Source organism: Cupressus sempervirens, chromosome 10, assembly GCF_028749045.1.
Source record: "Cupressus sempervirens isolate cs-2001-9-10 chromosome 10, ASM2874904v1, whole genome shotgun sequence".
Lineage (NCBI taxonomy): Eukaryota > Viridiplantae > Streptophyta > Pinopsida > Cupressales > Cupressaceae > Cupressus > Cupressus sempervirens.
In genome coordinates, this window is record NC_143127.1 from 67,323,560 (window position 1) to 67,395,648 (window position 72,089).

The following is a 72,089-nucleotide window of genomic DNA, read 5'->3' on the forward strand; positions in this document are numbered from 1 at the left end:
AGCATTTTAGCTTTCTTTTCATGTTATTTAGTATCATTTTAACACATGTTTAGATCATTACATACTCATTTAATAGCATTCTAGAGTTGTTACACCATTTAATCAGCATTTAGTCATAGATCTTGCATACATTTTTGTAAATCTACATTTTAAGCATACTCCCATTCTAGAACTATCACTGAGATATTGGTTTGAGAGCTTTCTTAGCGGTTATAGTTAGGGAAACATATGACGTTTATAGAGTTTACACTTTGACAATGATTTCTTGGGTTTAGTTTAATTCGTTGTCATTTTATCTGCACTCTGCATTAAAGTCTCGTGAATACATGAATTAATTGTGTACACTTACAATAGAGACCTTACATCAATTCAATGAAAGATCGTTACCTTTCATAAAATAATACACATGTGCACAATACTGTAAGGAAACTCAAGTTCGGAAACAATTTCCTACACTAATCCCTTAAGGAAGGTATTGTGCAAATTCCTATTAAATCCTTACAATTTCAAATTCGATATTATGTAAACAATAATATTGCAGTCCACCATGAATACAGAAAGTAGATAGAGAAAGAAAATACATAAACACAAAGATATGCCAGTGGGGAAAAACCTTTTGGGAAAAAAACCCCACCCCTCCAAAACCTACACAAGGTATTATCTTCAACATAGAAGGTTACAATACACTTGCAATGCAAGTTCTTTTAGGACACAAAAGACCAATCCAGTAGCAACATACCAACAATACACTTTCTCTCTCTCCTATTTGCATCCCTAAAAATTCTTATATCATACACTTTCCCTAAAAATGCTTATATCATGTGTGTGAGATGGAGACTCGAAGGTACAATACTCAATGGTCAATTGTCACATTTCTTCATGTCTTCACCCATCATCAAATCTTCCAGAGATAGCTCTTACACATCATAGCAATCTGTCATAACCATTTCAACCATGATCTCCTTACACACAATTCAAGATGTCAACATATACAAGTGAAGTGACACATCAGCATGCCAACTAGACATGTACACTCACACTTAATTACATTATTTGAAAAATATACATTTACAAAACAAATAATTAAGAATAGAAATTATCCAAAGTTGAGACACCTTATTCCTAACAAATAGTAACTCTTAACAACAACAAAAGATGTGTGTGTGTGTGTGTTTAAACTGAGACGTAATCTCAGGAGTTAAACTTACATCTTAGTCGTACCAAGTTTACCTATGAAATATTCCAATTTTAATTTTGCACGAGGTTTCGTAAATATGTCGGCAGTTTGCTCTTCAGTGCTGATATATACCAACTTGATAACATTTTTGTCCACCACATCTCTGATGTAATGATAGGGAATTTATATTTTCTTGGACTTGTTACGAAAGACTAGATTTACAGAAAGTTTAATGAAGCTTTTATTATCACAATGTATAACTGTGGGATTCGGGGGCTTCCAAAATAGTCCAACTAATATCTTCCATAACCACACTGCTTCTAGAGGTCTCATCGATGTCTCTATGTATTATGCTTTAGTAGAACTCTAAGAAGCTAGATTGCTTCCTACTAAACCAAGATGCTATAGCAGACCCAAGACTAAAACAACATCCTATGTTGCCTTTTCGATCAATAGAACTGTCGGCCCCGTCAAAATTTGAATACCCTTGAAGTTGTAACTCAACACAGTCATATTTTAGACCAAGTCCAATAGTACCTCGTAAGTATCTCAAAATGTGTTTGGCTTTCATGAGATGAATCTTCTTAGGTTCACACATAAATTGACTTAATGTGTTTGTAGCACAACAAATATCAAGGTGAGTATTCACCAAGCACATTAGAGATCCAATTATCTATCTATAATATGTAGGAGTTGTGGCTTCAAATTCATATGCTTCACTTTTGAGCTTATGAAGAGTTGTCTTAAGAGATGTGGACAGTGTTTTACAGTCCATCATGCCAAAAAAAATTAATATGTTACTAATATACTTACCTTGGTTCAAGAAGATATAGTCTTCCTTGCACCATACTTCTAAGCCCAAAAGATAGTGTAAGAGACCTAAATATTTCATCTCAAATTCAAATGTAAGATCTTATTTACACTTTGCAATAAGGTGATCTTCCCATGTTATTAGAAGATCATCAACATAGATAACAAGTATTAGCATATCACCCTCTGATTCTTTGAAGTATATATTAGGATCAATTTCGTTTCTTGAGTACCCCAGTTTGATAAGGTAATTGTCTATTCTCTCATACCCTACCAGTTGAGTTTGTTTAATGTCATAAAGAGATTTCGTTAGTTTACATACATGTGTGTTCTCGTCATAGATAAAAAAAACCCTTCTAGTTGTTCTAGGTATACTTCATCAATGATACCATTTAGGAGTCTTGTCATTACATCCATCTGATGTATCTTCCACCCTTTGGATGCAATAATTGCAATGATGGTTCTTGCAGATGTATATCGAGCAACATAAGAAAAAATTTCTTCATAATCAATTATATCCTTCAAGGAGAATCATCTGGCAACAAATCTGGCTTTATGTTTTTCAATACTACCATCAGGTGCTTATTTAATTTTCAATAGCCACTTTGAGGAGACAACGGATTTTTCTTTGGGTCTTCATACAATGTCCAAAACATCATTCTTTAATATGGATTGATATTCCTCAATCACGGGATCATTTTAAACTTGAGATTTTAAGCATTTGAGGGTTTTGATTGTGTGGGCTCATTTATATGAGTGACATAACATGAGTGACTTCTTATTTTCTTATTTTCTCTAAAGATTTCATAAAGAGCCACATTATTTTCTTCAATCATTTTCCTTTCCCATAATGGTGTTTTCTTGTTGGGTGGATTTGAGTCATACTTATGGTTAGGTGTTGTGGGTTGATTATCTTCTGTACAACTCTCCCTCTCAATCATAGGACTATCATCTAACTCTAGGATGGGATCATCATTTGGTTCTTCTATACTTTTAGATTTTTTATATGCAACATCTTCACACTTAACATCTCTATTGATTTCAATTATCCTTGACCTTGGTACGTATACTCTGTAAGCTTTGGAAGACTTACTATAACCAAAAAATATGCATTTCTTTCATGAGGGCTCTAGTTTAGTCATTTTCTCTTTGGGTATATGAATATATGCAGCGAACCCAAATATTCCTAGGTGACTTGGATCCAGTTTGACTCCTAAGAAGACTCTTTCAAGTGTTACATTTTCTAGAAATGAATAAGAGCATTTATTTTGAATTTACACTGTGGTATTGGAGGCTTCAACCCAGAATGTTATGTGAAGATTTTGATCATGCAACATGGCCTTAGCTGCTTCAATAATCATTTTGTTCTTCCTTTCGAATACTCTATTATGTTGAAGATTATATGGTACTCTATACTCCCTCTTAATCCTAACGTATATGCAAAACTCTTCAAATTTTTCATAAGTGTATTCTCCTCCATTGTTAGATCTTACAATTTTGATTTTCTTCTCGGTTTGACTTTTGACTAAGGCTTTAAACTCTTTTAATTTAGATAGAACTTCATTTGACTCTTTCAGTTTCAAAAAATAGATCTAGGTTTTCCTAGAATAATCATTGAAAAAGATGATATAATACAAGTATCCTCCTAGGGAAGGTAGTGGCATTGGTCCACATAAGTCAATATGAATTAGTTCAAGTAAAATCTTTGATTTATGTTCGTTGTGAGGGAAAGATGTTTTGGAGTTCTTTCCTAATGCACAACCTTAACATGTTCAATCATGTTCAAGATTTTAGGTTAGGTATACTTTTCATAATCTTCTCTATGGAGAGTAGAGCACAAAAATGCAAGTGACCTACTCTTATGTGCCATAACTCATTGTTTTTTATAACTTCCTGATTTAAGGCTAGGTTTTGAGAGTTGCACATTTTATATAGACTTTCGTCTCTAAATCCAATAGAGATTGCATGTTTAATATTTGAATTTTTAGGCCAAGATAGGACCTTATCTTCTTGGAAGGTCATGTTATACCCTTGATCTGCTAGGCCCAAAGTAGAGACTAGGTTTCTCTCAATACTTGGTACAAATCTAGAACATATTTTAGTTGTAGAGTAACTCCAACTTTTAGTGGAATTGAACAGGTCCCAATTCCTTTCATAAGGTAAGTAGAGTTATCTCAAATTGTGACTTCTTTAGTTGAGTGTCCTTCAAAGGTTTCAAACTAATCTTTAAATCCAATTATGTGTCTAGACGCTCCATTATCAATTATCCAGGCATTCTTATTAGAATTTAACTCACTTGCTAAGGTAAGGAACAATAGCAAGTTTTCAGGTTCCTTGACTTCAGATACGTTGACTAGAAATTTCTTTCTTTCTAGACAATACATGTGAGTATGTCTAGATTTGTCACATTTGTAACATTGAACTTTTGACAAATATCTTTTCTTATAATTTTGATTTTTCTTTCCTCTTTTCTTAAAATGTCTCTTCCTTTTATTGTTTGAGTTCGCATGTAAAGCTTGAATTTTTGATGTAGGAGCATCTTGGGCTAACAAGCAATCTTACATCAACCCAAAAAAAATTTGTTTTATGTACCATTCTATTGTTCACGAAGTAGCCATTTTTTCTCTTAGTTTTAGGTTGTCTTCTCATCATGTCGAGGACCTATCCTTGATCCTTGTCCTAAGTATGTGCATTCTGATGTTTCATACTCTTTGAGTTCTATGTCATTATCTATGGTCTCTATTTCATTCAAGTTTTATCCAGCGAGGCATGTCGTTTTTGTTCGTGCATTTTTCAGTGATGATGTGGTGTCTTGTGTAGTAGGGAGCCAACTTGTAATTCTCGTATGGATCTATCCTTAAGTGTGAGTGTTCTTATGTTGTCCTTTTCTTGGGCTTTTGGTTTACTCGTCCAAGATTGTACCTGTAATGTATTTAAATGCTTGACTAGCCGAGTTGTGGCTTAGCTAGCTATATAAAGAGATTGGTTAGATGTAGGAAGATGGATTCAGAGAAAGGATTTTTGATCTAGAAAGGCCTCATAGGCAAGCATTCTTGCTGATTTTATATGCAAAAATAAATGATTACACCTATTGAATCACTACATATGGCATCATGTTCCTTGTTGTATATTTGATATAGCTTTCGTGTGCAACTCTAAGCAAGGGTATCTTGGGTTTTTCTCATTTGAGATACCTCACCCTTGCATCAGGTGGTATCATAGCAGAGTTCTTTCTCGAGGCTTGAATCGTGGAGAACCTTGTTGAATTTGGTTGTAGGGTGGTAGATCCGATATGACCTATAACTTGCAGAAGGTTGCGATCTTGCAGGAACCATTATTTAGATGGTTTGTGGTAGAGGAAATGTTGATAATTCTCTAATGGACATATAGAGGTAGATTACAGTGAGACTCAAAGTTGTTGAGACAACACAGAGAATATATTTACATCTTGAAGATGTTAGTGATGATGAAGAGGCAATGCCTAACCCTAATCATGAACCTAGGGTTGAACAATTGAAGAAAGGCTTTTGAGAATTTTGTCTAGGGTGAGTGCTAGACCTATTGTTGAAGTTGATTTCTATGATGGAAGACTTGAGACCAATGTTGTAGTGGATTGGATCTCTAAAATCGATAAGTGCTTTAAGTATGAAGGTACTCCTTATAACAAGAAGGTTAACATAGCAGTCACAAAGTTGAAGGGCCATGCTTCTCTTTAGTGGGATCATTTGCAAACTGAAAGATAGATGAGGAAAAGAAAAGATCAAGACATGGGCAAAAATGACTGGAAAGATGAAGAAGTTTCCCCTTGCATATCAACAAGTTAACTAGTTGAGGAAAATGTGGAATTTCAGACAAAAGGACAAGAGTGTGAATGAATATACTGAGGAATTCTACAAGTTCAATATGAGATCTAGATGTGTGGATGATGAATTTGAGAAAGTGGCTAGATACCTAAATGGTTTGCGGATGCCAATTCAAGATGAGATCAGTTATGTTGAGATACATTGTGGAAGAAGGATATCAGTATGCTTTGAAAGCTGAAGAAAGATTGGCGAAGAAACGTGATCAAAGACAGAGAACAAGAAGTGAAAGATTTCAAAGAAATAGAGGCAAAAACTATGGAGGAAAAAGAAGATCTAAAGTGTAAGAGAAAGGAAAATGTGATTGGAAAGATGACAATGCTGGAAAGAGAGGTAATTACACTAGAGGTAGCTATATTGGTTACTCTAGGAATAATAATAATGGTAAGAGGGATGAAAGATCTTGGTTTAAAGGTACTTGTTATAAATGTGGTGAAGAAAGACAGAGATTTTTTTAGTGTACTAATTCCAGTAAAAAGGTTGGAGGAAGTGGCAAAAATATTGTCTTGTGAAGAAGTTGATGAAACACCTAATGAATGTGAGAATGGTGAGAATCTAATGATAAGGGTCTTGTGGAACAAGAAATCAAATGAAGGACCTCTTTTGAGGAGAAGACTATTCAAAACCAGATGGAAAATATTGCAAATTGATCATTGACAGTGGTAGTGTAGATATTTGGCTTTTGAGGAACTAGTAAACAAGTTGAAGTTGTAGAGGTTGAGACATCTGAACCTTTATCATGTTTCTTGGAATCAGGGTGAACATAAATTGTTGATAAGTGAACAGTGCCTTGTGAAACATAAAATTGGGAATTACAATGAGAAGGTTAAATGTGATATTATGCCTATGGATTGTTGTCACATTCTGTTGGGTAGACCTCGACAATGTGATAGACAAGCATTGCATGACAGTAGATTGAATCGGTATACTATTGGGCAAATGGGAAGAAGCAGATTTTGCTACCTTTGATTGAGAAACTTGAAAAGAGATGGTGTACTACAATAAGAGTTTGTTTGGTGGATGGAAATTAATTTTTTTAAGATATGAAGGAACACAACATATGCCTTGCCTTGATTCCTAGCTGGAAGACTTAAAAATAAGATGAACTTGAGCACACACCTGAGATAAAAGCTTTGTTAGATTAATTTCAAGATGTTATTTCTAAGGATGTACTTGATGGATTGTCTCATGTGAGAAGTATTAGTCACTATATGGAATTGATACCTGGAGCTAGCTTGCCGAATAAAGCACCACATAAACTAACCTCTGGAGAGAATGTTGAACTAAATAGAAAAGTGCAAGAGTTGCTTGAGAGAGGTTTGATAAGAGAAAGTATTGAGTCCTTGTTCATTACTTGTTGTTTTGGCACCTAAGAAGAATGGAGAATAGATAATGTGCACTGATTCTAGAGCTACAAACAATATCACAATAAAGTATAGGTTTCCTTTATCTAGGATTGATGACATCATGGATTGTTTAAGTGGAGCTAGATGCTTTACCGAAATTGATTTGAAAAGTGGATATCATCATATTAGAATCAAAGAAGGAGATGAATGGAAAACTACTTTTAATACTAATGAAGGTTTGTATGAGTTGTTGGTTATGCCTTTTGGTTTAACTAATGCGCTAAGTACTTTCATTAGATTGATGAATAAAGTTTCGAAGAGATTTTTGGGATAATTTTTTATTGTATACCTTGATGACATATTGATTTCAGTAAGACTAAAGAGGAACATCTTGAGCATATCAGACAAGTGTTACAAAGATTGAAAGAGGACAAGTTATTAATTAACTTCAAGAAATGTTATTTTATGAAAGAGGAGCTAGTATATCTTGTTTTTGTGATTTCAAATGAAAGTTTGAAGATGAATCATGAGAAGGTAAAACCTATATTGGAATGGCCTACACCTGAGACTGTTGGAGAAATTAGATCATTTCATGGGTTGGCAAGTTTTCGCATAAAGTTTATCAAAAATTTCAATTCAGTATGTAATGCTATGACAGAGACTATGAGAGGAGATAAAAGGGATTTCAAGTGGACATAAGGAGCAAATAGCAATTTTGAAACATTAAAACAAAAGGTTGTAGAATTACCTACATTGCTTTACCTCATTTCACTAAGGTTTTTCAAGTAGACTTTAATGCTAATGGAATGTAATTGGAGTTTTCTTTAGTCAAGAAGGAAGACATGTAGGTTCTTTAGTGAGAAATTGAATGATGCTAGAAGGAAATATTCAGTTTACAACCAGGAATTCCATGTTACTGTTTAAGCTTTGAATAAGTGGAGACATTATTTGATTCCTAAAGAATTGGCCTTGTATGCAGATCATAAGCCCTTGCAGTACATTGGAAGTCAAAACAAACTAAATAAGAGACATATTAAGTAGGTAGAATATTTCCAAAGTTTCACCTTTATTGAAACATAGAAGTGGACAACCAAATAAATTTGTTGATGCTTTGAGTAGAAGGAGTTTTCTAATAGAAATGAAGGCTGAAGTGCTTGGTTTTGACAATTTGAAGACTTTTTTATGAAACTGACCTTGATTTTGCATAACCTTGGAAAGCTTGCAAGTATCATCTGATATCTGAACAAGATAAGTGGATTGACTATTTCATTCAGAATGACATATTTTTCAAAGGACTTCAACTTTTCATACCTAGAGGATCTATGAGAAGTAATATTATTAAAGAAAAGTGTAGTGGTGGACTTGCTAGACATTTTGGAATTGATAAGACACTGAAGTTGATTGTTGAAAGATATTACTTGTCAAGGACGTTTAGAAATTTTTTAGAAGTTGTGGACTTTGTCAAGTAGCAAAATGGACTAGTCAGAATTTGGGATTTTATTCACCTTTGCCTATTCCTAGCAGACCTTGGGAAGACATAAGTACGGTTTTTGTACTTGGATTGCCTAGAACTCATAGAGGTCTTGATTCTATCTTTGTTGTAGTAGACAAATTTTGTAAAATGACACATTTCATACCTTCCAAGAAAATATCTAATGCAATACATTTAGTAGAACTATTATTCAAAGAGATAGTGAGGTTGCATGGATTGTCAAAGACAATTGTTTTAGATAGAGATGCTAAGTTCACGATATTTTGAAACACTTTGGAAGAAGTTGTGTGCTGAGCTCAAGTTTTGTTCTACATTTCAAACTAATGGACAAATTGAAGTTATGAATAGAAGTTTGGGTAATTTTTCGAGATGTTTGCTTGGAAGTAATCCTACAAATTGGGACATGACCTTGATACAAGTTGAATTTTCATATAACAACTTTGTGAACATAAGTACTAAGAAGACACCTTTTGGGATCATAAATATCGGATTGCATGCTAGAGGAACTACAGAGCTAAAAAAACTTGAGAAAGACAAAAAAGTCTAGTCTAGATGTTGAAGATTTTGTGAGTTTCGTAAAGGATTTGCATGATGATGTAAGAGATACCTTGTAGAACAATACTCAGAAATATAAACATCGAGTTGATCATAGGAGAAGACATAAATATTTCAATAAAGGTGTTCAATTAATGGTTCATTTGAAGAAAAGAAGATTTCTAGTTGGAAAATACAGCAAATTGAAGATAAAGAAGTTTGGACCTTGTAAAATTCTGAGAAAGTTTGACTAGTGGAAATGCTTTTGAAGTGGAGTTGCCTAAAGATATAGATTTTTTCCCATACTCAACATTTCTGATATCTCTAAGTACCATGAGCCTAAAAATGAGTTGATTGATAATCCAAATTATCCAAAGAATAAAGAGGAAGGCGTTGAACAGGTCTTCAATACCAGAATAAGAAGAAGCACCAAATGAAAGGATTACATGGAATACCTTGTTTAGTGGAAACAAAAATTAGTTGAAGATCGTTCATGGATATTACAAGCTCAATCGAATCTTTATGATTTAGGTCAAACCACTCTTGAGTCCTAATGTGGACATCAGTTCTCTTCTTACCCCAGGTGTCTGATGCAAGAGCATCTTGGGTTAACAAGCAATATTGCATCAACCAAAAATATTTATTATTTTTTGTATCAATCTATTGTTCGCAAAATAGTCGTTGTTGCTCTTGGTTTCAAGTTGTGCGCAATTCTCATCATGTCAAGGACATATCCTTGATCGTTGTCCTAAATGTGCATATTCTAATATTTCATATTCTTTGAGTTCTGTGTCGTTCTTTGCAGTCTCCTTTTCCTACAATTTTCATCTAGTGAGGCATGTTGTTTATGTTTGTGCAATATCTAATGATGATGTGTCGTCTTGCACAGTTGGGAGATGACTCCTAACTCCCATGTGGATCTATCCTTAACTATGTGTGGTCTTATGTTTTTATTTGCTTGGATTGTTGCTTTACTCTTCTAAGACTGGACCTATAATATAATTAAATGCTTGACTAACCAACTTATGGCTTAGCTAGCTATATAAGGAGCCTGGTTAGATGTAGGAAATTAGATTCAGATAGAGGATTTTAGATCTAGAAGATAGAAGATACAAGCTAAGACTCTGAGTTGTAATTCATCTTTTGTATAAGGCCGCAACTCGAAAGGCCTCACAGTTGAGTGTGTTGTTGAATTTATATGCAAAGTTAAATAATTACTCCTATTGAATTGTTGCATATGGAATCATGTTTCTTGTTGTATATTTTATTTAGCTTCTGTGTATAGCTCTTAGAAAAAATAGGTTGGGGTTTTCTCCTTTGAGATACCTCAGCCTTGGGTCAATTTCCTCCTCTTTATTAGGAATGATTCTTCTTGTAATCAATCATGATTCTTCCTAAGTACAATCATTCTTGAGTTGGTCAAATTTTGTTAAAGTAGGTCATGCACTAATCCCTTGAATAAAGGATCCTCATGTAGTTGGCAACCCTATAAGGACTATCAATGATAATTCTTGATCATCTACGGTATTTTCGAGAGTGGAAAGTTGATCTCTTAATTCTGATATTCTCATGAATAATGATGTTACAATTTCTCCTTTATTCATCTTAATATGAAGGGTTTTTTTTTAGGGTAAGCAATATGCTTGCATTATTGATTTCATAAGAATTTTGAATAATCATGAACATCTCATATGCAAATGTGGATTTTTCTATGAATAGAAGAATGAAGAAGTCAATTATGAATTTCATAGCTTTATTGTTGTGCCTTTTCCATATAGTTGTATCTGGCTCATTTTCAAACATAGTTTTGTTTACTTCTACATATTGTTCTAATTTGAGTTTTCTAAGAGTGATCATCATTTGAATTCTCTAACGTACGAAGTTTGATTCTCCATCAAGTCTATCTACTAACTTGACTATGATCACCATGTTTGCACTTTGATTAGTTTGAATAATTAGGAGATATTGGAAGATGATTTCACAACTTTGACACTATGTTCAAGAATATATGATCTGAGATATGAATTTTATTTATTTATAATTCGGTTATCATAGATTCACTATAATGGAGTACTAATTGAATCCTTCATATGTGTAAACATATGATTGCAAGAATATATATGCAATGTTTATATTTATGATAAATACTTTGTGATAATAGTAACAATCTTCAATTGATATAGTAATATTTCCTTGTAATCAATATATTCTATATTGCATTTTAATCACTATATATACAAGGTTGAATAGTCATGTCACCGTAGAGACATGTCTCTAAGGAACATGACATGATTCATAAGATCATAATTAACACACCATTTGTTAACGCCCGAACCTAGACTTGGTGATATTAAATGCAGGCCTGATAATGTTAACTTGGGCACTCATATTAAATACAAGATCGATAATACCTTGGACGATCATAGTAACACAATTGTTGTTTGATCTGAGCAATACAAGGAAGTCATTCGATGACAGTATTGTCATGAATCAATGCTCTATTGATCTGATTTCTAGGATCTAGGACTATTACAGATAATGTTAACCAATTACATAAAGTTAATTTTAAAGCTTTAATAAAGCAAAATTAACATAATTGCAAATAAGAAAACACAGAATGAGATGATAGAAAGAGAGATAGAGACACAACACATTTGATTTCGGAGTTCGTCCGGGAAGGACTACGTCTTCGGGTCCAGCTCCAATAGGGGGACCGATCCAATTAACTCCAATAAATCAATACAAATGATTTGTGACAATTCCCTTCAAGCACACGCAGCAAAATTCCTCTATGTGCAGGAAAAATCACTAAGTCTCCAAATACATAAAATCTCACTCACCATTTGCATAATTTCTCCCTTAATTTTCATGCCTTCAAAAGGCCCCTAAACCCTCTTTTTATACAAAATATTTGCCTAATAATAGGGCAAAACAAGATTTTACATATTTAGACCCTTACAATAGTCTATCTTCGAAATAAGACTCATTCCTATTTTTGAAATTTGTCCTTATTTAATAATTGCCTTTATTTAGGCAAGAGGGAATCGGGCTTGATATACTTTAAATAAAATCTGCGCTAAAAATATCACAAGCCACTCACGTGGCGCAATGGTAGTGAGCATTTTGAGGACGTGCATGCAAGAGGGAGGTTGGTGGTCCCAACCACCACATCGGCCTTTGGCTTTTAGCCCAATTTAGCGACGTTCAAAACAATAAAACAAACATCGGTGGCATATGTTTCAAACGGTCGTCGGTGGTGTAACGGCCACTGGCCAAATTTTAGGGGCCGATGGTCATGGGTTCAAAACCCGGCGCCGCTACCAAATATTTATTATTATTTTTTTTTTGTTTTTTTGTTTTTTATTATTATTATTTTTTTTTTCCACCTCAAACTTCAATCGAACATATCTTTCGCATGCAAACTCCATTTTTGACGAAATGAACATTGCTGGAAAGCTCTTGACAAGATCTTCAATTTGAAACCCATTGTTGACCACTTTCGAGATGATTATTTTTTTCACCTTTTGACGACCTCTGTACCTGGTTTGACCAAACTTTGACTGGCTATAACTTTTGCGTACAATCTCCTTTTTCATCCATTCGAATTGTGTTTGATCCAGAATTCTGAGAACTTTAAACTAATGTTGATTGTTGGAGTTTTGGAGATACTTCAATTTTTGGTGAAAATATCCCTCGAATCATCGATGTATGAGAAAATAATCACAACATATATGTCTATATGCAACTCGATCTGGGCATAATCACAAAGTATTAAATAGCTTGTGATATTAGTATGTGGAAGAAATCAAACACATGCATATATGTATGTATATGTATATACATATACATGCGTATATGTATGTCTAAACTTGTTCCATATATTGATATCAACTTTATCAAATCCAACTAAACCTATACTTTAACACTCGCAGAGGTAAAGTATAAAGACTTACGAATTCATCCATCCTAGCACTACTCTAGCTCAATTATGCTTAACCAAGAAGTTTCCTCCAAGGTTAAGCCCAATTCACTTGCAAACCCATTTGCTAAGCCTTTAACAAGTGTTATGCCTTATGAACCATTCATTATAAAGCCTCTTAAACCCATCGATTGATAAGCAAGTCATGTTTACCATATCAAGTCAAAGTGTGGTATTTCTATTAAGTTTTAACCTTGTAGTTTTTTGGCCAAATTAATGGAGTCATGTTTCATGAGAAGTGGTTAACAAAAACCCATCACTCGAGAGAATAAATGAAATACCCAGCACTCATTACATCTAGGTTATGTCATAGAGGTGAAGCACTAGGACTTTTTAAGAGATCACTTATCATATATTACTCAAACTCAAGTGTGCTTAACCACAGAGTTTCCTCCAAGGTTAAGCCCACTATTATTGCAATCACATTTGCAAACCCTTCAGTAAGTGTTGTTCCTTATGAACCATTCTTTATAAAGCTCTTTAAGCTCATCAATTAATAAATAGAAGATATTTTGCACAATAAGTCAAATTGTGCCCAATGAGTTTGACTCAAAAACTACAAAGTTGATTCCTCATAGCAATATCACAATTTGACTTCTTGTAGAGAATCTCTCTAACTTATCAATTGATGGGTTTAAAGGGATTTATAATGAATGGTTCATAAGTCACAACACTTATTGAAGGTTTTGCAAGTGGGGTTGTGAAGTGGGCTTAACCTTGGAGGAAACTTTGTAACTAAGTGCATTTGGAATGTAGTAGTATCGGGATAGGTACCTCTCGGAAGTCTCGGTTGTTCAATATAAGTATAACATCATATGTAATGACTATAAGTACTCCATTTATTCTCATAAGAGATGGGTTCTTGTGAACCACTTTTAATGAAACATGGGTCGATGAGTTTGACTAAAATAACTAACGGTTAGATCTTAGTAGCAATATCACAATTTGACAAGTGAAAATGTGTCCTACTTATTGATTGATGAACTTAAGGGGCTATAAAATGAATTAGGTACAATACTCGGTGAAGGTTATGATCTTGCAAGAATAGTAGAATTCAACTTGGAAAAAAACTCCATGGTTAAGTATGCTTGAGTTGGAGTAATATTGGGATGGTGACCTATCAGGAAGTCGAGGTACTTCACCTTTGTGAGCATCACCTAAATGCAATGAGTATTAAGTGTTCCATCATTCACATGAGAGATGGGCTCTTGTGAAGCACTACTCATGGAACATGTGACACAATCATGGAAGGAGTTTGGAGATGGTCATAACCATGTAGCTAGAGTCAACATAGCAGAAAAAATAATCTCAAACACACGAAAACATATTAAACCTACTAAACTGGTCTTTCCATTATCTCAAGTTCATAAGATTTACATCAAGTTGATCTACAACATGCAATTTACATTATCACAGCATACATGCCTGATTACAACAAAATCCATATCCAAACCGAAGATCAAGCTTTTCTTCCCCTAACTATCTACAAAGGAACGACCACAAATATATACAAGATCACAAGCCATGAGCCAATAGATCGATTGCATCCTCCAAGAAAGAACAAAATGTAATACAATCATTAAGGTTGGGACCTAGATCCATAAGAACTCCTCCAAATAAGGAAGAAATGTCGTGTGATTAGACAAGTCCACCACAAATTAGGAATATCAAACAATGTGTCATTAAGTTTCATCAATCGTGGATCATCTTCGCAAGACTGGAAAACTCCAATTTGGTTGTTAGAATAGGAAAAACAAATAGGACTAGACCCAAACTTAAGAAACCCCCATCAAGGCAAAATGGACCAAAGTATTCCTAGAAAAAATACCCAGCTACGCAATTCAAAGCAAGAAGAACTGAAGGATCACTCTCACAAACTTCTAGACTGAACAAATAGGAAACTAAGAACAAACACATATTATTATGGTAGATGCAAGGTTTCCAGCGACCCAAGGATGCTCCTACATCAACATGGGTCAATGAATATGATTCAAAAACAACAAAATTGAGTCCTAATAGCAATAAGACAATTTGACTTGTGAGAAATATCTCCTACTTATCAATTGATGAGCTCAAGGGGCTTTATAATGAATGTTTCATAATGTACAACAATTTCTCTTTTTCTTGCAAATAGATTTGCACGCAAAGTTGACTTGCTATGGAAAATATCATGTAGTTATCAAGAGGGAAGATCTCACCAAGCTTCAAGTAGCTAGATATCTTCACGTAAATAAATCTACAATTGCAAATTAAAAACATGGTTGTTTGGGAGTTTATTTTCAAATAAAATGTTTTCCTTCATACTCCTACTTCATAGAAACTAATAGATAGATTGAAGAACTCGTGTTGTGTATCTAGGAAAAAAATAATGATTGGGGGTTATAAAAAACTAAAATAAAAGAAAGGGATGTGAAAATATCAAGTTTCTTACAAGTGCAAGAAGGAAGCTATAACAAATATAAAATGAAGAAAGAAAACCAAAAATAATATTACTTGTAAGGGTTGTGAAGAATCCAAATAGAATAAGAGTGCATAAGTAAAGTGTTAGTGAAGGCTAATATGCTCACATGGAAGAACCAAAGTGTAACACTATTGTACTCACATGAAGAAATCAAAGCCAAACAAGAGTTGCAGATGTTATGAAATGCCAAGATTGCAAGAAATGATCGATTCAAAAATGAGAGAGAAGGCAAGAAAATGAGGTTGACAAGTTATTTGCATTCATCTTGAGCCATTTTTAGTAGCTTGGGCAAGCGATAACTAAAACAACACTTAAAAATAATTAGCACACAAAAAGATGTTAGTGTGCCATATAGACATACTACGCTTTGGTCACAACAATTTTGGCTCTAAATGTCAAGAAACTAGAAAAACACAAGACTAACACAAAGGTGACATAAACATTAATAACAAAACAACCAAGGTAATAAGGGCTAAGAACCTTGAGAAGGAGAAAGGCTAATACAAGGGTTAAAATGAGCCTAGAGAAATACAAAATGGGACCCAAAATGTAGCATGAAATTACAATGGTATACATTTTTAAGTTTTAAGCTAAATTCATGTCAATATTTCAAAATCAAAAGTAAAGGAAAATACTAAGAAAATAAGTGTGAGGTCACTACATGTATCTAAACCTCATGGACTAAGTTAATATACAAAAACAAATAAATTCACTAAATCTAAAAGAAAGAAATAACCAAAGAGATGACTTGTGGAATAAATAAGATACACAAATAATGCAAATTTAAGAAGAAATACAAAACATGTGATTCAACATGAACTCTAAAACAATATGACAGAACATTTGTATGCAGATCAATCTAGTCATCTTGAGATTAAATAACTCATTGTGTTTATTACAACGTAATTAGAAAGACTCCTCCTAAGATGACTGCTACAGCTAGGGTTCCACCTACACTGACTGTTGCAGCTAGGGTTGGTCTTGTTCTTGGTGTTCCTGTTGTGAAGGGTTCTCCTAATCGATCAGCTCTCTCTTATGCAGATGTGGCTACATATGAGGCAGGTATTTCTAATCCTGTGAGGAAGGGGTTCCGTTCAGTTGTTCCTTCTGTCAGTCGTTTGATTGTGCCTGTCTCGGTTAGTAATCCCCTTGTGCTTTATTTTGAACAAGATGTTGTTGATGAGATCAACTCATATATGGTGGATTACTCCAATACTGTTGCTATTTTTCGTTTTAGGGGTTTTTGGCCCTCTCTTTCTGATTTGCATGCTTGGATTTCCAAATTTTGGGAACCAATCATTTTGGATGAAGTGTAGATTTACCCAGTGGCAAAGGGCTTTTTTATTGTGAAATTTGCTAATGTTGATAACAAAAATGCCATCCTAGGTCATGTTTTCTCTTGGGAGGAAAGGTTTCCCCTGATGGCCAAACCTTGGTATCCCGCATTTAATCCGACTACTGAAACTTTTAATAAGATTCCTCTTTGGGTGAGGTTACCTAATCTTCCCCTTCATTTCTGGCAAGATTCAGTCCTAGATACTATTGGGGATGCTCTTGGCGATTTCATATTGGTTGATTCAATTTCTTCCAGTGTCTTTAGGACTGCATATGCTCACATCCTAGTGGAGATGGATACCTCCAAGGGGCTTCCAGAAATGTTGAAGTTGGCTTCTCCTAATGGTTCTTGGATTCAACTGCTTGATTATGAGGATATTCCTTTCAGATGCAGGAAATGCCATAAGACCAGCCATCTTGTTGCGAGTTGCTCCTTTGACAAGGTTAGATCGAAGAAATCACCTTCTTGGTGGTTGGGGGTTTCGGATGATCACTATATAGTTCATAAGGTTTCTACGGAGGTGGATGGTTTGGATAGCTCTTCGCATTTTGATCTCTCTTTGGCCGAAGATTTTGTTGTTTTTGATGATTCAAAGGTTGTCCCTTCAACGATTTTGAATCTGAATGTTGTTTTTGACTCGTCGCCTGCTATTATTTCTGTTGATTCCACTGTTGTTCCTTTGACGGCGTTAGATCAGAATGTTGTTGATGTCCCTTTTTCTGTTGTTGACTCTGTCCAGAACACTGCTGATGAGGGGTTTTTGGGGGTCAAAAGGGATTGGTAGAAGGGTGCTGGGAAGGTAGAGGATGGTTGAACATCTGTCAAAGGAAAAAAAGGCAAATCCTTCGTTCCTTCTTTTGATGTCTTTACGTTCTCAAAAGACTGGACCAAAATGTAAATCTTGATGGTCTGTAACTTCTTGAGTTGTTTGCACTCTTGATGGGCACTTTGGTGTGTCCCTCTATTTTGCCAGGTGGCTTTCCACAGTTGTATTTTGATCCTCTTTGTTATATCTTTCTTGCCTTTTGTAAAAAAGTTTCGGGTCCTTTCAAAACATGTTTTTACTTAATCAAAACATAATTAGAAAATGTAATATGCAAACATTAAGTGTGTCACATGCCTATTGAGTAGACAAGAGATCCATCCTTTGAGCAAGTGGATCAAGCTCTCACCTAGATCAAGCTCTCGCCTAGTTTCATGATTTTGCAAAGCATTGAGAAACTATTACGTATTGTACAAACTCATGTCAATGTTGTTTTAGATTAAGGTAAAAACAAGTTTTGAAGGGGCCCCAAAACCCTTTACTCATGTCAATGTTGTTATACCATCTAGAGGATCAAGATTTAGATTGAAAGCTCTAACACATATAAGTTTGGAGGAAGAATAATTGCGGTTATTAGTAAAAGCCCAATCATGATCATAGATGTGATATCTTTAAGAGCATGCTAAGTTCACTAGTGAAGAGATTTCTTCACAAAAATCACACCATAATACACATCCCTTTTTATCCTAGGATATCCATCAAATGAATAGCTAACTCAAGAATAAGTTGTAAAATGACCAATCATAAGAGAGTGATTTCCAACTACTCTTCTACATATTAAGTATAATGGTTTGTAATCATAGATAAATTAACACTCAAATCTTGAAGTAGTGATGTCCCAATAAACAATGCAAGTTTCAAAGAAGTATATTGAGATGAGACATGTAGTGTACAAGCTTGACAATTCATGACCATTTTTAAAAATTGGTTGAGATTGTGAGTTAACTTCGCAAAGATAGATCATGTGCATTCCCTTCAGCACCACAAATTGGATTGCACTACTTTGGCTTGATAAATGCTATTAAAACTAATAGCACGAGTAGAGTGCTTCCTTTCATTAATCCTTGAAATGAAGTATAAATATTGCATCGCCAGAAAGCGCCATTGAAAAGCCTTTCCAAAGAATTAAGTGCATAAGCCAATATTGTCTCTAACTGAAGGATTTCCTTTTGTTATTTCACTAAGTGGAGTCTATCAAGATTGAATACTAGGAAAGCATCATTGAGAAGCATTTCCAACACACAAAGCACAAGCTACTCTTGGCTCTAGAGCTCATTCACAACTATTTTTATGGACTCACGCAAGAGGCCTCAACTTTAAGAGCTAGATATTTTGTCGACGACTACATCTAATGTCTATAAATCTATTGCAATAAAAGTAAGGATGTGGTGTGTTCCATAGACCCCAAAGTTCTTGTGGAAAACTAACTCATAGGGGGATCAAATGAGAGTAAGAGACTTTGAGAGGATCAAATTGAGATAGCTTGTATTAATAAGACCATACCAAATTTACTTGCCCTTGAAGAGTCTTAACAAATTTTAACCCTATCCAAGCTCTTGCTTGCAAAAGGAAAGATGATGCCCTTATCACTCACTTGGTTCTTTTTCACCTTCTACCCTAGATTTTGAAAAAAATGTCTTCAATATTGAATATAATCTTCTTGAGAAAGGTATATTCTAATTTAGTTTCTATAAGTGCTCAACTAGTAGAGGAGACACTAGTCCAAAAAGTTCCAAAAGATCAACCTTAGTCTATTGCTGCTATGAAACATCTACTTGTGTCATTATGCTACAATGAAGGATGCTACTCACAAGTTACAAGATGTAGAGTTGAACAAGGACTCAATTATGATTCCATTGAACTCCTACAACCTACAAACTCAAAGGCCACCTTCACTGGGAAGATACAGTACAATCAAAGTGTGATGCCCTCATAGAGAATAAGATTGTTCAGCCTAATCATGAAAATTGTGGAACACAAATAGTACAAAACAAAATATAATGTTGAGGCTTATCAAAATGATATGAAGAGTGTTTATTCATGTTTATATATAGGAAAAAATCCATAAGAAGTGGCCTTAGAGTTTTTAATGAGTTAGTTGCACTCCCTTATTTGTAAATTATAGAAATCTCTATTCAACCTCAAGCAAACCCTTAGGGAATAGTATCAACAAACCATACAATTTCCAATATGAGGGGATTATGATCTCTTTGTTATATACTAATTACACAAACTCTACCAAGCACTTATTTTCTCTCAATTACAAAATGAACGTCAAACTTCAAGAATTTTTGGAAATGGCAAATATGCATTGTTTCTAAGGAATCAAAATCTCTAAAAGTGCAACAGATATTACACTCTTCCAACACCATTATGCCTTGGATCTTCAAAAGTTTGGTCTTTAATACTATAAAAGAACTCTTATAGCTCTCTCTCAATGCACATAACTTCAAGCCAGAGTGACACATAAGGTGGTGGTTGTGCATCCTACTCTCTACAAGCCTTTTTGGGTAATCGTATCTACCTTACTCCACATTGATTTTTCATGTGTCCTTATTGTGGTCTCTAGATTCATTCAAATGCTTCATGTGTGCTATCTCCAAGTTTACAAACACATCATGTGGTATATCTGGAACAAAGTTCAACATGGCATTCACTACAAAGTAGGGAGTATCCCTACTTTGATTGGTTATTGATGTTGACTATTTGATGAGTACATCATCATTAATCTTATTATTAGGTAATATTTCAGCATGCTTGAGTTAGCGCAATATTAGGACAAGAGACCTCCCAAGAAGACTCGATGATTCACCCCTATTAGCATCACCCATATGCAATAAGTGTTTAAGTGTTTGATTTGTTCTCATAAGAGAAGGGTTATTATGAACCACTACTCATGAAATATAGGTCAAGGAATTTAACTCAAAAACTACATGGTTCAATCCTACTAGCAATATCACAATTTGACTTGCTATAAAAAATAAAGTTCCACTTATTAATTAATGAGCTAAAGGAGCTCTACAAAAATAGTTAATAAGCACAACACTTGTTAAAGGTTTTGGAAACGAAGCAGCAAACTTAAGCACACTTGAGTTGGAGCAATATTAGGATGGGTGACCTCCCAGGAAGCCTTGATGCTTCACTCCTGTGAGCATCACCTAGATGCAATGAGTGCTAAGTGTCCCATTTATTCTCGTGAGAGATACTTCTTGTGAACCCCTACTTATAAATATGGGTCAATAAATTTTGACTTGAAAACTACACAATTGAATCCTAATAACAATATCACAATTTGATTTGATGTGCAAAATATCTCGTACTTATCAATTAATAGGATAAAGAGGTTGTGTAGCAAATGATTTGCAAGGCACAACACTCGTTGAAATGGGGTAGCAAGCTAAATTGTCCTAACCTTGGATCAAACTTCATGGTTAAGTGTGCTTGAGTTGGAGCAATACTAGAATGTGTGACCTCCAAAGCAAACCTAATGCTTTCACCTAGCTGCAACAAGTGCGAAGTGTTCCCTTCATTCTCTTGAGAGATGGGTTCTTTGAAACCACTACTCATGAAATATGGGTAAATGAGTTTGACTCAAAAACTACATAGTTGAATCATGATAGCAATACCACAATCAACCTTATTTCTTGATGCAAAGCCTAACCATTGGAATAGTAAGAAGCAATGTTCAGTTTCTGTATTCAAGGTTGCATTACAAAAAAATGTAATGCTAATGAAGCTTCGGCTCATGTTGCAGACTCTTCATTTTCAATTCAAATTTTATCCAAATGTCATCCTACCATTCACATTGATAGCTTGGATGCCATTTGAATGATTCAAAATATCATAGGTGCATACACCATAAAAGACTGACATGCACTATGTCAAATATTCATTTTCGGAAGGAAAGATAATTTTCCAATGTTCCATGATAGACTCATACTAGTATCTCACTGAAACACTTGTTGAGGACTTGTTTTGGGATCCTGAGCTTCTCTACATTGTCAAACTTATTTGTTTCCATGAAAGCTTTGCCACTTCTTTGCAAACTAGTGTGGATGCCACAAATCATATTCATCCACCATGAAACTTGATTACATAAGATGTTCTTAGCAGATATAAGGAAAGCACCCCCTATGCTTGAATATTAGGACACACACAAAAATTTACTTGAGTAAACACAAGAGGAAAGTATAAAGAACAAAGAGAGAGCCAACACCTGCAATATAACCTGGAGAAACTCTAATCAAGCCACTATCTGGGAAACTATTGCAATGATTTATTTTGTAAACCAGCCTTATTAGGACTTCTTGCTTAACACAATTCTTAAATGTTCTTTAACATTCCTCAAAGCTCTGCTGCACTCTCCAAGACTCAATACACCAGCAACAGGTCTTTACCCCCAACTTTCTTACACATTATTAATGAAAATCCCAAGGTAACATGAGGCGCTTGCAGGTTTTGTAATAAGAAATATCACAAATGAATCAAAGGAGGAAGTTCAAGTTCAAGTGTCATTGGACAGAGATATTTTGTCAACAAAGCTCTCGGTCCCTATCTCTGCCATTTATGTGGTGTTTGACTACAGTCTAACATCCTCTACCTGTCTGGATTATAAGAAAAATTGTTTCAACCACAGGCAAACCCATCATTTCTGCACTACCCTTTTCAGATCTGGTTCCCCTGCATAATCAGATCCTTTAATCATATCGTCCTCTCTATTTTCTAATAAACAACTACTGCAACCAAAGCGTTATCTGCATATGACTCAGACTTCAAGGTGTGTTAGGCATAAAGTTTCACTCTATGTTCCATGGCTTTTCAAGGATGGGGACGATGGGCCGGCAGGTGATGAGCTTCCAGGACACATCCTAGAGGGCCATTTTTAGGGGACAGAAGGGGACAACAGCATATATGTATATGGAGCGAGAGAGGGGGGCGGGGGGGGGGGGGGGCGCGCGGGGGAGTGTATCAATGATAACAACAATATCAATATGCAAATAAATTGACAGCAGTAGTATAACAGCATAACACATTTCAATAAAGCATTATATCAGCAGTCTGAAACATTAGAAAACCATGGTCAATCAGTATCAAAACAGTCTCAAACATCAAAATACAAAAGTCTATGAACTAAGCCTGATTCGGACTATCAATATCCGAAGACTCAAAAGCATCTGAGTTACTATCACCCTGTCGCAGAAGTGAACCATCAAATGGTAGCCACGATGGCCAGTGCCAAATAGTACGCATTTTCAGAACAAATAAAGTACAATCATACAAAGATATAGAATAGTGCATTTTTAAAAAATATTATTTATTCTCAAAACTCATGAATGAAACTTTTCAAGCATAATATTGAGACTCGGAGTTGGCATGCCTTGGGAAATTAAACTACTGTAGCTAATGTGTATTTCATTGAATTGTTATGATTCTTATACACTTGAGATTTGAATGAATTGTTTTGATTCTCATACATTTTTTATTCTCAGGAAGCAAACAAAATTTAAAAAGAAACCTCTTTTGTTTTCTAATGCCTGGGCTCCCAGCTGCAGGGCACAGCTAACTGTCTCCAAGATATCCCCTCGAGGTCCCAGGGACGGCCAACCGTCCCCCAATGGCAAGGAACATTTCCTGCCATTTATCAGGGATGGGAGAGGGATGCCCCCTCGGCATCCCATGGTCCCAGAAATGCGTACGGTACAGGAATGGGGGATTTGGAGGCAGGGGACTCGTCCCTGTGTACCCCTAGATTCGCTTCATTGAGAACGTAAGTCAATAAATAAGCCCACTTAGGTAACTGAGCTGATCCAATTCAGATCAATCACTTCCTACGGCAATTTCCACAAGTGCTTCAAAAATCTTTCTAAAAATCAAGTACATATCTAACTGTAGATATACTAAATATTAAATGATAAAGATTTTGACCAATATCTGAGGACTAAAAACATTCAAAGAAAACTCACAGTAAAGAAGAAACAAGTTTAACAAACAATTTATGTTCAGTACTCCCCATGAAATTAAATCTTTTGCTCCATATGAAAGGATTTTATTTTATTTAGTTATCAATTTTCAGTTTTTGTGATTTCAGCATCTAGCTTTAAATCGAATCCAAAACTCTTATTGATGTGAATTAAATCTAGACATCCATCATGCACATTGCTGTCACCTGACTATACCTTTTTGTATAAACTTCATCTTCTTGTAAAGGGGATGATGAACATAGCTGTCAATTACCTCAACATTCACCTATTTGCAGCCATCTCTTATAATCAATTCTAAAGTCCATATAAAACCCACTGATCTATTACTGAAATGTTTTTGTTAACGTCACCTAATAGCTAGCTTTGCCTCTTCTAGAGACTGGGTCTTCTGATACACAGGATGAAGGACATGACCTTCAATTGGTTCAACATGGACCCATTTGCGACCACTCAGCTTATTTCTTTGAAATTTTACATGCCCTTTCTTAAGAGCAAAAAGTGTATGGTCTTTCCCCATACCAACATAACTACCAGGATGAAACCTAGTGCCTCGCTGACGAACAATGATGTTTCCAGGAAAGACTTTCTGAATTCAAAAGACAAAGGGTCATCAACAGCAAGAACAAAAAGAAATAACCATTTGCAGTGTCTACAAGCTGGTGTGATTTTAAAATGAACCAACCATACAACCAATATTAAGAGGTTAAAAAGGTTACAAAAATTTAAAATTCAACAACCTCGCCTCCAAATTTCTTTACTCCAAGAAACTTTGGCTTAGAGTCACGACCATTCTGCGTGGAACCTGCTGCCTTTTTTGTAGCCCATCTCCTGAAAAGAAGACTCAATGGTCCAGCATTGCTCCCAGGAACATCTGCATAAACAATCAAACTATCATCCAATTGACATTCAGCTCTTTAGCCATTAACCAAGTCAAATATATAAATGCCTGGAAGTTGAACACTATATCATACAAACTCGAGTAAATTGTAATAATTGGTTGTGTCAGCTTGCTTGTGACCACCTACTTATATATAAATTTGTGACGCTGTCATGGAAAGAGAATCCCCAAAGGAGATGTCTAACCTTGCAGCTAGATTATGCCACGACAGAGAAGCCCAACCCAACTAACAAGAAATGAACATCAAAGAACAAATATCATTAGCTTATCCTTAAGTTGGCCTATAAACGCAGTTATTACATCACTATTGTCAATATCCAACTACAAACAAGACAGATACTATCACTGCCTTCGGCAATCTATTCGCAGCTGATCATCTCTCAAACTTCTGTTATTTCAAACAGACCCTACTTATCTCAGTTGCTTCTACCGATTCTCTTCATCCTTCTCTCTTTCAACTGCTTAGCACTACCCAAACAAGGAGTACTACCCTACTTATATACAAGATCGCCAGCCACAACCCAACTTATCTGACCATTAAGTTCCATGACAAAGGAAATGTATTACAAACAGATTGATCAGGACTCGGATCCTTAAGAACAACCCCAAATAGATACATCATGCCATGTGAACGAACAAAAGGGTCGATCGGATGTATTACAACATAGAACAATGTACCACTAAGCATCACATGTCATGAATCTTCAACCTGACAGTCAGAACAGGATAGCCAGTATAGGACCAGACCAATCATAAGATAGCTTCATATGGAAACCTCTAAGCAAGATGTGAAGCTAGACATAGGATCTTCATGATGTCTAGACCATGCCATAAGGATCACATAAGAAAATGAGCCAATTGGATCAATCGCAACCTAAAATAATAGGAAAACTCTCCAAATCATAGTTGCAAATATCGATGTTTTATAGCCAATACTGCGATATTTTGTGGACCATAACTGGTGCCGAAATAAATGCAGCAGATATTGATTCCGTGTTTTACCAAATATCACTGCATTATTTTGTCCTTTATATCGCGTGAAATGGATTTTCTCGCCTATTAAAATCGTTGACAAGTCAACAATAAAAGGCAAAGGCATTTTTAATTGTTTCCTGTTTTTAAGTTTTTGTACACACATTTGAGAAAAATGACACTGCTAACGAAAATGACGATGCAGGGTGCGATTGGCGAGAAAAATCTGCAGTTGTGATTCGCAAGTGTGATTTTCCAATTGTCTGTTTGCTAACGAGTCTCTGCTAATGGTTAACCATTATATATTGCAAATGGTTTATATATTGCTACAACTTATCGTTTCTGCTAATATTTCCAAATTAATCAGTATATTTACTTCTGACCTTGTGCTTGCTTAAATTCAAACGATTTAGACAATAATTTACTGGAAGTATTAGACAGTATGTAGTTATTATTAAACAGAGAATTTATATGTTACAATAATACAAAGATAATATTGATTATTATTCTTTATTATTTAATATTCATACTTATTATTCTGTAATATTCCAGTATATTAGATACAGAATATTATTTAATATTACAGAATAAAAAGTATGAAATTATTAAATATTCTGATAAGCAATATATAATACAAAGATAAAGATGAAATATTCAATAATACAATATATAATTAGTATTAAACATAGAAATTTGGAACAGATTGAATAAAGTTTTCCTTTCTATTTGCATGTGGTTACAAATCAGAAAATCCAACGTTCTTTAAGAAGGCATAGAAGGAAATCAGAAAAGTTGCATGTGGTCAAAAATCTGGTAAATTTTATCTCAATTGCATCAGCTTAAGAATATTTTAAGAAATTGTATACTTCCAAATGTTCAATAAAGGTGCTGAGTTTTTGCCAATTCCGAGATTTTCAAAAAATTTGGGCCAGCTGAGATATTCCCGAAACCAAATTTTTCAACTATGGTCCAAATGAATAGTAAACAGGTAAACCGAAAGGAAATATTTTTGGGGGATGCAAGATTGCCAACAACCCAAGGATGCTCCTGCATCAATTTGTTTCTCTCTTTTGATTTCCATAACTTTTAGTTATATATTTTATTATTTAGATATCTAATATGCAATTTCTTGCAAATTTCATGATATAGTATATTACTATATAGTATATACTATGTACCTACCTGGTATGCTACATCAAGGTCATTTTAAGCACGTTCAAGGGAATGCTGGTAATAGGAGAAAATCTTTGTTCTGCCTGTAAATGAATAGGATCTCTGATTGAGTGACTGAGATAGAATTTATTTGTTTCTTTTGACTGCATTTCTGCAATTCAATATAATTGTATATGCACTTGAAACTTGTTATTCAACTTATCCATTTATCCTTAAGAAATACAGTTATACACTAGGGTGTATATATAATCTTGAATATATATATTCTATGTTGACTGCAGAGATGTCTGTATGAATCGTTGAAGATACTAAGCATTGGTGTGGTAATCGTGTTATTCTCAGCAGCAGTCTTCATACAATATATATAAGGAATGAGAAGTCATGTCCACATAGGGACATGAACCTACGTGGTACTTTTACCGCGTAGGGCCATGTCCCTATGCGGACTTTAGAATAGTCAACTAAAATTGCTGACCATGGATTAGTTATTACCATTCGAAACTAATTGATTCATAATAAAGCTCGATGGTGGTTTAGAGATTATAATAGGAGGAGCCCAATAATACATGGCAGAGATATACAATACATCAATATATATATATATATATATATATATATATATATATATATATATGACTGTAAATATAAGTATTGTTCAGATTGCCAAATTGCTTCAATTTGATTGAAGCTTCAATTTAACACTCCCTCTTAGCGGGAGGATTGAACCACCAATTTTTTCTCACCATAGTAATATTCACTTGATATGTTCACTGACATCAGATTATGATGTCTATCAAGAGAATAAGTTATTTGATATCTAACACTCCGGGACAACAACTTAATGTAGTCTATCAAATAACAATAAATCACAATGTCATGATCTCTATCATGACAAGTATCATGATCTCCGGCACTCCGGGACAACAACCTAATGAAGTTTGATCATGACACGTTTGTTGTCATGACTTCCGACACTCCGGGACAACAATTTAAAGTTTGTCATGACAACAGGTCAAACTATTGATAAGATCTTCACCTTACAATAGGTACCTTCTAATTAGATATGTCATTGAAAGATCGTCACCTTTCATGACATATTACACAAACATGAAATAGTAACTCTTTAAACATTAAAAAATGAATGTTCATAATATTCAACAATTTAAACTAAGATTCATTCTCAGGAGTTGCAATAACATTTGAATCATCCCAAGTTTACCTCTGAAGTGCTCCAATTTAGGCTTAGAGAGAGGTTTAGTAATTACATCGACAGATTGCTCATTAGTGCTGACATATTCTAGCTTGAGAACGTCTCTATCTACCATATCTCTGACACAATGATAAGGAATTTCAATATGCTTAGATCAGTTGTGGAAAATTGGATTCACTGACAGCTTAATACAACTCTGATTGTCACAATGCATAACTGTAGGTTTTAAGGGTGTCCGATATAGTCCAACTAGCAACTTCCTTAACCATACTGCTTCTCTAGCACCCATGGAGGCAGCTATTTATTCTACTTCTGTAGAACTCAGGACGACAGATGACTATTTTATGCTAAACCAAGAAATCATAGCTGAACCAAGACTGAAACAACATCTTGTAATGGTTTTACGATCAAAGGAGTTATCGGTCCAATCAGAATCTGAGTACCCATGAAGTTGAATCTCAACTTGATCATATCTAAGACCAAATCCAATTGTACCACGTAAGTATCATAAGATGTGTTTTGCTGCCATGAGGTGGATTTTCTTAGGTTTGCACATGAACTAACTTAATGTATTGGTTGCATAACAAATATCAAGACGAGTATTCGCAATGTACTTTAGTGATCCGATTATCTGCCTATAGTAAGTAGGATCAATAGGTTTAGATTCGACTCCATCATTTTCAAGCTTGTGAAGATTTGTTTCCATTGGTGTAGTCAAAGGCTTATAGTCCTCATTCCAAATTTGGTCAAGATGTCAACCATGTATTTTCCTTGGTTTAAGAAAATGTAATTTTCCTTTTGCCATACTTCTAGACCTAAGAAGTAATATAGAAGTCCAAGATCTTTCATGTCAAATTCAGTTGCTAGATCTGTTTGCATTTTTCTATAAGATGGTCTTCACCTGTTATTAGTAAGTCATCAACATATAATACAAAAATAACCATATCACCATTAGATACTTTGAACTATATATTAGGATCAGCTTCATTTTTGGAGTATCCTAATTTAGAAAGATAACTGTCAATCCTTTCATACCATGCCCTCGGAGCTTGTTTAAGATCATAGAGTGCCTTCTTTAATTTGCAGACATAGTTATTTTTGTCGTGAGTGACAAATCCTTTGGGTTGTTCTATATGTTGAAATTTAGTCTCAGTCGGACCTGATCACTAAACATCAGTATAAATTACATATATATATATATATATATATATATATATATATATATATATATATATATATATATATATATATATACATACATTAATATAATTACTGATGTGTTCAATCAGAACAAAGATCTGCATAATGTGCGTTGCCCAGATCAGGTTGTTATTTTTTGTGGTTATTTTCATCAACTAACAGTTGATACAAGGCAATCCAATGCTATCATTTGCCATCACCATACGACTGTGAGCATACAAGGGTGATCGGACTTGCCTCACGGTAGTGCAAATAATGATATTGTTAACTTGTGTTTTCCCTGAGATTATCAGGCGCTTAGTATGGATTAATGTTTATTGTCGACAGTCATATCCAAGTAGGGACATGACCCTACGTGGCATAGTCATGTCTCTATGTTGGGATGTCTATTGGTTTCATTCTTATATCCATCGATTGCTACGGAGAAAGTATCAAAAACAGTTATTATCCTTTAGCAACCTGTGATCTGCAATACATTCATTATTCTATACATTCTGCGACTTCTAGCACTGCATTCAGTCTTTGAAGCATTATATATATTTTCCGTTGTTACTGTTATCATCCATAGGTTACATTGTTATCATTGTGAAGATCAACAATAACCTGCTAGGCTCATTACACCCCATCAAACCTACTATTGGTCTTTTTTCCCTAAAGAAAGGTTAAAAAATTTATTGAACATATAACAATGTATCACAAAGATAGGCATTCACCAAGAGACATTTGATCCATCATTTGTCTACTGCAGCCAACGACAAAGAAAAGAACTAAGTATAAAAGTAAATTATGTTACTGTGGCTTTCTATCATGACTAAAATTGGCACAATTAGAACAGATCCATTGGATATTATAACTAGTGGCATAGGTTTCCTTCATTCTAGTGAGCTTCACTGATATTAAAGTCATCCGATGCTCAAGATGCAATAAAATAAACTTTGAAACAGCAAGATCATAAACATAATTGAATAGCCAGATCACACCCAGAGTTCAAGTATGAATCAGAAACCTGCAAATGCAGAGCATTACTATGCATTGAATGAGAAACACTTAATTTGAAGGGAGAAGGTTGAAATATGAATCAGAAACCTGAATAAGAAACACTTAGTTTGAAGGAAGGAGTGACCTTATTCATATGTTTTATGCTGTGGCTAAGTAGAAACACCGTGATGGAGGAGCTGATACATTGGTCTTTCAAAGTGACCCCTCGCTGAAGCAGAGGAGCTTTCAGATTTGGTAGCTTCATGTTGGGGGCACGGTAACTAAGGAGTACTGATCATTGAAGATATCTTGAGTTTATAATATATTTATTTAGATTTGGTAACGAGCTGAAGATGGGACCATCTACAAAAAGATGGTTATTCACAGCCACCATAACCTGATATTTTAGATATCATTTTTCAAACATGAAAAAAGGTTACTTTCCTCATTAATTATTTTAAATGGCCATGTTGGATCAACATCAGAGTGGTTGGAAAAAAGAAATACCCTCCAAGCTGGTACTTTGATACTAGCAGCAGTAAAACTTTCAGCCTGTTGCTGGATCAAATCAGTAGTTTGTCTCTTTGCATTCTCAGATAATAATAGATTGTTAATATTTCTTACAGCTTGCACTCATGCTGATCATAACCAAACTCATGTCTCAATAAAATTGTCATAGAGCCAATGTTTTCATGTTTCTTCTGAACAGCATGGAGGAGTCGAGTAAGACAAAACCTTCAATATAATAATTATGAATTATGTAATCCTTTTCCCAAAAATCTTTCTTAATGTCTTGAGGAGTGAAGCAAATTTCAGAGATTCAGATGACTGAAACAGGATTTCCATGCTTTGATCTCTGGTAGAATAATTAGAATATTTCACGTTTCTCTTACCTGGGAATAGCATTCCAAGGAGAGAATTGAGGTGTTATGAGGGAGCAATAGGGAAAGCCCAAGAATTGCAAAGGCACTATAACAGCTAGTACAAGTATTCAGCTAACAATGAGAAATACCAACCCTTTAAAAGATCTTGCTCTCACATTCATCTGATATATTCCAGAAAAGGCTAAGTTACCAGTTCGGGTTCGGATATGAGAACCTGATGCGTGGGTATGTGAAAAAAATTTAGGGGTCTGGGCATGTATTGGTGTGTGCGTGCGTGCGCAAGCATACGCACACGCATGTGAAAAACATTTAGGGGTCTGGGCACATATTGGTACGTGCGTATGTGTGTGTACATTATATATGCAAATATTAGAAAAATACAGAATTGTAAAACTAAACCATTTCATAATATGATGCTTGATCATTGATCAATGCCAAATGTCAAAGATATACATTAAAAACATAAATACTTCATAATTGATCTATGTTCACAATTCCAATGTGAAAATCATTACATTGAACTACTCAATTACAAAATGAAAATGTAGTTCATGAAACATGATTAAATGTTCAATGTCCATCAATCATCATAGAGATCATCAAAAAACCATCTACAGGATTTTCAGTGGAAAAGTCTGTTTGTAGGCCACCTCATATTAGGGTGTTTAACGGTTAGGAATAAAATATAATTTAAAAAAAAAAAAAATTACTCGAGTTTGTGCTCACTTTTAAAACTTTGGGCCAAGGTTTCTCAAGGGTTCACCTCGGTTCTTAGTGAGTTCACTCGAGTAATCAGTGGGTGTGTCCGGAATCGTGTTAGGTGCACATAGGGTGCACACAGCACTGTAGGTGTGCATGAGCTCGTGGGTATGTGAAACCAGGCGCGCACACAGTGTTGGGTAGCACAAACACAGATGAATCCGTATCTAGTTTGCACCCAAACCTAGTTTGAGGGCTCATGGTGTGAACCCAGTAACGCGAAGAAAAGAAGAATACTTGTTAAGGTTTGGAGTAAAACTGGAGGGCAGAGCTTGTGGCTAATCCATGGCTTCGTGACTAGGTTGCTATCCATGACCTCAATAAAAAAAAATTCACTAGAAGGATTGATAACTGAATTATGGGTTGAAGTGTATTGTTGTCCACCATCAATCTAGAAGATAATTTTCTCTTTCACCTCTGAGGCTCTTGAATTGCACTACATATGTGTCCAATTTCCACTCGTGTAAACTCTTGTTTTGGCATGCCCATGTCTTCCACTATTGCAATTGGTTGTTGCACTACACATATTCATAGATGTCTAGTCTATAGGATTACTTGATCGGTTTCCTTGCTCTCCAAATGCATTTCTTAAGGAAGGAATTGAGACCTTTTAATCATTTGGTTGGGTTAACATTAATACCACCTAGTCTTTACTTCAGGAAACTCAACCTCCAGGCACCAAAAAAAGAAGTAGATCTTGGAACCTTCTCCCCACAATATTCATGGATTTTCTCTTCTTTAATGTAGCCTCAAAAGAAAACCCAGTCAAGTAGGAAGAGGTGGAATAATTCTCTTGAGCAAGCTTCGATGCATAGTCCAAAGATGTGGCACAAAGCGGTTTTCACCAACTGTATGAACTTGAATACCTAATATCATACCCATTGCGAATCCAAATATATCCCTTACAACCTGGTAGTTGATATACTCATACCATATTATTTCCAAAGAGGATGATTTGGATCTATTTTGATAAGAAGTAAACAAATTGAACTAGAACTGGCTGCAATTGTAATCTCTATGACAAGTTCAATCCACAATACATTCAAAGAACTGAAATAAATGAATCCAAAAGGTATATATGCAACTTTAACTCATTTAAAAAAATTATGCATAAGTTATAAATTCATAGAAGAATTAAAATAAAACAAGAGAGTTCATTTGTGTAAAAAAAAATGTAGAAAAGATAAACAAAAACAAAAAAATTAAAAGAAACAAAGCTTTCTGCAAAAAAAAACTTATTCTTCAATCTTCTTTGCCACAAATGGGGTCTTCCAAATGCACAGGAATAGCAAACCAACTAGTTTGGAACCTTCGCCAATCGATCTTCAACTATATAGTGGAATGACAAAGAAATGTAATTCAGCAAGAATAATAATATTTTTGTCTACAATAACGCAAAATGTCTTGCAATCCACATTTTAGGATTAGGGGCATTTGGGCCATGTGGTCAAAATCACATGCTATATTAGCAAAAAACAAATGCCAAAATCCCAACTATTTCACCATGGTATTATAGGTTGGGCATGAAATTTGTGAAATTCACCCCCCTAGTCTGTCCCAAATAGACCCATAGGGCTTGGTCGGAACCCTAGAGAACCCCCAATACACGCCAAACTTGGACCAACATACATACATATATAATTGTTGACTTGGTGGTAAACACCCTCCTTGGGGACTCGTGACAAGGCTTAACCACCTCCCATGGGTAGAGTTAAATCTGAAGTTTGTGTTGGGCATTTATAACTCAAACTTTCGGTGCAATGACAAATGATTTCAACAATTGGTATCAAAGCCTTGGGTAATGGGTTCAAGCCTCCCTTCAATGAGTGTTGAAGGCTCAATCAGCGTTGAGGTTAAGATTGCTGACTTGATGGTCAACACCTCCGTTCAACAAGTGGTATCAAAGCCTTGGATCATGGGTTCGAGCTTCCCTTCAATGAGTGTTGAAGGCTCAGTCAGGGTTGAGGGGAATATTGTTTACATGTGTGTGTGTGTGTGTGCATGCATGAGTGTGCGCATGCGTGCACACGTGCATGTGTGTGTCCATTATATATGCAAAAATTAGAAAAATACAGAATTGTAAAACTAAACCATTTCATACTATGATGCTTAATCATTGATCAATGCCAAACGTCAGAGATATACATTAATAACTTAAATACTTGATAACTGATCTATGTTCACAATTCCAATGTGAAAATCATTACGTTGAACTACTCAATTACAAAATGAAAATGTAGTTCATGAATCATGATTAATAGTTCAATGTTCATCAATCATCAAAAAAAATCATCTATGGATTTTTAGCAACAAAGTCTGTTTGAAGGCCTCATGTTAGGGCACTTAACGGTTAGGAATAAAATATAATTTAAAAAAAGAAAATTACTCGAGTTTGGGCACACTTTTAATACTTTGGGTCGTGGGTTTTTAGGGGTTCGCCTCATTTTGTAGTAGGTTCACTCGAGTAATCAATGGTTGCGCCCTAATTCGTGTTAGGTGCACGCACACCACTGTGGGTGTGCATGAGTCCGTGGATATGTGAATCCAGGCACACCCACAATGTTGGGTGCACACTCTGTGTACCTAGCACAAACCCGTATCAAGTTTGCACCTGTTAGCTTCTCGAGGATCGCTACGCATGTACTAAGCACTGTCGGATTGGTATATGTATTCCAAATGGCAACGACCCCTTATTTATAATCAGAAAAGGATAAGAAGCGAAATGCCCCTCGTTAATTTAATAATAACATTTAATCATTGTTATATATATTTATTTCTCTCATATAACAATAAACTTATATATAAATTATATCTCATATATAATTACATATAGGTTTATTTGACAGAAGCTACCAAATATCAACACTCCCTCTTAGCTAGGGAGGATAAACACACGTATTACCTCAAAGTAATATCAAGTTAGAAAAATTAAGGATATCTTTGCTCAGAAGATATCCATCATTTTGATATCACATTTGATATCAAGTGTATTGGTCTCCCAAAATATCAACATATGATATTCACCAAATACTCAATAAGGTTTGGTATCACATCTGATATCATGAGTATTGGTCTCCCAGAATACATGATATTCACCAATTACTCAAAAAGGGTTTGATATCACATCTGATATCAAAACTATTCGTCTCACAAAATACATGATATTCGCCAATTACTCAAATGGGTTTTGATATCACATCTAATATCAAGAGTATTGGTCTACCGAAATATCAATGATATTCACCAAGTACTCAAAATAAGGTTTGATATCACATCTGATATCACGAGTATTGGCCTCCCAAAATGTCAATGATATTCACCAAATACTCTTGAGTAATGGCCTTCCAGAATGTTGAAATACAAGACATTCACCATATACTCAATTTGTTTGATCTCATAATACAAGTTATTGTAAGATCGTCACCTTACAGTAACTTCTGCAAATATAAGTGACATCATTTGGAAGTCGTCACTTCCTCATGATGTATACAAGGGGTAGGCCCATTAAAATCACAATCACGAGTTATATTCATGAGCCACAGTCCTATTGATTTCTACAAGTTATTGATAACTAGAGAATCCATCTCAACATGGTTTACTCCCTCTGAATTGATAGGACCAAAATCACCAAAGGTTGACTGAATCATCTCCTCTATCTACTTCCTCTCTTTCAAGGTTGCCTCTAATGAAATGTCAGGGTCCCTCTAAATCTCAATCTCCCTCTTTTTCCTGCAAGAACATTCTCGAAGGAAAAGATCAAGGCACATAGCTCTTATAGAACCACAAATAATGAGTAGACAAATGTAATATTCAATAATAATAACTACTTATATGTATCAATTCATAAATTTCCTTCACATGCATCAAATCCATAAATAACTAATACTTATCTAGGCATATGCACATCATCTCAGGTTTCAGAAAACTCATTCTATTATTCAATATTTAATCTTGCTGCTTATACCACAATATCAAATTATTGAATAGTTTCTTTGAATTAATAAATTTCCTTTCAAAATAAAATTCTTATAAATTAAATGTGTATATAGAATTATATAAATATACTCTTATATAAAAATATTATATATCATTTTCATAAAATGACTGTAAAAATTATAATTTGTCATACCTTCTCGGGTCCCATTGCCCATTACTTTAGTCTTCACCTTTAAATATGACTTTACCTTCATAAGTTAAAACCATATTATAGTATAGTAACGAACAACAAATATTTAAATATATAGCATACTTTTGACAAACCTTTATTTATGGGATTCGGTGCTTCATTATTCATCTATTGTCTATCTTTCCTCCATAGTCATTGAGTGGCTTATCCTGTTGGTAATTGTATAGTACCTTACATCAATTTCCAAACTAGTTTTCTTTTCAAAGTTCAAACCGATGATTACACTCTAGGTTTAATTGCATGAGCTTCTATTTGCATGTAGACGCGGCTTGTTTTGGTGCCAAAAAATGATTCTCGGTAATTATTCGTAACGTAATATCTCGCTTCACTATCTACTTCATGTTCATTAGACGGTGATGTGGGGCATAGTCTTGGTTCTCTATATTATACACATCCATGTATGATATCCCTTGCAATGTTGAGCTACTATTTCAAGCGAACTAGTATTTTATGAAGACAATAGACTCTAAGTAGAGAGTCAATTTCATCGTCGAATGAACTCCTTGTTGTTAGAGTAAATAATTAATTTACTAATTATTTATTCTATCACTTAAGCTTACTTAGGTAAATGCATTTTATTTATTAATTGTAGCCTAGGAGTTTGTTATAAGTTGTTGACAATACAGGAGTTTGTTCTCTCCTAAGTCATACTTATCTTCTCACATTGTTCGAGGACTTTCCACCTCATGTGGATGTATGCTTGGTTGTCACACTTATCTCCTAGCGCCTTCCAGCTTGTTCTACAAGCTTCTTTGAGGCCTTTATAAACGGTCTCTCCCTCATTGTATTTCACAAGACATTTTAGCATATTGTAAATACATATTTTCTTGTGTTTGCACACTTGTTGTCTCTCATGTCCGTTTAGGGTTTTTCCCTTGCTCCACTCTCTTCTCTCCTTGGCTTCCCTTTGACAGGTTTTTGCATGCAAGTGATCTTGGGCGTCTTCGGAATTGGATTTCATCAACTCCAAAATGGTATCAGAGCCTCCTTGCTGCTACTTCATTGAAGGATTTTTGAAGCTGTGATTCGGAGACACAAAACCTAGTTTGTTTGTGCTTTTTTCTTCAAATTAGGGGAACAGCGAATTTTCGGAGCACTTTCAGCCCAAACGGACGCTACCATTGGATTCAAAAGGCGCTTTTCAGCTAGGATTCATATAAAATTCGTCGATTTTGGAGACAGGGCTCCGGAAGGCAAAAAATTTTAGCTCAGAGGACCTTCCGTACGGTCGCACGGGCGCACAAGCTTTAAAAAAAAATTTAGCGCAGAGCGCACCACCACTCCACCACGGGGCCATTCGCGCTTTGCCCACACCTCCTTCCTGACACCTGGTTTCCGCCGGCGGCACTTCTGGAACTCTCCACCTACGGCGCCTCTGGTTCTGCAACCACCGCCAGTGCTCCTAGCCGCTCCACTGTCCATCTACTCCGCTCGGCCAGATCTCGCCGCCTGTCCTAGTCACGTGCCTGCGTAGAGGCTTGTGAGCACAGTAGGCCAACCGAAAATTGACACGTGGACAGGTTCTTTGCAATCATCAGCGCTAGCGAGGACTCTGCAGACTCAACACCCAATCAGCAGTTGCTGCCACTTGGCACCACGTGGGGGTGACACATGTCACATTGCCACATGACCACTACCACGTCATCTTATCTGCCACGTGACGTCCACGTGCTTCTTTTTTGCTATGACTAGCCGTTGGCCGTCAAATTTTATCCAGTAAAATGTTGACATCAGCATTGCATCATCATCCTCTTGCACATCTCCTAGGTCCTTTTTGACCTACTTGCGATTTTTTGGCCATAACTTGAGCATACGGAGGTATTTTTCCGATCCGAAAGAAGCGCCGAAAAGCTAGTTCCGAGACAGAGACATTGGTGTAGGTATTTTTAGGTTTCGATGCATTTTTATTGCCCATTTTTTCAGTCAAAGTCCAAAGTCTTATTTTTGACTCCGGCAAGCATATCTTTTGCGTCCCATGTCAGTTTTTTGAAAACTTTATATTTTTGGAAAGCTGGTTCTGTCATCTTTTCAGAAATGTAGTCCTTTTTTTTAGATTCTAGCCTATGCTCTTTCTATCATGTTTTTGGCATTTTTGCTATATGGTGGATATCTTGAGTGTTTTAGGCCCGAGGATCGTTTTCCTGGCATGGTTTCTTTTGTTTTGGGCTGTACTATGTTTTGTTGCAGCTTGTTTCTAGTTTTGATCATTGTAGCTATCATTTTGAAGCACTTTTATGTATCGCACTGAGATAAAGTGCCACTCTTGCATTCTAGGGGTCATGAACGTTGTTTTTGAGTCAATTGTACATGCACTATTTTCATAAAGCACCATGGGGGGATAGTAGTTGTCATGTTTGTGTCGTCTTCCTTTGTCAAGTGAGTGTCCCTTCCACGACATTAGCCCCATGTAGCGTCAGTGTGACCGTGTCTTTATAGGTGTTTGTACCTCTTCCTCTCTCGTCGTTCTTGGTTCGTCTGCAGAAGACTTTGGCCCGCCTTCTTAGTTGCCTGTCATCTCACCCCATCTGCATTAAGGGGGGGTTATGTTGTTGTTCTAATGCATCCTTAGTTCGATGGTTCGATAGTGTGAGCTATGTATTCAGTGGTTGATCCTATATACAAGGCGAAGGCAGTGGCTAGCAACCTATGCATTTCGGTGAGATGGATCATCTACCATATAGACACACTCGGTTCGTGCCATCTTCTTCCTTGGTGGTACTTTAGATCGGCAGTTGCAGTTTTCTTCTGACGGCAAATATGCAGCTTCTTCATGCTTCAGTGATGCTCTTCATGATCACTCTTTGTTCTTGTTTTAGGGGACATTCCCTAGTTGGAGGCTTCTTCAGTTCTTCACTAGGTTCTTACCTCTTTTGGGGGGAGGGTTTTTCCCACGTGGTTTTCTCCCTTTCCCCGTTTTCAGAGGTTGCTCTTTTGCTTTGTACATGGGTACCTAACATGGCCTCATTGCCGAGACCCATTCTGCATTTCATCTTAGTTTTGTGAGCTTAAGGCATTTCCCAAAGTTGCACTTAAGGGGGGGTGTTAGAGTAAATAATTAATTTACTAATTATTTATTCTATTACTTAAGCTTACTTAGGTAAATGCATTTTATTTATTAGTTGTAGTCTAGGAGTTTGTTATAAGTTGTTGACAATACGGGAGTTTGTTCTCTCCTAAGTCATACTTATCCTCTCACATTGTTCGAGGACTTTCCACCTCATGTGGATGTATGCTTAGTTGTCACACTTATCTCCTAGCGCCTTCCAGCTTGTTCTACAAGCTTCTTTGAGGCCTTTATAAGCAGTCTCTCCCTCATTGTATTTCACAAGACATTTTAGCATATTGTAAATACATATTTTCTTGTGTTTGCATACTTCTTGTCTCTCATGTCCGTTTAGGGTTTTTCACTTGCTCCACGCTCTTCTCTTCTTGGCTTCCCTTTGACAGGTTTTCGCATGCAGGTGATCTTGGGCGTCTTCGGAGTTGGATTTCATCAACTCCAACACTTGTGGTGGAAAGTGGTGCTCAAGAATGACAAAAAAAATTGAATTTATTTTATTCCAACTCGTCACTCTAAATTATATTCATTGTTTCTGCCCTGTAGCATAGCCTTTCATGATTTTCAAACTTATCTTACCCTCCTTTCTTCTAGTTTAGTGGAGGTGAGGAACACAATTTTATACTTTGACGAACCGACACAATATATTCATGTAATGCCCAAACATTAACTCCTTGACTGAAGTAGAAGGACAAAATTTCACAAATTTATTTATAAGCTCCACTAAGTTTCAAACTGAAATTTGTATTCCCAGACAACTTTAACCCACTAATCTGACGAATATGGGCCCAACCTTAGTAAAGTCACTTGTTTCAGGAGCTCTTGCCCAAAGACCTTTCCCAATGGATTACATCAGGTTACAAAAATAAAGATCAAAACCACAAATTAATTCATGCAATCTCAATGGTATATCTTCCATTTATATATAACATGTACCTCTTAATTTCATTGGTGCCAAGTTGAGACTCAATTATTGCAATTTAAAACGTGAAGAAATCTGCATGCTCTACGTGGAATGAGATTCTAAATTTTTTTTTAAGAGATACACAATACCTATCAAAGCTCTATAAAAAAGTCGAACAGCCATTTCCACCAATGCATCGAAATTCAACTACTAGTGTTGTGATATAGGGTTTCTTATTATAAACATGGCACCAATCTCTATACTTAGTTGTTACATCAACTATTTAATCTGCAACTCTAATATAATATTACTCATTCCAAATATTTATGAAATATAATGTAACTTATGATGCAACAAAATGGTCTTCAAATTTATTTATCTCTTCAATAATACTTAGATATCACAGAACTAAACCTTTGTTACTTATTAAATTTCACAGGCTATAATTGAACCTAGCTCTGATACCATGTTAGTTTTCCAAGAATCGCTGCACTTGTACTAACCACTACCGGATTGGGTGTGTTCCAAATGGCAGCGACCTCTTATTTATAATGAGAAAAGGATAAGGAGAGACATGTCCCTTGTCTTTAATTTGATAATTAATATAATAAAATTTAATCATTGTTATATATATATATATATATAACAATAAACTTATATATATAATATATCTCATATATAATTGCATATAGGTTTATCCGATAGAGGCTACCAAACATCAACAGCACCAAAACCCAGTTTGAGGGCTCGTGGTGTGAACTCAATAACGTGGAGAAAAGAAGAATACTTGTTGAGGTTTGTTGTAAAACTGGAGGGGAGAGCTTGTGGCTAACCCATGGCTTCATCACTAGGTTGTTATCCATTACCTCAATCAATTTTTTTGCTAGAGAGATTGATAACTGAATTCTGGGTTGAAGTGTATTGTTGTCCACTATCAATCTAGAAGCCTAATTTTCTCTTTCACCTTTGCGGCTCTTGAATTGTACTACACACATGTCCAATTTCCACTCATGTAAACTCTTGTTTTGGCATACCCATGTCTTCCACTATTGCAATTGGTTGTTCTATTACACATATTCATAGGAATGAATATAAGTCAACTTTTCCTATGAAGCATTTCAACATTAATGGTAGTGTCTTAATAGTTGCTTAGTGTCAAGCTCTCAGAGGTGTATCTAATCTATACTACTATAGGATTACTTGATTGGTTTCCTTGCTCTTCAAATGCATTTCTTAAGGAAGGAATTGAGATGTTTTAATCATTTGGTTGGGTTAACATTATTACCACCTAGTCTTTACTCTAGGAAACTAAGCCTCTAGGCACAAAAAAAAAGAGGTAGATCTTGGAACCTTCTCCCCATGGTGTTCCTCAATTTTCTCTTCTTTAATGTAGCCTCAAAAGAAAACCCAATCATGTACAAAGAGGTGGAATAATTGTCTTGAGCAAGCTTCGATGCATAGTCCAAGGATGTGGCACAAATCGGTTTTCCTTAAACTGTATGAACTTGAATACCTAATATCACACCCACTACGAATCCAAATATATTCCCTACCACTTGGTATACTCATACCATATTATTCCAAAGAGGATGATTTGGATCAATTTGGATATGAAGTAAACCAATTGAACTAGAACTGGCTGCCATTGTAATCTCTATGACAAGTTCAATGCATAGTACATTATAAGATTTGAAATAAATGAAACCAAAAAGTATATATGCAACTTTAACTCATTTAAAAAAATATGCATGTGTTATAGATTCATAGAAGAATTAAAATAAAACAAGAGAGTTCATTTGTGAAAAAAGAAATATAGAAAAGATAAACAAAAATTTTAAAAAACACAGCCTTTTGCCAAAATACTTCTTTTACAGTCTTCTTTGCCACAAATGGGCTCTTCCAAATGCACAAGAATAGCAAACCAACTAGTTTGGAACCTTTTCCAATCGATCTTCAATTCTATTGTGGAATGACAAAAAAATTAATTCAGCAAGAATAAATAATAATTTTGTTTTGCATTCACAATAATGCAAAATGTCTTGCAATCCACATTTTAAGGTTAGGAGCATTTGGGGCATATAGTCAAAATCACATGCTATATTAGGAAAAAAACAAATGCCAAAATCCAAACTAGTTCACCATGGCATTATTGATTGGGCATGAAATTTGTTCAAATTCACCCCTAGTCTGTCCCAAGGAGACCCATGGGGCTTGGTCAGAACCCTAGAGAACCCCCAATGCACGCCAAACTTGGACCCACATACATATATAACTATTGACTTGGTGGTTGACACCTCCTTGGGTACTCGTGACACGACTTAACCACCTTCCATGGCTAGAGTTAAATCTGAAGTTTGTGTTGGGCAATTATAACTCAAACGTTTGGTGCAATGACAAATGATTTCAGCAATTGGTATCAAAGCCTTGGGTCAAGGGTTCAAGCTTCCCTTCAATGAGAATTGAAGGCTCAGTCAATGTTGAGGCAAAGATTGTTGACTTCATGGTCAACACCTTCGTTCAACAAATGGTATCAAAGCCTTAGGTCATGGGTTTGAGCCTCCCTTCAATGAGTGTTGAAGGCTCAATGAGTGTTGAGGGGAAGATTGCTGACATGTGCATGTGTGTATGTTCGCGCACGTGTGTGTGTACATTACCTATGCAAAAATTAGAAAAATACAGAATTGTAAAACTAAACCATTTCATAATATGATGCTTGAAAATTGATCAATGCCAAATGTCAAAGATATACATCAAGAACTTAAATACTTGATAACTGATCTATGTTCACAATTCCAATGTGAAAATCATTACATTGAACTACTCAATTAAGAAAGAAAATGTTGTTCATGAAACATGATTAATAGTTCAATGTTCATCAATCATCACAGGGATCTAAGTCACAAGGTTCGAATTCAAATTCAGGTTCGTAGATCATAAAATTCGGATGACATTTGGCAAGGGTGAAAATTCAGAAAAAAAAGACATTAAATTTAACTTATATAAATTTATTTATTTTTAAATATAAGTAATATATCCACAAAATTGTCAAAATTGTTTGACATTGCTAAATAATTAAACTAAATTAATTAATATTATATCAAAATAAAATAATATTATTACAAATAACAGTATTATATTAAATATCATAAAATTTGGATGATGTTCAAAAAGGGTAAAAAATTGTTGAAATTCAAACTTCATGGATGAAATTCGGTGAATCCTGTGACTTAGATAGGGATCATCAAAAAAAGCATTTGTGGAATTTCAGCGGAAAAGTCAGTTTGAAGGCCTCATATTAGGGTGTTTAATAGTTAGGAACAAAGTAAAATAAAAAAAGAAAATTACTCTCAAGTTTGTGCCCACTTTTAAAACTTTGGTTTGTGGGTTCTCAAGGGTTCACCTCCATTCTTAGTGGGTTCACTCAAGTAATCAGTGGGTGCACCCTGATTTGTGTTAGGTGCACATTGGGTGCACACACAACACTGTGGATGCGCATGAGTTTGTGGGTATGTGAATCCAAGCACACCCACAGTGTTGGGTGTGCACTCTATGTGTACCTAGCACAAACCCACAGACGAACCCGTATCAAGTTTGCACCCAAACCCAATTTGAGAGCTCATGGTGTGAACCCAGTAACGCAGAGAAAAGAAGAAAACTTCTTGAGGTTTGGAGTAAAATTGGAGGTGAGAGCTTGTGGCTAACCCATGGCTTCATGACTAGGTTGCTATCCATGACCTCAATCAAATTTTTCGCTAGAAGGATTGATAACCGAATTCTGGGTTGAAGTGTACTGTTGTCCACCATCAATCTAGAAGCCTAATTTTCTCTTTCACCTTTGAGGCTCTTGAATTGCACTACATACGTGTCCAATTTCCAATCATGTAAACTCTTGTTATGGCATACCCATGTCTTCCACTACTGCAATTGGTCATTCTATTACGCATATTCATAGGAATGAATATGAATCAGCTTTTCCTAGGAAGAATTTTCAACATTAATGGGAGTGTCTTAATAGTTGCTTAGTGTTAAGCTCCTAGAGGTGTGTTTATAGGATTACTTGATCGGTTTCCTTGCTCTCCAAATGCATTTCTTAAGTAAGGAATTGAGATTTTTAATCATTTGGTTGGGTTAACATTATTACCACCTATTCTTTACTCCAGGAAACTAAGCCTGTAGGCACCAAAAAAAGATCGAGATCTTGAAACCTTCTCCCCACGGTGTTCCTGGATTTTCTCTTCTTTAATGTAGCCTCAAAAGAAAACCCAATCATGTACAAAGAGGTGGAATAATTCTCTTGAACAAGCTTCAATGCATAGTCCAAGGATGTGGCACAAATCAGTTTTCACCAAACTGTATGAACTTGAATACCTAATATCACACCCACTACGAATCCAAATATATCCCCTACCACCTGGTAGTTGATATACTCATACCATATTATTTCCAATGAGGATGATTTGGATCTATTTTGATATGAAGTAAACCAATTGAACTAGAATTGGCTGCCATTATAATCTCTATGACAAGTTCAATGCACAATACATTCAAAGAACTAAAATAAATGAAACCAAAAAGTATATATGCAACTTTAACTCATTTTAAAAAATTATTCATGTGTTATAGATTCATAGAATAATTAAAATAAAACAAGAGAGTTCATTGTGAAAAAAGAAATGTAGAAAAGATAAACAAAAACAAAGAAAATTAAAAAAACACGGCCTTTTGCAAAAAAGCTTCTTCTACAATCTTCTTTGCCACAAATAGGCTCTTCCAAATGCATAGCAATAGCAAACCAACTAGTTTGGAACCTTCGCCAATCAATCTTCAACTCTATTGTGGAATGACAAAAAAATAAATTCAGCAAGAAAAATAATAATTTTGTTTTGCAATCACAACAAAAAAAATGTCTTACAATCCACATTTTAGGGTTAGGGGCATTTGGGGCATGTGGTCAAAATCACATGTTATATTAGGAAAAAACAAATGCCAAAATCCCAACTAGTTCACCATGGCATTATTGGTTGGGCGTAAAAATGTTCAAATTCACCCCTAGTCTGTCCCAAATAAAACCATAGGGCTTGGTCGGAACCTTAGAGAAACCCCAATGCACACAAAACCTGGACCCACATACATACATACATATATAATTGTTGACTGGTGGTAAACACCTCCTTGAGGACTCGTGACATGGCTTAACCACCTCCCATGGGTAGAGTTAAATCTGAAGTTTGTGTTGGGCATTTAAAACTCAAACTTTTGGCGCAATGACAAATGATTTGAACAATTGGTATCAAAGCCTCGAGTCATGCGTTTAAGCCTCCCTTCAATAAGTGTTGAAGGCCCAGTCAATGTTGAGGGGAAGATTGTTGACTTGATGGTCAACACCTCCTTGGGGACTCATGACATGGCTTAACTACCTCCGTTGGTGAGGGTAAATCTAGCATTTGCATCAAGCGTAGTTCGATCTTTTAGTGCAATAACAAACGATTCCAACAACTAGTATCAAAGCCTTGAGTCATGAGTTTGAGTCTCCCTTCATTGGGTGTTGAAGGCTTTGTCAATGTTGAGGGGGAGATTCTTGACTCAGTGGTCAGCACCTCCTTGTGGACTCATGACATGGCTTAATTGCCTTCCATGGGTCAAGTTAAATCTAGCGTTTGTATCAGGCATTGATAGTTCGAGCTTTGGGCACAACATTAAAAGATTCCAACAATAATGTATATATTAATTTTTAGCATTTTTATTTAATATATATAAGAATCTATCCTAGCAAGAAAATATGTTGTCATAAAGCATGTAAATCATTAAGTGTAAACATGCATGATGTAGAGGAGTGAAACGTAGGGACAATGATATTCTAGAGATAGTGCAATATATTGATATTTTATATTGTATATTAATATTTAAATGTATTTATTTTGGCACTTAAGTATTTACCCTAGCAATAAAATATGTTGTTAGAAAGCATGTATATCACTAAGAGCTAACATGTGTGGTGCACAAGAGAGGTGAAGCACAAGGGAGAAGGATATTTTAGAGAAGTTAGTGCAGTAGCAACAGATGTGAAAAAAGGCAAGGAAGAAAGTGAAATAGCAAAGAACGGGAAGCTAGTTGGGGTAGATGAGGCAAGAACTTTAGATAATCTACACAATAAGGTTGACGCTCCAGATGGGTTCGAGGATGTCTTTTGGCAATGTTAACCTAGAAATCATGAATGAAGTTTGGCAAATCTATATCGCAAAGAAGTTTCTCAACTCCAAGATTAAAAAGTTCAAGAAGCCTGTGGTAATCACCAAATTTGTCAAGATATCGCCCTCTTTGAAGAACTAAGTCCTCAATAGGGCAAACTTAGGTCCATTTTGTTACAAGCTAGAGTTATTGTTGCACCAAAAGATCGACCTGTCAATGCCCGATACAATCACTAAACACGGTTAAGCCATGTCAAGAATCCCAAAGGGGAACGATGGCAGTTAGTCCAACAATCCCCCCCCCCCCCCCCTCAATGTTACCCAAGGAGATTCGAACCTGTGACCAAGCTCTAATACCACTTGTTACAAGCTAGAGTTGCCATTGCACCAAAAGGTCGACCTGTCAATGCCCGATAAAACCACTAGACTTATAGAACACAAGATATGGTTAAGCCATGTCACGAATCCCAAAGGGTAACGTTGGCTGTTAGTCCAACACATTTATCTCTAGAAGGTAGCTTTTTGGCAGTAGGATTGCTACAATAGTTTTTCAATCAGATTCTGAGAGAGAGAATGTACTGGGGGGGCAGTTTATGGGCAGCTCAAGACTTTATATTAGGGCTTGGATGCCTAGTTTTGACCCCTGCATGGGAGTGATTAAGAAGGCTCTGATCTGGGTACAGATGTTCAAACTGACATAGGAATTAAGGTCTGAGAAATTCTCAAGTTGATTAGTAAACACTTAAGTTTTCTGTTCATAGCTCAAATTCAACTCCTTGTGGACAGCTGGCTTCCTTTGCTAGAATTTGTGTCACTGTGGACTTCAGTAAGCCAAACGCACTCTCTAATGCTATCATGTATTTTTAGTAATGGTTTCAGGATGTTGAAAACAAGTGCCTTCCCATTAGGTGCTTCAAATGTGGTAAGGTTGAACACCAGAAGCTGCAATGTGACTCTTGTGGATCCTGGAGCAGGCAGGGATTCTGGTAGGATAGCAGAGAAAGACCTTCAGCTCCTGTAAGTAAAATACATTTTCTATGGAAAGGCAGAAGTAGGGTCACAGATTGAAGGACACATAGTTGATGAGCCAACTCTAGAGCAGCATGCGGATCTGAGTAATGATTTAGAGGCGGCCTAGGTCTGATGGTAATAGAGGCCCATTCAAAGAAGACCAGTTGAGTAGAGTAGGGAGGAGAGTAGGGAGGAAGAGGATGATTCGAGAAAGGATGAAGTTGATGGGGATAAGGAAAACTCCTGGAGTATGGTGACTAGAAGCAATAGGAAAGGGCAGAATATCTTGTTATGGATGAAAGTCAAAAGTTAGCAAAGCCAAGCCCAATTCTTTGGTGGATATAGGGAAAGGCGCACTGGAGACCTTGAGCAAATATGTTAACAAGGGAGCTGAGCACCTCTAAGTGTCACAGAAAAAATGAAGATCATTAGCTAGAATGTATATGACCTAAATGGCCCAAAAACACAAAGTTTCCTTAACCATTTGGTGGATGTAGAAGTCCCAGATGTGTTGCTTCTTTGGGAGACCAAGGTGGATGCCTCTTACATGTTATAGATGATCCCTCATGTCTGGAAGAATGGGAAAGGGCTTGCTGTAGATCCTGATAGAACCATTGGCAGTTTGGCTTATAGAACCGTTGGCAGTTTAGCAGCTGTTTGGAATAAATTCAGGCTCTCAGAGGTGTCGATGTATAAGACAGACCACGTTTTATCAGTTGAGTTCAAAGGCATCCAAGGGTTTTTGAATTTATTATGTCGCCAAGTTTCCTCTATGTTCTAGTACTGAGGATAACTACATGCCGAGTGAAGATTATTTCATGCATATGAGCAGCTGGGAACAAATATATGTTTTTCGAGAAATTAAGTGTTTCTTTAGGTTGCCAAGATTTTGTCAAGTCACCAAGTCTGAGCCAAAATTGGGTCTCCCAAGATTTTGCTGAGTCTGAGTTTGTGAGCTATGGTTGTAACTTCTTAATTTTCCTTCACTAAATGCAGATAACTGCCAATTCCGCAGGTTATTGGTTCATTTGATTTGCAATTCTATTTATTTTTTATCTTTCAAAGTTATTTCCTGATATCTCATTGTATAAAACAAGTCTGGTCTACAATTACATAAAGGTACATTTAATATACGGTCTTACCTGACTATGGAAATGCAATGCTGCAATTGAGCAACTAAATTTTAGACTGTAAGCAAGATGGCTAGTCAATGTTAATATATTATAGCATTTTATGCCAAAACAAATTCAAACATATTGGGGATTCGTAAGTGTCTATTGCTTACCCAAATGAATATGAGTTACATATGTTCTACTCGCTGTGTGAGCTAATTAGCTGATTTTTATATTGTCATATTTCATTCTCATAAGTGAATACTTAAATTGTACTTCGCAATGTTGCATATATTTCCTGTAATCAGGAGTAAACATGAGTTCTCAACATTCTAGCAACCATGGCCACTGTAATGCAGCCTAATGAATGTGCACATCTCTATTTCAGCAGAGTTCCTCTCCATTTTCTCTATGGTGATTATTAGATTGCAATGTGCAAACATTTAAGTAAACTGAATCACTAAAAGTAGCTGAAATCTTTATCCATAGACAAACAGGAGTGGTAAATCTCCATTTGAATATTTATTATTTACCATTAATATCTATATCTTTAGCCAATTCGATCAGGAAATCATTATCATCAAATGCACCTCCAAAACTCAAGTTTATTTTCATATGAGGAGATTAGTTTTACCAGGTAAATGCTGTGGAAATGCACGGCACACCAATGACTTGAAACCAACCTGTCTCACAATAGTCTCAAATATGGCCATTCTTGATGTCTTTGCCTGATGAGACAGTAAAAAAGAGAAATCAAACTTTACAAACTTGTGCATATCCTGTGAGATTTAAATCATATTTATTTTACTTGTTCATTTAATGAGTATCATCCATATTGTAAATATAACGCAATTTCAAGTCCACTGGGCAAAATTTTACCACTCAAAGTTTGGATTGAATCCACATCCAAGGTACCATTTATACTGCCCCTTATTATATAATGCAGAAAAATATTATTCACATGCTTATGAGGGAATGCTTTCTTTGTCAAACAGGTAATTGTTATGAGAAATTTGCTCATGTACAAAATAAATGAAAGTAGAGTTGGCATTAGACCCATAACTTCACATCCCTGAATCAAAAAATAGCTGGATGTGATTATGGTAAATCTGGGGGAATGTCAGTCTTTTACAGATTTAGTTGAGTATCTACAGAAATTTAGCAAATGTTTATAACACATTTCTGGAGGCAACTGTGTGCAATTCATTTTACTTTAAAAAACATGCGTTTGGAATTTGTTTCTTAATGTGCCATCATTCCAAGCATAATTCAGAAACCCTTCAAGTACTCGCCAACAACTTGGTGACAAATAATTTGGTGATTAACTCGCACAGATTAGAACCAGCCAATAAAGTTACTCCACCAAGTTATTGGCAAGTATTTTCCAAGATTGCCTATTTTTGCAGAGTACAATCCTGTTAGCAGCAAAATTCTTTTTCCAATTTCTTTCTAATGTTTTTCCATTGCCACTTATCTAAACACTTTTTCAACAACTTTTCATAGCTATGCAAGAACTAAATTCATTTCTTATGCTTGTTAGAACTTTTTGGCGTGTTATTTAACTCTGTTTAGTGAAATTATGTATTTTATTGAAATGGCAGGTTTTTAATGAGTCTAAAGTCCATGTCAACATTTCGGCCTGCAGGGTTTTTGCCGAGTCTGAGTCATTGAACTATGATTCAAACTATGACAATGCAAAGCCAAATGCAATCAGTACTGTAACAACTGAGAACTGAAAACCAAATCCAGTCCCATTATTGTCATTTGTACTGATTTATTTTCACACAACATAAACACATTACCCATGCTTGTTTTCACGGATAAATGATAAACTATACTAAAATAAAAGCATCATAATTTTGCAAAGCATATGAAATAGAGTAAACAAATAAAGTGTGAAGAATGTGAAGCAAATTGAAGAACCTAATTGGCGACTCCCCATTTTATTTCTTCCACTATTTTATTCTGTTTTACATAATCCAGCGGTGTCCCATGTCTAAACCTCATTTGGTACCTCTCAACACGAATCTCTTCCTTTAGTCCGCAAAAAAAGCCTCCTAATTAAAGGACAGCAGGGGGGGGAAAGCATTACAACAGCAATTAAGTTAATCATAACCGGGTAACAGCAGGACAACAATATTTAATCTATGAACCGAAAATGTGAATACTGTAGTGGTTCAGTGTCCTAGTGATTGACAACTAGATTATGGTTTTTAGAGGCTCATCAACACCCAAATCAACCAACTTTGTAACACAGAAACTTTAATTTGGATGCTTTTGCCATATTCGATACAGTTTGCTTGGGTGTATTATTATCTTGCATTAAAAGATACCATGGATCTGAAGAATGTCGCAACAGGATTTACCAGCTTTCATGGCTTAACGGCAAAATCGGAATTTGAAACTCATTATTGATTAAGCTAGAAATGAATGAAAGTTCGACTCAGTCCCAGTTGACAATGTTCTTTAGCAGCTGATCCATTGAACCCACATTAGATGCTGCTTCAGAGTTATAAAACTAAGTTGCAAAAGAAGATGCACATTTGCATATTGACACATTTGGGGGCAAAACTGTGTCAGTACCTGTTACTTTTTAATGCATTGGTATATAATTACGGAATCTGTATGCTACTGTCATATTAGCAGGGTGACTTAGTTATATACCGACGCTGAACACTACTGCATTAAAAAGTAGCAGGTACTGACACAGCTTTGCCCCCAAATGTATCAATATACAAAAGTGCATCTTCTCTGTGACCAGAAGCCAGTTTGGAAATCTGAACGAAATCAGAGTGACCCTACTATGATTCATAAAACAAAATCTAAAGAACAGGCGGAAATTAAAAGTTAGATATAAACTCGCAATAATCTTTGGTACGACACAATTTAAAATGAGAGTGAATGTTGTGAACCAGTTTTAGGTCAAATTTGAACTTATGGCACTGGTATTTTCCCCTTGTTAAAAATCTGCAAAGACATCTGATAGAAAATTGAATTCTGGTGACTAGTACAAACAAAAGAGCGATAAATTAGATACATTGAAAAATTAATCCACCCACTAACTGATATACCTCTCAGAAAGCAGGACTGTATGCAACAAAAGTGAACCGGATAGCAGACTCAAAACCGAGGGCCAGACTCTCCGAACCTTGATAGTAATGTCTCTCGGGCGGTTTCTTTTGAGGGCATAGAAATCATACCCGCACAAGCTGTCGGCGGCCGCAGCATGAGCTCGCGGCAACCGTATAATTCCCGGCCTCGACGGAAAGAATATATGAGAAAATGGCAAAAACCGGCGCGCTTCAACTTGTAAATAGCTTTATCGGTTAATTATACTCCCAATCGCACTTCACTCTGCAATGGGTGTACGGCATAGGTATCGGAGGGCAATGGAAAATTGTGGTCATTTAGTAGTTCCGGCGGAGCCTATCGATTCACTATTTGGTATTAATCTTCATTTTTATAGAAAAATCATTTATAGTAAAATATTTCATTAAATGAAATTTTTTAATTTAATTTTGTTCTATTTGATTGGATGTGGTCATTATTCCAAGCATTTTTTTATTTTCTTATTAAAGAAATTCAAGTGAAAATAAAGCACCAAGAATGGTGGCATTTGGCAAAGGGAAAGGCAACAAACATGTCATTTTATAAGTTTTGAGTGGAATTATGCTACATGCCTCATGACATATGTCATTGCACTATAAGTTGTTTTCACCTCCTCAACATGTAACTTCCATTTTTGGCAAAATTAGTTGTGGTAGAGATTAGAATTGCCCCAAAATGAGGTTGAGCCTTATGTAATTTCTAGCTTCTATATTTCTCCTTTTGATTGTTTTCATTTATAAAATATATGACTATATCGCTTCCATTTAAGAACTTATCTTACTAATTTGTTTATTTTCCCAAGAAGATAGCTCCAAAAGATTTGGAAAAATATAGTTCACAATATATGAAAGAGGACAGAAATTATTTTCAATGTTTAAAGCTTTAGGTTGAGGGTTATTCCTATGCCTAGATTTCAATTTTAGGGTTTAGGGATTTTAGAATTTACAGATTTGTTTGTTTTATTGGATTTCTTTCATAAGCGATTTTCAAGTCTTTTGCAGAAATAAAAAGATTAAATTTTAAAATGATTCATAGCTTCTTGTTTCTTCAACTATATCATATTCATATTAATAAAATAGAAAATTATCGATATTCATTTTTTACTTTTATATATACATACTAAACTATAAATTCAATAACTATACCTACATCAAAAGTTCAAAAAAATCCAAAATCTATTTATTTATCAGAAACTAAAATTTCAGTATTATTTCTATTTGAAATATTAAAAAAATATCTTTTATATGTTTATTTTGAATGAGTATTAATATAAAGAAATGCGCGAAAATAAGTCTTCAACATTAATGTCAATAAATATCAGTTCAATGCGATTTAACAAATAACAAATAGGAGACTATTTATTTTAATAGTTTCCTGATATTTCTTGTTTCTTCTTTAACAAAATCTATGAGTCTTGACTTCTCATCAAACCTTCTAATGTTCAACATGGGATACAAGAGTGTGAGTGCATTTGTAAATTTTATGATGAATTTGAATAAAATCTTAAAAGAAGCGGAAGGAATAATAGAGAGAATAATTGAATTTTTTAATATATTGGTTGTGAGCTAAAAAGGGACCATTGATCTCCTCTTATTATGTAAAGAAAAAAAATACTTATAATTTTAGAATCAACATTACAATTTAATGCATAAAGAAATCTTGATAAGATTATTAGATATAGGTGGATAATTATGTTTTTCCATTAGTGTTATTCATTTTTCTATTCTTAAATTCTAAAACTATCACATTAATAAGAAATGAGCACAAGAAGTATACACAATAAATTTCTATTATTTAAAAAATAATTATTATTATGCACTTCTTATAATCTATGATTTTATTAAAAACTTAATTATTTTCAATTTTGACAAGCTTAATTTTGTTTAAAATATGGTAAATATTTGACAATCTTCACAATCCTATTTATCCACTAGGCGAGACTCCAGCTCTACAGAGCTCTTGTTTTTCTACATTGAACAACTTTTTTGTATACATGATGTACTATAATATGAGAAAAACACTTGGAGGAAAGCCCATATCATCTACAAATCTAATTACGAGGAGGAACAAATCTAATTACGAGGTGCTAGTAAGTTAGAGATCCTATTGCATCAATGGTCCAAGTTCACATATAAGGTGGGTACCCCTATGTGTCTTAACGTGCATGTGGGAGAGGAGTTGGTTTTCAATTAATATTCTTTAACCATAATTTTATGCCCAATCAATTTTTTTAAGAAGAAATGTTTGGTATTTGTTAAATTTGTGCATGCTCAAATGAAAATAAATATGAAATCAAGATTAAAGAAGTAGAAAAAAAAATTTGCATAGATCTAGTAAATGGGGACATTTGACATGAACATGATATAATTCAATAATCAAAGTGGGTACTATGTAATGATAAAAAAATATTATAGACATCAACAAATGAAAAATAAGATAAAAACACCAAAATTTTATAATGTATCTAAACTAGATTGTATACAAAGAAGTAGATATATTAACTATATCTTATTAAAAGCTAATTATGCTTTCACCTTAGATATCCTTTACTATTTACTATACGGGAGTTAAATCTGGAGCTAAAAAACATAATTGGCCCATATATGCTTCACTCTTTACAAAGAGTGGAATGAAAAAAGTGTATCTATATTTTTTTGACTTTGTCCAGATTTCATGGTAGTAATACTATCACAACTGAAACTATCAAAGAAATAAGACAGCATTTGAGTTGAGGATGTTTGACAAGGTACGAAGCTATGAGATTTTCAATTGCAATCTTTCAAGTTACATACTACAAATTGCTTTCCACAAATGTAATCTAATTGCTTATTTAAGTAAATGAAACAATTAACATGATCTATTTGTAACCAAACAAGGTTTCAGAAATCTGAGAGTAATCATTCTAGATTGAGTACTCACTAGTGTAATTTGAACTATCAAACTTAAATCCCTCAAATTGTTCCTCGCAGAGCTGTGGAACTTTAACCTTTTGTAGTTGAAGGTGCAACAATTGTGAATCTATAATTGTTTTGTGAGACACTCTTTTTATAGATCATGAAGGTGGCTAATGTGATAAGGCAACAGTTGTGCAATATAGAGCCATCTAAGAAATTGATGACATAAAGAAAAAACTAAAATGTATATCCTACCAAGGCCAAAACTTAATTAAAGGTGAGCTCTAGGCATTAATGCTTATGTAATCAGAAGTCATCTTTGACAAATATTATACGATTTCTAAGTTGTAAGCATATATGACAAATAGTGTGCATGGATTTAAGAGATATCTTACCATATCTTAAAATTAATGAATAGACTCCCAAACTTGGTAACAAAGTAATTGGGAATGACGAATAAAATTATTTTGGCTGTAAAATAATTTACACCATTTTTGTCATTTAGCAATTGATTATGGAAGGAGTTGGAGAGATTTTTGTACAATGACAAACCATACAATATTGAAAATGTTATGCAAACATAGAAGGCATTTAATTGTCAAGAAGATAATTGTCATGAAATGACTTGGGATTGGAGATCTTCAACCAACCTCCCCCGCACATGAGATCTCCCCTTTAATAGAAGATGCCCCACCTTAATGGGAAAGGTATAAGGGGAAAAATAAATATCAAAGAGCCAAACCTCCACTATAGACACAAAACCCCTCCCCATCTCAATAAGAGAGGACTCCACCTCTATAGGAGTCAAAGATAGAAGCGTCAGGAGACAACAACTAAAAGCCTTAGAAAAAAGTGACGTTTAAGCACCATCAACTAGAAGCCTTAGCAAAAAGAAACATTGAAGCACCAATAATCGGGGGGATCTTGAGAAATCCATAGAAGAAAAAAAGTTACGCTAAAATTAGTCATAAAGTACACTAAAGTATACCCCAAGAGTAATTTGCAAAGGGATTCAGAAATAGAAGCGTGTGTTCAAACATCATAGTCCCTGCAAGGAAGTACCAAGGCATGAGACGCTTTTCCACAAAGCATCGACCACTCAACTAGCACAAACCCCAACATCCTCTTCAAAATTTGAGGAGGCACGAGCATCCTCTCTAGCATAGCTCAAAACACAAGAACCTGAAAGAACATTGAGACACTTGAGACCCCCCACAAAGAAGGGCTCCCAAAGGTACCAAAAATGAGAGTCACCCAAAATTGTAGGAGCCCAAGGAGGACTGAGCAATGAGGAGAGCAAAAACCACTAAATAAGCAACTATAAACATTGTTAGATGGGAGAAAATTTGAGGGACATTCATATAATTTCCAACACAAATCCTCCCCTCGTAGAAACAACCATGAACTAAGCCATTGTACTAGAACATAACACTTGACGTCCTCTACCAAACCTCAAGGAAGGAGCTTTTTCCAATGATAACATCGTCCTCAAAAGCATAGGTGAAATGATGAAAGAAGGGCCCACAATCTGACAATACGCAAGAAAAAGAAAAAAACAAGAAGCCACCATCAAACTGGGAACAAAATTGGTGAGCTCCTCTAGACACCCACTTTAACACATTCAATTCCAACATCTAAACCACCTCCAAAACAAAACAAAACAAAATAGTTATTACCATCTTTATATGATTCCCCCTCCACCCCCCCCACATCCTCCTCTAAACCTACACTAGAGGATCCCTGAGTACAACAAGAATCGACTGGAAAATCATGATAATGATCAAATCCAACATGGTGCTCTGTAATAGGAAATAAAGCTAGATGACCATGCCAACATTTTTGGTCTTAACTCTGTGGAAATGGCATAATTTTTACAACAAGCACATCAAAAAATTTAAAAGAAGATTGAAATGGATTGGAGTATGTCCTTAGCATCAAGTAGGGGAGGCATCTATGTGATGTTGCTTGGCATTATTTGGTCACCGAGAATGTCCATTTAGAGCATGTGGGTTTCTAGGCTTACCTTGTCTACTTTCTTGCATAATGAAGTGATGTGGTCAGTGGTCACAAGACTGATAACCATATTTTGGGCAAGTTGTATCAAGGGATGAGATGGTCGTGCCCTAATGATGAGAACATCATCACATTTGTCTACCATATTATTTCTTCCTCCTCTTCTTTTTCATTTTCACGAAGTACATTATGCCATGAACTATGTTCTACCATCGACTCATTGTATTGTATTATCCAACATGCCAAGTAGAAATTTGCATTTACTGTCTTTTCCTTTTCCACTTAAGCGTACATACAAACATACTTGACTAGACTGACGAATGCTTTAAAAAAAGAAAAAATATCAGCAATGAAATGAATGGCCAAAACACCTTCCATGGTCATCAAGTTCTTTTAAAAAAATTTAGTCGTTCGATGGATTAAATTGACTCCTCACTCTCATATAAGGAAAGGCCTTTGATGTAATTAGGTGATAAGCTTTTAATTGACGGTTTGTTAATCCCTACCTTATATAAGGTAGGGAACTAATGTCCTTGTTAGCCTCATGAACATTAGTTCACGTTAAAAAAAAATCATTGTATTCCAATTTTCTAAAGTTAGATTTAAAAAATTAATTATGCTACGTTAATTCCAATTTTATGATTGGTCTATGGCTAATTTTTTAGGGTTTATGTGTAATTTTGTTAGTAGAAAATTGAAGAAAATAAATAGCAGTGCTAACAGGGAATTCATTAGCACCTTTACCTATGTCATTTTTGTTGAACCTTCTATTACTATTGTCATTTTTCTCAAACATTCTTCATAGATAATTAATGTAACTGTATCTTGTCTTTTTCTATTTTTTTAACAGAGTTGGAAATTTTCTCTACGACATGGAAACAATGGAAAGCTTTTGCATTTCACATAATTTTTTAGGGTAAGTTCGTATGTTTTCCAGTTTAATTTAGGCTTATAGGTTTTTTTAGTTTTCCTTTTTATGACTTATGTTTTAGTTATGAGAAATCTTCTTGTTGAAAGAGAGATTTGGAATGTTAGAGCTTATGTGGATGAGACAAAAGCCCCTTATCCATTAGAGTGGGAAGAAAGAGGATCTCGGTATACTTAACCATGTCCACCAAAGGATCCTTAGCTCTCACATAAGCATCTCCCTGTAGAAACCAATGACCTCTGCACTTGACAGTGAATCAAAACAATAGTTTGTATACTTTTGAGAGGGAGTGAGTGACTAGTCTCTGCATTATTTTCTGCAAATTTCCTTTCTTGTTCCAAAAATGTACTTACTAATGGAGGGTGCTTTCGCCTCTAGTAGAAAATCCTTTTTTTGTAAATATTTTAGTACTTTTCGTTGTTCAAATATATATTCTACTCTACCATCATGTGGCTCCTTAGTTTTTTTGTATGGATATTTCATCGTGGTAAAAAAAATATTTTCTAATGATAGCTTTCTCTTGTTTCTCAAAGAACTAGGTACGACCTATCATACATTATGTTTAACGTTTCAATTAATTACTCTAACATTTGGATACAACTATTCTGCTATAATACATATTTTCTTTTAGAATCACCATTCCATGTCCCATAATGATTATTTATTTACATGCTCTACCACATAAATTTATGAACAACTCTAAAAATAATTTTCACAGCAACTGATCAAGTAAATTTTGTTTTTGAGGGTTTTATTGGGCTTGATCCTTTTCTTTGGGAATAACGACATACACACATGGTATCTTTTCTTGAGAAGAAATTGCGACATCTAACTAAAATTGTTGAGTTTTCAATTGCAAGGGTTAAGATCGCAGATTGGGGAATCAAAAATGGTATGTCTGGTAGCAATTAAATCCATATAACCAACACTTCCTGTAGCTAAAGCATTCTAGGGAAAACATTTAAATTTTGATGAAACTCATTCTAAACCATATTTTTGGGCTTTTCAGAAGGAATAATGCAGATGACAAAATTTTCTAGATATGCTAAGAAGAATGACAATTTATAGGAGGTAAAATGTAAATTATGGGGGCATTTGGGTATTGAAAGAAAGAAAATGGTGGCCATGAAAACAGTAGGAAACGATAACATTACTTTCAATGAGAAAATTTTTAGATTAATAGATATTTGATATAGCTATACAAATAATGAAATTATAATATATATTATAATTATAATGATGATGTTAAGAAATATTAATTTTGATGATTATTGACATTATTTGAAAATATCAATTTTTTTATTATAAGACTTCACATTTATCGAAGGATTTGAGCAATACAAATCCACAAAACCCGAAGAACACCTGCATGCAAAAACCTATCACTAAGAAGAAAAGACAAAGAAGAGGGAAGGGTTTGGCTCTAAGAATATGAAAATTATATTATCAAATTGAAAAAGAATGAATGAAAATTACAATTAATCAATCCTTACAGAAGGAGATTGTAAAACCTAAAAGGGAAACCCTAAGAGGTAAATGACATTTAATAATTACTATTTAATTATTAAATGGAAATTCAAGTGCATAAAGGGAAATCTTAAGAAGGGAGTAAAGGTAATATAATAAATTAAATTAAATTAACTCTTTACTCTAGCACCCCCCTTAAGATGAGCAATAATTCAACTATAAACAATGCATGAGAAAGTAAGGAAACTACAATGCCAAAAGCAAACTTGGGTCCCGACAACAAGGCCTGATGAGGTACCCAATCAATCATAACAAAATCTCTATGAAATAGAGAAATAGGGAAAATCACGTGGGAAAAACCCTACTTCAAAAAGAGATAACAAGAAAAGAAGGAAGGAAGGACTCACCATTGAGGCCCCCCAAGGACAACTTCCTTCACCCCAAGCATAGAACACAGTTGAAGATACCGTGAGGATACAAAAGGTCTAGTGAAGATGTCTGCAACTTTCTTAGGAGTGAGAATGTACTCCAAGCTAAGATAGCCATCCTAAATCAGATGCCTAATGAAGTGCATGTGAAGCGTAATGTGCTTGGTCCTCTAATGCTCAATTTGAAAGGAAACTCAGGTGCGGAAACAACTTCCTACACTAATCTCATAAGGAAAGTATGGTGCAAATCCTATTAAAATCTTTTGCACTTACAGATTCAATATCATGTAAACAACAATATTTCAGCCAAGCAAGCATAAAGAAAATAGACAGAGAAAGAAACACATAACACAATGATTTGCCGGTGGGGACAAACCTTTCGGTAAAACAACCCCACCCCTTCAGAACCTACACAATGTATTATCTTCAACAAAAGGTTACAATACACTTGCAGTGCAAGCTCAACAACGACAACAAAAGACTCTAATAGCAACTCACAGTACCAACAATACACTCTCACGCATCACTTCTCTTCGTAACCCTAAAAACACTTATAACATGTGCTTTACTTTAGGGCTACTCCCAAAGATAAACCGTATTAGGGTTTTACCATTCTCTGAGAAAATAAGAACCCTTAAAAAAAATTTGGGGGTAGAGTGTACAGTACTCAAATATCTTAGTGGCCACATGTCTTCACCTGTCATTGAATCTTCCTAACATAGCTCTTACGTGTCATAGGAATCCATCATAATCGTCTTAGCCATGATCTCCTTACACACAATTCAAGATGTCGACGCATCAACATTATTTGCAAGAAATACATTTTACAAAATAAATAATAAGAATAGGAATTATACAAGGTTGAGACACCTTATTCCTAACACAATTGGGTTGTAGGAAATGTGTACAACACTCTAATTGTTACACCAAAGAAAGGTGGGACTATCAGGAGGAAATCCAAACTTGATCATCAATAGTTGAAGCCATAAAACCTCCTAACTAGTTAGCACAATTGCCTTGTACTCTGCCTCTATAGATGATAATACGTGAGCATGTTGCTTCTTGCAAGACCATGTGACAATACCATAACCAAGACAGAAAAAAAAATCTAGAAGTAGACTTGTGATCATCAATATCATCAGCCCCAATCAAAGTTTGTGTAACCAAAAATGTGAGGATCCCCTGATGTGTAGTGAATGCCATAACATGGAGTACCCTAAATGTACCTCAATATACATTTTGAAGCTTTCCCGTAACTCTAATGTGGATCATGTGAGAATTGAGAGACAAGTCCAACCATAAAGGAAATATTAGGATGTGTGTGTGTGTGTGTGTCAGGTACAAAAAACTACCCACAAGTTGTCTCTATAAAGTGGAATCCATTATAGGAGTAGTGCAAGTGGTGGATAAAACTACACCTGACTGAAAAGGTGTGGGAGCAAGCTTGCAATCAAGGATGCTAAATCTCTAAAGCATATTGAGAACACACTTCTATTGGAGTATGGTTATCCCATTCGAAGATTGAACAACCTATAGACCCAAAAAATGGTGTAGAAGTCCAAGGTTTGTCATCTCAAACTGCCCTCTCAAAGCTCATTGAACACTCTGTATCATGGAGGATGAGAAACCTGTAATGATGAGATCATCTACATAAAGCACAAGTATTAATAAGTCAACCACATGACACTAAATGTAACATGAAGGGTCAGAATGACGTCAAGTGAACTGTGAAGCAAGCAAGAAGGAATCCATCTTCTCATACCAAGCTCAAGGGGCTTATTTGAGACCATATAAAGACCTTTGAAGCCTGCATACCAAAGAAGAGTCCTACACAAAACTAGGAGGATGCTCCATATAGATCTCCTCATGTAGATCTCTATGTAAAAAAAAACTCTTCATGTCCATCTGAAAAATTGTCCATCCTTGTGAAGCCACAAGAGAGAGTACAAGGCAACTAGAATTCATATTGGCAACAAGAGAAAAGGTCTCAAATTAATCAATACCCTCAACCTATGAAAAGCCCTTTGCAGCAAGACGTGACTTGTACCTATCAATAGAACCATCTGTAACATACTTGGTACGGTACACCCACCGGCACCGAACCAACTTTCTTCCTTTCAGAAGAGGACAAAGATCCCATGTGTGGTTCTTCATTAAAGAAGAGTACTCCTCATCCATAGCCCTATCCCACTCTAGGTGTCCTATCACCTATGAAAGACTTTGTGGATAACCTAAAATAGCATGACTCAATAATCCAATACTCAAAGTTTGAGCACGAGTGCGATGAGAATCAGAAGTATCACTTGCCATAGGTCTTGCTGCATCAATAATATCACAAGCCGACTTGGGCACTCACTGAACAACTGGTGGAGGTGGTGAAGGGGGATCAATATTAAGATCTTCCTCATAGGATGCATAATCCTGTGAAGGAGTAGAGAAAGTACTGGGTAGTGAGGAAGAAGTTGGTGATGGAGGCTCCATCTGAGGATAATGATCATCAAACTAGACATCTCACTGAAATAAAACATCTCTAGAATTAGGATCAAACAACTTATACACCTTCACATCCTCATAGTAGCCAACAAAGATGAGTGGTCAACTCTTCCTCTCCATGGCTTTCCGCTGAGCATCTGGAATAAATTCCCAAGCCTCAATACCAAAAATGCAAAATGTAGAAACGTCAGGCTTGACATGAGTCCAAGCCTCCTCAGGAGTCAAATGTCACAATGCCTTGTGAGGCATATGATTCTAAATATAGTTGGCACAATTGATAGCCTTAGCCCAAATGAGGAACTCATAGCTCGAGACTATATCATATAATTAGCCATCTCTCGTAATGTCCTATTCTTTCTCTCTACAACCTCATTTTGTTGAGGGGTATGGGGAATTGTGAATTGATGTTGTAAACCATGATCAGTGTAAAAATCTCTAAAAGACTAATTCACATATTCCCTATCATTGTAAGTGCGTATACACCTGACATAAAGACAAGATTGTTTCTCACAAATCTCTTAAAGATTTGAAATAAATCAAAGACATCAAACTTGTACTTCAAAAAGTACACCCATGTGCATCTAGAGAAGTCATCGAGCACCATATTGAGCACCTGAAAATCATGAAGTGGGGAATGACATAAGATCATTGTGTATCAACTCCAATGGTGTCTTGGCATGTGTGGATCTACTTGCTAGAAATGGATCTCTGTGGTGTTTTCCAAGTGCACAACATTGACAAACATCGTCAATACAAGAGATATGAGCTAGCCCAATCACTAGCTCCTATGTACTGATATGCTATTGAAGTTGACATGGTCGAAATTCTCATGCCAAAGCTTTCTCATTGTGTCTAAATGAGCAATAAGAGAAACACCTATTAAATTAGAGCTGTCAAAGCCATCAAACTAATACACGTGACCCTAAAGATCAACACTCCCAGTAGCAACAACAAAGTCAGGATCATGGAGGTCTCAAATAACCACATCATGTGGTGTGAACTCAACTATCTTACTAGAGCCAGAATGACAAATCTAAAAGATAGAGAGGAGGTCCATAAAAATGGATATAACTAAGAGAAAATCGTATAATGAAGCACCCTCTAAAATGATAGTTCTTGAACTTGAAACTAAAAGTTGTGTGGAGACACCAACTATAGTTTGTGTAGTAACAGTCTGAGAAAGTGAGGTAACCAAATTAGGTGAGTGTGTCACATATCGGGAAGCACTTGAATCAAGAATCCAAGTAGCTATAGAAGGTAATGCTCATGCAGAAAGAGCATGTCCTTTCCCTCAGGGAGGAGCTGGTGGTTTTGGAGAAGCAATACTATGTTGTTGTATGGCCTCCTCTAAAGCCTCAAGATGTTTCAAACACCTAAAAATTGGATGTCCTTCCTTGCCACAAAAACTGCAAGGATCACTTGTAAACTTCTTAGTCTTCGAGGAAGACTCACTAGACTTAGAAGTTTTACCCTTTAGAGTGGATTTTTGAGCATCTAATTTAGGAGTAGACTTGGTGGAACTATCACTGCCTGTTGAATCTATCTTGGGCTTCTATTTATGTTTCGACTTCCTTATAGATGTTTGAGAAACGAATGTCTATGTCTACAAACTTGTGATAGTACCCAACTATGTAAGCTTGGACTGCTCTCTAGTCAATCGATCACAAAATACCTCAAAAGTGGGCATGGTAAATATGGGACCTAAAGAATCCATAGTGGAATGGAAGGTAGAAGATAAAATTTGAAAGTTTCCTTGAAGCTTCGATAGAATCAGATAGATGTTCTCCTTATCTATCTTCTCTATCCTGCATCCCTATAACAAAGTTCTCTATTGTTTGAACCTCATGAGAAAGTCCTCAATAGAGGGAAAACATCTAGTGCAAGTGGAGTAAGCTCTGCCTCAATTTGAAGTGTTATAAACTTGTTGATGGTACTAAACAAGTCCTTGAACTTGTCCCACATTTCTTGAGGAGTGGAACGCTCATCAAGATGAAGTTGTAAGTTGTCTGAAACCCTCAAAGAAATTAGATCCAGGGCTTCGTCCATCTTATTTATGTGATACAAAGTCTAATATTGACTCTGAAATATTGGTTGTGTTGTACCTAGACAAGACCACAAAGCCTTTGAATGAAGAAGTCATTGCATAACATATTTCTATGTGTGATAGTTATGTGGGTTTAGAAGTACTAGACAAGAAGAGGTCTTAGCCATTTATTTTAAAAAAGCATTTTGAAGTTTTTTGATATACTTACATTGTAAAAGAAAATAATGAAAAAAACACCACCCACAATGCAAAAAACTGAACCCCAACTTGCATAAGGAATTTGTATACAAGAATAGAGAAAAAATCTTCAGTTGAGTATCACAAATACCTAGTAAAAATACTAGTGAAATGATAGAGAATCTGGAAAGTGCTCAAAAAGAGCTTTACGATGCTTCTTTCAGATTGGAAAATGGAGCTAAAACAAGCAAGTTATGCCCCCCAGAAGATAGAAAGCATCATTTTATTATGAGCAAAAAAATAGGTACCAAATTGGAAAAAAATACCTTCACCATCATATTCGTCTTGGAATCAGCTTTCCAATGCTTTTTCTGGATCAAAAAAATTATTTTGTATGCTCAAATTAGAGCCAAAAACTGATAGGTTCTCCGTATAGTAAAGAAAAATTTCAAACCCCAACAAAAAATGAAAAAAGGGCCAAGAAATTAGGCCCCGACCCCCTATATGATTGTGGGTTGGTTGGTGGAGATCAAGAGGCAGCACGTTGGGCAGAGGAGGCACATAGGTTGTGGAGCTTGGTGGAGGTGTTGAACAAGCAGAGCGAGGCTAGAGTGAGACAGTGGAGGAGGAGCGGTGATCAGTATGGAAAAGGCAATGGGATGGGAAAAGGAAGAGGACCGCCGAGAAAATCACCACCACTGGCAGTTTAAGGGAGACCACAGTAGTGACATTGCATAATTTTCTTAACTGTTTGTGCTTTGAGCACTTTGTATTTATTTATTATTATTGTTTATTTTGTGTCTCAATTTACGTGTTAGAGGTCGTACGACCATGATATGCAAAAAAAAAAAGCCTCTCCAGTCAACATTATCCAAAATCGACAAATTTTATATGAAAATAGAGGTTTTTTATTCTTCTGAAGCCAACCATGAGGCCTGTTTGGCCTCAAAGAGATATGAAATTTAGAGGCCCCCTTATTTTCACAAAAAATAGCCAGATATGTTCTATCAAACCCTCATTCTTCTTTTTCTTGAAATAAGAACAAGCTACAACAGGTCACGCTCTGATACAATGAAGGATTTGAGCAATACAAATCCACAAAATCCAAAGAACACCTACATACAAGAACCTATCATAGAGAAGAAAAGACAAAGTAGAGACAAGGGTTTGTCTCTGAGAATATGAAATTTATATTATTAGACTGAAAAAGAATGAATGAAATTTACAATTGATCAATCCTTATAGAAGGAGATCATAAAACTTAAAAGTGAAACCCTAAGAGGTAAATGACATTTAATAATTACTATTTAATTATTAAATGGAAATGCAAGTGCATAATGGGAAATCTTAATAAGGGAGTAAAGGTAATTTAATAAATTAAATTAAATTAACTATTTACTCTAATATTTAGATTATGATATTATTTAATTAATTTAAATTTTTCAAAAAAAATTGTCTTTTAAAAATTCTTTAAAATTTATAATCAAAAGAAATAATTTATAATGTATAATACTATAGTTCTTTTCCATCAAGTTTTTTCCAAGTAAAAAACTAAAATTCTCTTCATAATAACTAATTCTTGAATAATGACAAAAAATATTCAATAAATTTTTCGTTGCCTTTTTTAATTTCTTTAAAAAAAGTTACATTTTATTATCTATTATTTTTTAATTGCATTGAATGTTCATTGTTCTTTTTACTCTACAAAACTCAATTTGTATTCATAAGATTTTAATCAAAATTTACAAAAAAAAATGTTAGAGTAAAGTATTAATTTAATTTAATTTATTACATTACCTTTACTCCCTACTTAAGATTTCACTATATGCACATGCATTCCCATTTAATATTTAAATATTAATTATTAAATTTCATTTACCTCGTAGGATTTTGCTTTTAGGTTTTATGATCTTCTTCTATAAGGATTGATTCATTGTATGTTTTTTCTTTTTCTTTTAGTCTGATAATATATCCTTGCATATTTTAGAGTCAAACCCTTGCCTTCTCTTATCTTTTTCTTCTCTATGCCAGGTTCTTGTATGTAGGTGTTCTACTGGATCTATGGATTTATTCTCATCAAATTCTTCATTGTATCAAACTCATATCTACTATAGCTTGTTCCTAGTTGAAGGAAAAGAGGAAAGAGGGCTTGACAAAACAAATCTAGCAATTTTGAATTTTTTTTTGGAAATAGAGGGTCTCTGAATTTTAGAGAACTTTGAGTAAAAAAAAAACATCATGGTTGGATTCAAAGCACGTCAAAACCCTTATTTTCAATAAAACACTTCAATTTTGGTCACAGTTAACTAGGGAGGCAATTATTTTTGCATACCAAGGGCATACGACCCCTAACACACATTACGATGCAATTTTTTTATTAAAAATAATAAAATTTTAAATTTTAAAAATGTATTTTTTTAAAACACACACCCATGCAAAAAGATGTCATTGAGTGGCCACCCCAGCTTTGCCTAGCAACCCCCACACCGCTCATCCTCCTTTGTGGCCGCACTTTACTCAACAACCACTCAACCTCTGCCCCCACTGGTGTTTGTCACAACCACACCACCAATGGCTCACTTAGCTCTACCCTCTCCCCCTTTTGGTCACATGAGTGCCTAGGGGGCTTTGTTTTGAGGGCCTAAAGTATTGTTGTCAATTTGTTTTGCTTTTTGGAGGCACATGTGCCTTTTTTGCAATATCTTAAGCATACAATGTCAAAATTAGGAAAACAAAATACCATTGGAAAGTTGATTCCAATATGGACGCATTTAAATAGTTTTTTTTTTCTAGTATAGTATTTGTTTTTACTAGTGAAGTCTAATGATTATTTTTGCATTCTGGGGGGCATAAGTTGCTCAATTTAGCTCCATTTTTTTGTCCAAAAGAACACCTAGAAAGGTATCTTTGAGCTCTTTCCAAATTCTTTATCATGTTCATCATATTTTTTCAAAGTTACACTTGATCCTCATTTGAATATTTTTTGCTCTTCTCATTGTATAAGCTTTCTTTCTAGCTGTTGGGGTTTGGTTTTTTGTATCATGGGGGTTGTTTTTAATTCATTTTTATATAATTTACATCAGTAAACCTGATTTATATCAAAAGAAACTCCTTCTAAAAAAATGGTTGAGAACCCTTCTTGTTTAGTTCCTCTAGACTCACATAACTATCACACATGGGCAACTACCATTACACAACTTCTTCATTGAAAGGGTTTGTGGTCTTGTTTAGATGAAAAACAAATAGTTTTTTAGAGTGCTTATCTAACCTTGCAGCACAAAAATAAGATGGATGAGGCCATGGATTTTATTTCTTTCAGTGTTTCAGACAACATAGAGTTTCATCTTGATGGTTGTGACACTCCTCGAGAGATGTGGGTCAAGTTCAAGAACTTATTTGGTACCATCAATGAGCTTAGGGTACTTCAGATTGAGGTAGAGATTACATCACCTATACCTAATTATTTTCCCTTAATTGAGGTCTTTTTGATGAGATTTAAACAATAGAGATCATTGTCATAGGGTTGTGGATAGAGTAAGACTAATATAGAGTGCATCTATATGATTCTGTCAAAGCTTCAAGGAAATTTTTAGATTTTCTCTTCCACCTTCCATTTCACTATGAATGCTTTCGGTCCTATATTTACCATGCCCACATTTGAGGTATTATGTGATCAATTGACTAGAGAGTAGGCCAAGCTTAAATAATTGGATTCTCTACCAGGATAAAAAAAAACTAGGCATTGGTTGCTCAGACATCTATAGGGGTGTCCAAGTCAAAATTGAAGGCTAAAGTAGATTTAGCTAGCGGTGAGAGTTTCTCCGAGCCATATCCTAGATCAGATACTTGGAAGTCCATTTCAAAGGGTAAACCTTCTAGGTCTCATGAGTCTTATTCCAAGACTATGAAGTTTACAGGTAATCCTTGCAGTTTTTGTGGCAAGGAAGGACATTCAATTTCTAGGTGTTGGAAACATATTGAGACTTTAGAGGAGGTCTTATAGCAACACAATATTACTTCTCCAAAGCCACCATCACCTCCTTCATTGAAAGTACATGCTCTTTCTGCATGAGCTTTGTCTTCTTCTGATACTTGGATCATTGATTCAGGTGCTTCACACCATATGACACACTCACCTGATTTGGCTACCTCACTTGCTCAGAGTGTTACTACACATATTGCAATTGGCGACTCTGCATAACTTTCAATTTTCGGTTATGTCACTGTCTCTTTGGAGGGTGGTCCCCTATAGGATGTTCTATTGGTTTCAACCATTTCTACGAACCTCTTATTTGTCTATCAAATTTGTCTTTTTGGCTCTAGTAAGACACTTGAGTTCTCACCATATGATGTGGTTATTTGAGACCTACATGATCTTGATTTGGTTGTTGCTACTAGAAGTGTCAATTTATAGACTCACTTATATTAGTTTGATGGCTTCAAGAGCTTTGATTGTACAAGTGTTTCTCTTGTTGCTTATGCAAACACAGTGAGAAAACTTTGGCATGAGTGCTTTGGCCATGTCAACTATAAATATCTACAACATATGAGTACATAGGAGCTAGTGACTAGGATACCTTAGATCTCTTGTATGGACAGTGTTTGTCGAGCTTGTGTGCTTGGTAAACATCACAAAGATCCTTTTCCAACAGGTAGATCCACACATGTTAAGGCACCATTGGAGTTGATACATAGTGATCTTATGTCATTCGGTACTCCATATTTTTTAGGTGCTTGATATGTGTTTACCTTCATAGATGACTTCTCTAAACATACATGGGTATACTTTTTTGAAGTACAAGTCTGATGTCTTCAATTTTATTTCAAATCTTTAAGACATTTGTGAGAAGCAGTTTGGTCTTTCTATTAGGTGCATACATATTGACAATGGCAGGGAATATGTGAATCAGTCTTTCAGAGATTTTTGCACTAAGCATGGTCTACATCATCAGTTCACAGTTCCCCATACCCCTTAGTAGAATGGGGTTGCTGAGAGAAAGAACTAAATATTATAGGAGATGGTCAATTGTATGATATAGTCTTGAGTTATGAGTCCTTCTTTTTGGTATGAGGCTATCAATTGTGCCAACTATATTCAAAATCAAATGCCTCACAAGGCATTGTGACATTTGACTCTTGAGGAAGCTTGGACTCATGTCAAGCGTAATGTTTCTACATTCCATATTTTGGGTAGTGAGGCTTGGGAATTTGGGTAAAAGCATAGATCTATGTCACCATTTAGGATCTCTAAACCTGTTTTGGTCAAATGTTATTTATCTATCAAAACTCACCTTATTTCAAAAACTAAAAATAGTCTTTTATAGATCTCAACGTCAATATCATCTTTATATAAATTTCATAGTGTTTTGATTAGTTATAATATGTTATAATTTCAAAATATTATAAGTAGGTATTTTAAAATTTGAGAAGATGCTCACTCAAAAAACAATTAAAAAGTAAATCATATCAAAATAAATTAAAGTTTATATTTATCTTTAGAGGAGAGATTCATCTACAAGAATATGTAAAAAAATAAAAAAGGTTTAGATTTGATAGGGAAGTTTTGACGAGAGGTAAAAATTATTGGTTTCTAATAAGGTCGAACTCAAGTACTTATAGAAAAGAAAATATACATCAAAAACCAATATATATTTTTTGTTCCTTGGCTATACACTTCAACTAAAACATATTTTAAAATTAGAGCAAAAAATGATGATTTGCATATACTTGTTTGAGAGGAACTACACCCTATATCTTTCGTAATTGAAAAAGGGACTTCAAAATTATAAAAAATGAATAAATTTTTTGACAATTTGCTTCTGGATTTGATTGTGTTTGTTTTTTTAGCATCAACGTTTCGGATCACACTCTGTGATCCATCATCAGGATGAGAGAATGCAAGAATGAAAAAATGTCATTTTTTCATTCTTGCATTCTCTCATCCTGATGATGGATCACAGAGTGTGATCCGAAACGTTGATGCTAAAAAAACAAACACAATCAAATCCAGAAGCTAATTGTCAAAAAAGTCTAATGGATTGTGGAAATCTATTCAGATTGAATGAATAAATTATTGGTCAAATAAATTAATAAAATTATACCAAAAAATTCATCCAATTTCACACATTTCATTGGTTTGCATCATCTTAAATTCTAAGCTCTAATACCATTTTTATGTCATTTAAGGTGAACAATCTGAGTTCTGGGATCCTTTTTTTTTTATAAAAGGTGACATAGGTTTGTGCTTTTACCCATTTATTCTAGATGCATAGAGGAAATCCATGGAGAGGAATAGTTTACCACTCATATTTTTTGGATACTGTGAGGATGTGAAGGCATATAGGTTGTTTGATCCTTATTTCAAAGAGGTCTTGTTTCGACGTGATGTCCAGTTTGATGAGCATTATCCTTTGATGGAGCCTTCATTAGCAGCTTCTCCCTTACTACCCAATAATTCCTCTTCTTCTCTACACAATTCTTTATCCTTTGATGAAGATCTTGATGATGATACACCTTCCCCTCCTCCCCTTCATGTTTCATGAGTACCCAAGTGGGCTTATGATAATGTTGATGCAGTTGGACCTATGGTAGCAGATCCTTCAAATTCTCATTGGAATCATGCTCAAACATCTAGTACTAGACTATTAAGTCATGTCATTTTAGATGATCCAAAAGGTTTTTCACATGTGATAGGACACTCAAATTGGGATAGGGCTATGGATGAGGGGTACTGTTCTTTGATGAAGAACCACACTTGAAATCTTTGTCCTCTTCTAAAAGGAAGAAATTTGATTTGGTGTAGGTGGGTGTACCATACCAAGTATGGTGTAGATGATTCTATTGATAGGTACAAGGCATGTCTTGTTGCAAACGGAGTTTGACAGGTGGAGGGTATTGATTACTTTGAGACCTTTGCTCACGTCACCAAGATGAATTTTATTTGCCTTGTACTCTCTCTTGCATCTTCTTAGGAATGGATAGTATTTTAGATGGATGTGAAGATAATTTTGCATGGAGACCTACATGAGGAGATCTATATGGACTAGCCTCAAGGTTTTGTGCAAGACTCTTCTATGGTGTGTAGACTTTAGAGGTCCTTGTATGGTCTCAAACAAGCCCCTTGGGCTTGGTATGAGAAGATAGATTCCTTCTTGCTTACATCACACTTCACACATTGTCATTTTGATCCTACAGTGTACATTCAACATCATGGGAATAATCATTCGTCATGGGGATAATCTATTGATAAATGTGCTATATGTTGATGATCTCATTATTATATGTAGCCCACCCTCTATGCTTTAGAATGTTATGATCTTTCAGAGAGTAGTTTGAGATGACAAATCCTAGACTTTTGTATTATTTTCTAGGCCCACATGTTGTTTGGTCTTCAGATGGGATAGCCATACTCCAATAGAAGTATGTTCTTGATATGCTTTAGAGATTTAACATGCTTGATTACAAGCCTGATCCCACACCTTTTTAGTTGGGTGTTATTTTATCTACCACTTGCTCTACTCCTCTAGTGGATTCCATTTTATATAGACAGCTTGTGGATAGTTTGTTGTACCTAGCACACACATGTCCTAATATTTCATTTATGGTTGGCCTTGTCTCTTGATTCTCACATGATCCTCATGAGAGTCATTTGAAAGATTCCAAATGTATATTGAGGTGCATAAGGTGTACTGCATGTTATGACATTCACTACACATTAGGGGATCCTCATATTGTTGAATATACAGACCCAGATTGGGCTGGTGATATTGATGATAAGATGTCTACTTCTAGCTTTGTTTTCTATCTTAGTTCTAGTCCTATCACATGGTCTTTCAAGAAGCAACATCACTATAGCATTTGAGGTCAAACTGTGATGACAATCTACAACAACTATGTAATTTGTTTCTATCTTAGTTCTAGTCCTGTCACAAAAGTTTGCACCCTTGCCTAAAGTTTTTACCTAAAGGAAACCTTGTGAAACATAGAAACAATCTCCAAGTTGTAGGACTTGAACAAGGAGATTGAGTCTCTGGAGAAGATCAAATTCCTTACTATCAGGGTGCACCTAACTACTTCTTGAGAGGCAAAGGGAGAAAGAATGCATGAAAATCAAACTACCTAATCTAATCTAGAGGGGTGATACACCAAAATAGTTTGTTCAGTTTTATCTCTACCTAACAATGCACTATTCACTAGTGCATTCTC

General features: G+C 35.3%; 1 protein-coding gene across 1 annotated transcript; it reads right to left on the reverse strand.

Moving 5' to 3' along the window:
- Positions 1-23,842: 23,842 nt before the first annotated feature.
- On the reverse strand, positions 23,843-51,636 carry LOC149532606 (uncharacterized). The gene is made up of 4 exons (XM_089805016.1): positions 51,404-51,636; positions 48,967-49,060; positions 24,537-24,670; positions 23,843-24,385 (listed from the first exon to the last, which is right to left on the reverse strand). Exons 2-4 carry the CDS (start codon positions 49,043-49,045, stop codon positions 24,146-24,148), a joined length of 453 nt encoding a protein of 150 aa, XP_089661142.1. The 5' UTR covers positions 49,046-49,060; positions 51,404-51,636; the 3' UTR covers positions 23,843-24,145.
- Between the last annotated feature and the right edge of the window lie 20,453 nt (positions 51,637-72,089).

Bases quoted from the DNA above. Each gene is read 5' to 3' on its own strand.
- LOC149532606 (XM_089805016.1), bottom strand. From the start codon at position 49,045: ATGGCCATATTTGAGACTATTGTGAGACAGGTTGGTTTCAAGTCATTG. The intron at 24,671-48,966 runs GTAAAACTAATC...TTGTTTATGCAG, and splicing joins ATTTCCACAGCATTTACCTG to ATGTTCCTGGGAGCAATGCT. The intron at 24,386-24,536 runs GTTGTTGAATTT...TTTTGAATTCAG, and splicing joins TAAAGAAATTTGGAGGCGAG to AAAGTCTTTCCTGGAAACAT.